General features: G+C 40.2%; 1 protein-coding gene across 5 annotated transcripts; it reads left to right on the top strand.

The window, feature by feature from the left end:
• Positions 1-12,746: 12,746 nt before the first annotated feature.
• SMAD1 (SMAD family member 1) lies at positions 12,747-69,418 on the top strand. 5 transcript variants are annotated; one of them, XM_026042622.1, is made up of 8 exons: positions 28,476-28,497; positions 28,923-29,085; positions 47,886-48,513; positions 58,179-58,436; positions 60,604-60,720; positions 64,290-64,511; positions 65,737-65,993; positions 67,472-69,418. In XM_026042622.1, exons 3-8 carry the CDS (start codon positions 48,114-48,116, stop codon positions 67,613-67,615), a joined length of 1,398 nt encoding a protein of 465 aa, XP_025898407.1. In that variant the 5' UTR covers positions 28,476-28,497; positions 28,923-29,085; positions 47,886-48,113; the 3' UTR covers positions 67,616-69,418. The 5 variants fall into 5 exon arrangements, with proteins under 5 accessions (XP_025898410.1, XP_025898411.1, XP_025898408.1 ...); XM_026042625.1 differs by lacking the exons at positions 28,476-28,497; positions 28,923-29,085 and adding an exon at positions 12,747-12,765; XM_026042626.1 differs by lacking the exons at positions 28,476-28,497; positions 28,923-29,085 and adding an exon at positions 26,454-26,473.
• The last annotated feature ends 2,671 nt before the right edge of the window (positions 69,419-72,089 follow it).

The raw sequence follows: 72,089 nt of genomic DNA, 5'->3' as shown, positions 1-72,089 counted from the left end.
ACAGGCTCTAGACTTTAAAAAGAATTGTCGTAAAGATTAATTTAATAATTTTGAAGCTCCCTACTGTTTCATACACATACAGATGCATTCACTTTTATTTTTAGTATTTTTTTTCATCCTGTTTTCAACTAGTATTTAAAACTCATAGGTTCAAGCATGCTTTGGGCACTTTTCCTTCAAGAATCATAGAGGTTGTGTAGTTGCTCTGCTGTTTTCTCAGAATGACTTCTCAACGCCCCTTCCAAGACTCTTCTTTTCRAAGAGATTTCAGCCATCAACAGATTCAGTTTCTTGCTGTTGAGCTAATGAGCTATTGAGGCCACTAATTATGTAGTAATTTTTGTAGTGTAGATGTTTTTAATCAGAGAGAACAAAATTAAGATAATAGTTAAGTTTGTACAGATCACTAAAGATCTTTTTTTTTTTTCAGTAGTCACAGTCTTAAGTATATTTCAGCCATTGGCTTACAATTCTGCTACAGAGTTAGAAATTATTGAGTGAATTTAGAGCAACCTTAATGTGAAATACAGACTAGTTTAATGACAGATTATTAATACTGAGGGAAAAAAAAWTACAGCATTTTGTGTAAGCTTTCTTGAACAAACAAGCACATTTTCAATTCAAATTGAAAAAATCATCTCATGACTTACCTGATCTTACTGTAACTATTTATTGTTTTGTTTTGTGCAACGAACCTGAAAATGTCAAAATCATGCAATTTTTCATTTTCTCAGTAGTTCAACCATTTTAAATTAAACTGAAAAAAAAMCTGCTAACATATAAGTTAAAATATACTTTACAAATCTCTAGCTACAGGCTTGAGATTTGGTACTGAGCTTTGAGAAATTTGAACACCACCTAGCCACAGATTTTGCTGCAAACTAGACAATGAAAAAACTGTKTATGCCTCTGAAAATCACACTCAAGACTTGTCTGCATAGCTGTGTTGGCCAGACTAGCTATTCAGAGCAATTGTGCACACATACACTGCATTCCAAAATAAATCAATGATTTTCTGGAATAAAAATGTCACAGTGGGGAGTCATTCCAGTCTTATACCATCAAAACTGTTTCAGAATAGCTGCACTATTCACTTTTCCCATGCAGACATACAGTGATGCCCATATTTATTTCATTGGCTTGTCTGATTAAGACTCCACTTGCTCTTATAAACCAGATTTTAAAAGAATATAAATGTAACTGAAAACTTTCAATTGCTTTTCACTAATAACAAATACTAGCTCAAAGGCTAGATCATTTAAGAACAGCAATCATTCTGAAATGCTGCTTTTCTCTTAATTTCCACTATCAATATATAGTGATCCTCTTTCTTTTCCTAACCTCTATCAGTTATGCATCTCAGGTTGTCAAAAAGTAAGTAAGCAAAAAGTAATGTTGCACAAACCGGACTGACAAGCTAGTTTGAGCATAAATTTTTGCTTAAAGCTGTAAGGATGATTTCACATTGTAAAAATCCTCACTATTTCCACATTATATGTTAGCATATGAATTTTGACTTTCTTTAAATGYTGACAGAAAAGCAGATGGTTATCCCAGTATGGGAACTGTGGGAAGCAACAGGTATGACTTTTGGCAAACTTTGGCAGCTAATGCTGGAATTAGTGKCTAGAAACTAATCTGGACCCATAGTTAAAATACCTTAACAGAAGAACCATTCACGTGATCACAGGCTAATGCAAGCCTAACATTCATTTGGGAGCAACATTGGCTAGTTGTGAGTATTTAGGTAAAGCATTTAAGAAAAGCAACCATACAGTAAAAACTGCTTTTYAGTTCTCTCAGCTAGTCTGCAATCATTTTCAAAACAAGCTGGAAATACAGGTGACCCTTGCAGCAGCGAGCTGGTGTGTTCTAAATGGTTAGCGAATGTTACTCCATTCAAATGATAAGTCAGCATGTGATGTGCCAGCACAAACAGAATAATCACATACTAACTTTTGAAATTAATTTGGAAAACTAGTGTGCCAAGGCCAAAGGGAACCCAGTAAGATAAACCTGACATTCAAGGTCAAAACCCAGGAAAATTATGGCTATGTTATTCAGGCCAAATGCTGGAATGAGACGGGCCAATCTATGACTGTATTTCAGTGCAGCCTGGGATTAATTTTCCTGTTGGTTTTCATCTTACTGTTGTTTGACATGGTGTCCAAGAATGTGCAAGATCAGATAGAGGGGTTTTTTGTGTTTTTTTATTATTATTATTATTATTATTATTATTATTATTATTATTATTATTGTTTTGTTTTGTTTTGTTTTGTTTTGTTTTTTTTTTACTGACAGCTGAGGCAAAGTCTCTCCACCCTGTGTTTTCTAAGATGTTTAATAAATTTGTACTTTAGCCTTTCCCTGAGATGGGTTACATACAGAGATATTTTCAGGGTCTCTGTCCTTAGTAAAATCCCTTTCTACATGGAACTTAAAGGAATGTAATCATCTTGAGACCTCTGTCCTTTCTCAAATTTGGCTACAATTGCCATTTGGATGCAAAAGTTATTCAGGTTGGAAGAGACACACAAGGACAGTTTGATCATTATGATTTTTTTCCACTAAGAAAAAAAAAAAGAAAGATTTTTTAATAATGCTAAATAAGTTTGTGAACTTCTCAGTTTTAGGAAACTCTTAATAATAAAGAAAGTATTAATGCAACACTCCCATACTTTACTTTCTCTGGAATGGCACTATGGCAAAATTTGAGCCTAAAACCAAAACTCTATCACAGATTTGAAAGTAAAACCTGTCATTCTTAGACTGTGCCTTTAGCTTAGTAAATAGAAGGAAGACTCAAATACATTATTGTTGATATAAGAAGTACTGAAGTTCTAGAGAGTGCSTGTCTGAAGTGCGCTCACCCCATTTGCATCTAACTGGTTCCTCTGCAGTTGTACTCAGATTGTAACAGTCTTCTAGACTGGAATCTATGGTTACCAAAAAGGGCATGTTTACACTCTGAGCGTATTTAGGAGCRCTGGCAGTGCCTTTCAGAAAGGCCTGATGTCACCATCTGTGTCATCTTTACTATATTTAAGAGAAATGSCTATTTAGCATGCTCTAATTTGGGAAAGAAATATCATGTCTGGAACTTGTTTATACAAAGTTGCCAACCCTTGTCCTCTCTTAGCCATGTAGATATCTTTTAAAATGTTATTGATTGTGTTAGTCTGCATCTCTAGATGAGCTGCTTTGGAAGCTTTTTGGACTGACAGCAAAATCATTAAAATCATSATCACAGTTTTTACCTTTATTAGTAGTCAGAGTAGGAATATAAAGTATCATGTGGAAGCAGGGGTTAGCATTTTGTAGCTTCCCAAAGCCCATGGTTGCTCGTCCTTCTCTAGTTTGTGAGGCCTGGAATAGGCAAGAGAGTTGACAATGTCACTAGTGTTTTTCCTTATGAAGAGAGCCTTGAAAACATGCCATGAATAAAAAACAATCACTGACGTTTAAAAATGATTACAGTTTTTTTTTTTTTTTTTTTTTTTGATCTCTTAGAAATTATTCACAATTTTCTGTGAGAAACTTAGGCCTGCAGCTCCGATAGGGACTGCCTAGCTGGCCTATTCTAAGTAATACAGGCCAAAACATTGAAAAGAGATAAAATAGTATAGTGTACAGTATTACTGAGAGTACCTTAGGACACCAGGAAAAAAAAAAAAAAAAAAAAAACAGAAAAAAACAAGTATATCTGCTTCAACAGCTATTTTGGATTAAGCCTAGGGACAGGTCTGCCAGTAGACCTGGCTCTGCACTTTAACTAGTGGAGATAGGTCAGAGTATGCTGAGAAGGAAATTATTTGTAGCCAACATAGCTGTGATGGAAAAAAAATAATAATAAAGAAAAGATGATATGGCCCCAAGTGCAGTTCTGCAGGTATAAACTGTGACTTCACCAGGACCATCTTGCTAGTATTGGGGCCATTATAACAGTAAAGCTTTCCACAATCTACAGATGGGCCTACCTACAGGCTACTTTAAATGTATGTGCTCTCAGTGAGTCTCCAGAAAAAGGCAGAAACCAGTAGCCAAGAGCAGGAATGCTCAAATAAAATTACAGGATAAGAGAGCTAGATTTTCTCCTACAGCAGAAGAATTAAGGTTGCAGAACCCGTTTCCCATGCAGCGGTTTTGGCAAGCTTTGTAGGCATTACACTGCAGGAAGACTTAGGAAAAAAAATGAAGAAACAACAAGGAAAATATTTTCGATGTTGAGCTTGTATTTTGAAAYAAATGATGTTCATCATTTTCTGCCAGTCACTTGTTTTCCCATTAGCAGGWCAGTGCATGCTCCTGTCTGCCAAGAGGTGCAGCAGCACAGAGCTGCAGCCACCCCACTGGTAACTCAGAGCAGCAACACAGTGAGCTGCATGATACCACCAACGTTAAATGAAATTACATGTAGAGGTAGCATCAAAATCATTCGGGGCCTAATTCAAAACATTTTTGTGTTTTGAATATTGTGGTCAACTGGAGAAGAAAGGATATAGGGTTGGCTTTTCCCATCTAAAGCAGCAACTGAAAATAGGTACAACATGATGCAGAAMTGGAAGTACTCAGGGTAGAGGAATGTATGTGTGTGTTTTGGACAATATCAAACACTACAGATAGCTCAAATTTGTAGTTGAATTATATAAAATTCAGGGGAGTATGTAAGCAGCTTCTCTTCACCTTTCATTGCTGTGAGCTCAGGTCTCAGCATGTTTGGAAAATTGTCATTTGAAAATGTTATGTATGTCCACAATTGTGCCAAATGTCAGTAGTGTGGATCAACTAGTGAAAATGATGCGTCATTTACAAAGTGCTTAATTTCTCATTTGCTCACTACAATATGTGAATAAACATCGAACTATGATCTACACTGAAGAAAAACTTTCCCACAAATTCTAAACATTTCTAACCTGTATTTGTAAAAGAGATTTAAACATCACTGTTGGTCTGTAGTTTCAGCTCTGAAAGCATTATATTTGCAAAGTGTTCATCAGTTTAGGTGACATTTCTTCAGTTTGTTTCCATTACAAGATACTAACATCTCTCAGGCTTTGTTGACATGAGGGTTTCCTTCCAAGAGCACTGTGGGAAAAACACAGCTATGTTTGGATATTGTCTGTGTGACAGCTTCCTCAGGGTCAACAGCTGACAGCTGTACTGATTAACAGTTACAGGTTCAAAATCTCACAGTAGGCAAAGCCCTRCTGACTTTAATAGAGGTTACTCACATGATGACTACGAAGTAAGGATTATTTTCCTGCATAAAGACTTGCTTAAATACAAACAGAATATTAGATTTTTTAAGAACAAGTTATCCAATTAACACTTGTGCAAAGTCAGAATCAATTATTTAAGAATTTTTGTCACTAAAACATAAGTAGATTAGCAAAGCAAAACCATTCATAGCTCAAGGTCCTTTCTCCTTGTGGTAACTTTTAAACAAACCCATTTTGGAGTTTTGCCTTTGCACCTTTTTCTCTAGACTGATTAACCAATGTTTGTTATCTGTAGTTTTGTAATTTCCACTTCTCGGAAGATATGTAAATCTTCATTATCTTGGGCTTTGTATTTCCCTGAAAAAAAAATAGCACAAGGCTTAACTGTTAAGGCAATGTGTGAAAAGTCACCATATGTAAAGAGCTCAGCCTCCTATCTTTGTTTTGATGTGGGTGTAGATTAAGCATTTAGCAAAAAGTGTTGGTAAAGTTCACACTACTTTTTGCTTTTGTGAGGCTTAAATATAAACTTTCTAAAATAAGATGTAATTCAAGTCTTCTTACTAATCAGACATATTTTAATTTCTTACATAGTTCATTGACACTCAGCAGCCTTTGCTTAATTTAAACAGTGCCTACAAGAAGAAGGAATCCCATCTTTTGTAACTGAAAGTTTGGATTTTTTTTTCCCCCCACATCTCTGCCACTTGTTTTAGTAAAAGATAATACCTCTCCCCACAAATCATAAATAGAAGAAATTCAAGAGATCATTATGAAGAGATTTCTGAATGACAGACCGTAAAGAACAGGACTGATTTAAAGAGGGAGCCAAAAAACAACAACCTTGAATACACCTGATTACCTCTGTCTGTCTCAGAACGTCAGAACAGATTTTGCAACTAAACTGGAGAACAAAAATACAAAATGCTTTATTTCTTTGGAAAAAGAGATTTTTTTTCCTCCTCTTTGCTTAAAATTTCCATCCTTATTGTGTATTAACTTCTGGTCCCCTTTGCTAGATGAATGAATTGTAATAGTTGTCTTTTGCAAACAATTTGCAAAGATCTACTAAGATGACAAATTTAATTTCATCACTGAATATAGTCCTTCGATTGAGTGCTGGTTTTCTTTCAGCAACTCCCTAAGATTTGCCAGAGACCTAAGACAAAGCAGTTTATATTGGGTGTATGGATGTATCAACAGTGATCCCATATATCAGAAGCTGGTTAAGGAGTATGGAGAGGGCCTTATCCAAACCCATGTGCTGAGAGGCTGTTTGCAGGTAGTGGAATTTAACAAGACTACTTGGTGCTCACCATTAGCTGCCTCCAAAGATCTGGTGTATCCAGCTGCCCGCCACAATGTGTAACAGGCAGGAGAACTAATCTTCGCTTGTGCTTTTCACTCATTTGGCATCATTAGGGCTGGTGAATAGCATAGACTAGGAGCTGCAAAATGTTGCCAGAKGAGGATAACTTTAAGCTCGACACAAAGGAATTTCATCATTTCTAGCAGTGCTATTGTGAATTCTGGTAAAAAATATTGCACGCAGGTCTGGAAAAGTAGAGGTATCTATTATTAATTTTGACTTATGACTATTAACTGAATTAATTTTTTTTTTGGTAAGAATGATGATACCCATAATTCCCTGCATTAAGAATAAACTGTTCCCATTTTCACCTACAAATCTGTTCAGGTTTTTCTTATTCACCAGGCTAAACCTATCCAGTTAATGACACTGCATTCAAATTGCAGGAGTGCTTGGTAAAAACAACAACAACAAAAAAAAAMCCYTTTTTTTTCAATTGAGATATCCTGTATATTTAAATTCTATCTTTGCAGAACCTAGCAAAGCAAACAGTTTAACCATTTAGGTGACAGCAGGAGTAATTAACTGTTAACAGTGTTCTCTGGAAAAGCGTGACATTTTGTTAATGTTCTACAGGAAAGTATAAATGTAACCAAAGTAAAAGTTTGTCTTGGGAATCACAGAGATAGCAAACACAGAGGAACAGAAGTAGATTCAATGCGTGAGAGAAGGAAGTTAGATTAATCACTAATACATTTCCTAACATTCACCTATGTCATCTAACATCCTGTGGTAGCATCTCATCCAGCCTATGAAGAAGCACAGGGCTCTGACTCTCTCAACTTCAGCGTGTTTGTACCAGAGGTGTGTGCTCAATGGAGAATATTTGATGTTAAAATGAAGGAGTATTCCTCTTATGAGTTTTCATATTAGAAGTAATTTCCTTTTCTAACTGGATGATTTCAATTTCACTTATCCAACACAGAATTATTATTACTTGGTAACTTCTAGGTGAGAACTCACTAGTAATTGAAAGTAATATTTCTTAGTTTTCTATTTTGGTTTTCACRTACTGACCATGGCACCGCTTAGAAGATATTCCTCTGCCAGAACAAACAAACGAACAGATCTCATAGGGACAGCTTCTAAGCTAAGACACCGGGACAGTGTCTCCCGAGGGAGAACACTTGCATTTTCCAAGCAGGACATGGCCCTGTGCATATTTCTGTCTTGCACTTTTGTAGGGCCTAGGTATCATCTCCCCAGGGAGGCCAGTCTAATACTTGAGGAAGCTTTGAGGAGGGAGAGAAATAATACGCATATCCTAGGAGGAGAGAAAAGAGAGTAGAACAGAGAGTCTGAGAGGACAGCAGACAGTATAGCAGTTTGGACCACTGGTATAACATTGCTCATAGAAAAAAAAAAAAAAAAAAAACTTGCTTTCAAGTGACTGAAGTCTTAAGAATGATGACAAAATAGCAAATGTGACGTTAAAAGGGTAAACACAAAACTCATTTGTAACTGTGCCAATGACACTAGCAGGTGCATGTCCTGGGGAGGTGTTTGCCCTGGGTGAGGAGGCAGGCAGGCAAGGAAAATTCTCTCTAGACTTCTTGTTTTCCCTGTTTTTCTGTCTCTCATTCTCTCCTCCAGAAAGTTTCCTTGCTCTTGGTGGTCCTGTGAGTAGAGCAACATTTCTACCAGCCCCCTGAGGTTAGGTGGGAAGGAAGGAAATGGGGAGGAGCGGAGCAGCTGGGGCTGAGCTGCCTTTTCTGCAGGCCGTGGTGCTAATGGACTGCAAAGAAACTGCTGCCTCCTGCCCTGCTCTCTTCCCTACGCCCTGGCCAACAGCAACTGCCCCAGGCACCACGGTGTCTCCTCGAGAGAGAGCCAAGGCTGGTGAGGCAGCTGTGGAACTGAGCTCTGGGGAGCAGGGCTGCAGGGCACCAGGCAGTTGTCTTAGGAGGTGTCTTTGCAGGCAAAAGATGCAGATATTTAGGGAAATGAGGGGAAGGGCCCTGGAGGCAATGCTTTGATGAGGCTCTAAGTGCTGTAAACCTGCTCAGAGTGCAAGGGGCCCCTGCTAGAACATGGGGAGTAGGATTTGAAGAGTTTTACCTGAATGGAGCCTGCACATACTTTGCTCTGTGCTTTTCTTATACAAAGACTTGAGGCAGTGARAGCAGAAAATGTATGTCATTTTACTGAAAAGACCTCAGATACATAGATTGATGCAGACAGGAAAATGGAGATACAAATACATATTTGGGAGTAAGTGAATGGGAATAATGTCAAGGAAAAGGGGAAAGAATTACAGGAAAGGAGAAAGAAGCACAGCCAAATAAATTTGAAACCTGCTATGTAACAATGTGTGCAGGTCCAGTCCTATGGCATGCTGAAAGCAAAACCAGGACAAAAATGATGACAAAAGCACCAAAAAGGGGACAGTACCTTTAAAGAACAATCATGAGGGGGAGGATTTCACAAGCTGAAATGACTGTCACCTACAAATTATATCTCTTGAAGTCATTTTATTTCTCACTTTCAATCCCTAGCAGAGACTCCATTTTGGGAAGCAACGTTGGAGGTAAAGAAATCTCTTCTTAGTAACTAGCACCTTCATTAAAAAATGGAGCCCATTTCCTTTTAGTTAAGAATGGAAGAAGGAATTCTCCTGGTCTGTGCTTCCCTGGAAGTGATCTTCAGCCATCTTAACATGCTTGGAGATCAACGCTTTTATGTAAGCAATGCGCCACTGTGACCTGCTGTCCATTCACAGGGAGGACTCTGACTTGTTTGAAAACTTATGTCTTTTTGTGAGACAAGCATTTAGAAGTAAATTTCCCTTCCCTGTGAGACAGATCAATGAACAAATGCAGCATTTTAGAATACTCTGCAAGTCCTGAACTTATGCTATTTAAGAYAGACCAAATAGTTCCCCCACCTTTGTTGCTATGGTGTGGCAGGAGTAGAGAAATGCTTTATGCCACCTTTTCTGCCAAATCCATTTAGTTTTGTGAAACTCAAGTCTGCGTGAGGGAGGCTCAAGAATGGTTAGATTAGAACATTTGAAAGTTCTTCAAAATCTTTCCTTCTTACTGACTCRGTTTCTTTTGAGTTTGCCATCTACTTTTCCCATCATCGCTGATTTCTAGTTAGTATTGGCTGTATCAGGTAGAAAAAAGCAAAAGTATCATTCAGTGGATTATCTTCTGCCTCTTGGTGAAAATGGGATATTGGCCAGTAGCACTTCACACTTTTTTGGAGTACTTGTCAGACATAGATAAAAGATGATTTTAACAATCTGTTAGCTAACTTCAACCTAATTATCTAATCTCATGAATTATTGTGCATGCTAATATAGTATATGCTAAGYATAGTTTGTCTCATGAGTAACAGAAGTTTAGACTATGTTAGAATTCACAGGGCTAATAGGTAAAAAAAAGTAACCACCAAATTATTGCACAGAAGGCAAAATTACACTAGTTTGAGGCAGATAATTTAAAGGAGAGAATTTTGAATCTTCCTGAGAACCATGTAGTGGAAACGCAGTAGTTGAAAGTTTGCCTTTTGGTATCTTTATGACAAAAAGAGTGATTCTTTTTTCTGTGATTCTATGACAAAAAGAGTGATTCTAGTCTTGCTATCCTCTTTTCATCTCTAAGCTCTGTCACTTTTGTGTGAGCTCAAGATGGAAATAAAGGATCAACTGAGCTGCTCTAACAGTTCCTTGCCTGGGAAATGCAGCAGTCTCATTCTCCCTCCCCTACGTTTTCCTTTTTTCTCATCCATGAGACTGTTTGCTTACGATCTTTGAACTACATCTAACATATATTGCATGTTCTCTCTTCAGATTAGCTGCTTCCAAAACAACAGACACTTCTGACCATGGATCAGTCTTATGCTGGGTTGGTGATTTGGATTAGCTCAGGGAACAGGTCTGACAAGCTCCAAAGATGGAAACAGGTAACAGTGTAATCCCTTATGGGAGAAGAGAAGGGAGATGAGATGAGCAGTAGTAGTGAGCTGTTACATCCTCTTACCCTGACTTGTGTAACTTTATTTCCACCAAGATGCTAAACATTTTGGTAGGTCAAACAATACAAAAGTTTTCTGACTACGGTGGGATCCTGAAAAGTAACATGTTGACTGTTTCAAGTCCCAGTCACAAATTGAGCCCCCTTCCTACAGGTCGTGAAAAAGCAGCTTTGCTTGCTTGGGCATCCTGATCTGGTTTGAATGTGTTGAGATCCACAGGGCTTCTTTCTTTGCAGGCACAGAAAGCAGTATATCTCCCAAATATCATTTAATTGTGGCACCAAAACGAGACATTGCGTGAAGTTGGTTGAGCACATCTGGGACATTATCTCTTTCCTATTATTGAAATAGTTAACGGTGTTGATGTGTAAATTATCCTAAATATATGTTGAGTAAGGAGTTGAAATCGTCGCTCCTGCACAAATGAGTGCAGTATGTCCAACCAAGGAGCCATTGCACAAGCACTCCGAGTCTCTCTCCCCACTACAAATTGGGTTGGGAAATTCTATGTCCCACCTCTTCCTTGCCAGGCGAGGAGCTGTATTTCATCATCAGGAAAGCTATCACAGACACAACAAAGCCGGTAATGTCTGTAAGATAACTGCAGTCCTTTCACCTAACATTCACTGTCAAAGCTCTGTCTGCCAACTCATCAGTACAGGCCACCCGTTTCATGCTTGCTATGTATAGAATCTGCCCCGTGTGCGGATTTCACACTGGGTGTGCTATTTTTGAGCTCTACACAGCTTGGCATACTTTYTAGGGTACTTGTCAGCTCGGTGACACTGGCAGCCGAAGAAGACAACAGCAATGGGAATCTCTGGTACTATGTGCAACGTTTGCATCCTTCCCGGTGGGATGAATAAATACYTGCCTGCCTTTGGGCTCCTGCAGTYTGGGATGAAGCCAGTTTAACTGGTTCAGATATGGCATGGCCTGCTCTGCCAAAGCCAGAAGTGCCTGAGGCAGCCAAGACAGCCTGTTGTACCTGTTGATAGAGTAGAAGGTCCCTCATTCTGTCAGTGACACTTTTTTTCTTTCCATGCTGGATTTTTTTTTTAAGATGGTTGCTTACTGATTCRTATGCTATAGATTGTTTAATTGCCATTTAGCTGAGTTAAAGCTGAGAGACTGCTTTAAAACTTRTATCGCTTAGAAATACAAAGTGTACCTGCATAAATAACAAGGTGGATCAAGGCTTTCTATTTCTTAGAGCTATCTACTATTACTGACTTCAATATAGAAATCAAGTGCCCATTTTCTAGTGCAATGGAGTTGAAAGCTCAGGGAGGGGAATATGCCAYGGGTACAATAAGCAAAATGCCTACAGATGCCTTTTTAATCACGGCCTCACTTATACCAGCATAACATATTGTTTGTGTAGCCTTGTTGTGAACTAGAGCAGGGAATTAATTGACTTTAATTCTTTTTCTTTCTCAGGCTGCATTTTATCCGGATGAATCCTTTGCTCCCATTCACAAGACACACACTGGCACAAGGAGAGGGTGCTATCAGTGAAAGGTTGGCAGGCGTAAGTGCACTGGGGAGAGTGGGGTGATGGAGTATAATAACAATAAGCCAGTGTTACTGTTGAAACTACAGCCTGAGGCACTACTCAGAAAAATGGAAAAGCAAGCAGATGAAATATTTTCAGTGTGTCTCTTTGGTTATCCTCATTGCAGTACAGACCCACAAACAAAATTGAGGGGACAGGATGCTGCAGCATGAGGTCAGGGATAGCCTCAGACCTCTGGCAAGCTGAGTAATTTATATGGAAGTTTCGATGGCAACTTAACACAAGTGCAGCTGTAGATGTAATGATGTTTTGAATCAAAACAAACTATCTCAAAATCTAAATCAATAACAAGTGCTTAAAGCTATCATTCAGGAAAGAATTACTGCTGRCGTAATGGTCCACATTTTTGAAATGCAGATCTGTGAACCTCCCTAAAAGCTATTTRTTGGGTTTCCTGTGGAATTACATGTGGCTCCTGAGATAGGACTTTGATGCAAAAGGTACATCAGCATATTTTTAACTTGCAGGTATGTGAATTGCTCATGGAAATCTGTTGCTTACCTRCATGGCTGAAATAGGACACAGGATATAGTTTCACAACATCTTTAGCTGACATAAGCCAGCACTGCAGCCAAAGCAGCATAAGGATGCAGTTAGATGACCCAGCTAAGCCAAACTAATAGGTCAGTGCGTCCGAAAGGGGACAGTTCTTCTGACACCCCAACCTGCACCCCTGCTGCTGCCTGAGTCTTCCTCACATGTCTCATGCACTGCTTCTAGTCCTTCAGCGGGCTATTTAAGCTCCCATAGAGTCAAAACCCAGAAACTRTTGCCTGGTGGTTTAATGAGCTTACTTGGCTCGCTGCAAGGTCACTTGAGTTTTGGAATTGGCTGCATGCAGGAAAAAGGGCAAGCTCAACAGCTGCAAACAGGTGGAGAGAAGAGGGGGAAGGAGGGCGTGCGGCTGCTGATTTTGGCAGCAGCGAGTCACTAGGGAGGCTCAGCTGCATCTTCTAGCTGCACCCAGAGCTAACCCTGCTGCACTTCCACCTGGCTCTTGCCTTCTGCTTCCCCAACACCTTCGTCCTCATGCCAGTCCCAGCAGTTGCTGTTGACCATTCTAGGGGTCAGAAACAAACCAACAAAACCACTGTTCGGTTTTAACCAGGATCAGCACTACAAATGAGTGCAGTGGGGGCAGGAATGAGCAAGGAAGAGGATGGAAAGGCTTGAGGATTTTTCAGTGACTGCGTAAACTGTTCGTGAAACTGCATCTCTGAAGGCCTAGTGCTGTGGGTGAGCCGGGGTGCGTTTGAGGAGCGTATTTGCATGAAACTCCACGRGAAAGGCAGTGGATTTCTCTGCTTCACGTTTTGTTTGCTCAGTTCTTCCAAAGGGTAACTTGACCCAGTTCTAACTCAGTTATCCATCTCAGGCAATCCCACATTTCTCTTCCTATTAAAAATGACCTGTGGCTTGATAAGGAGTGTGTAAATGAATGACACTGTCAGACAAGTGAAAGAAAATGCACTGGCTTTGGCTTTTTGAAATATATCTGAGTTGTTTGGTTGCTAGATATTTGTTTTAAAACACAGTAACTATTATTACAGCTGAGACAAACACATCATGATGCCAAAAATAAAACTGGATTCACTGTAGATATTGCATTTTTAGGCTCCAGCTAGCCAGGCTGTCTGTTTTCAGTTCCAAAGCATCACAAAACAAGCAGATTTAACTTCTCAAGAAATGTTGGATTTACATGAAAGAACTATGCAGATATAAAGAGGTTGTTGGATGTGTTTTAATGTTGGCTTTAATGGCTGAAGTTTAAAAGCCTGAAGTTTAGATTACACAAAGCTAAGAAGTGTAGAGAAAACTGGAGAAGCTGTAGGTACGTGAAGATAATCCATGCATTGACTGTAGAGCTGTGTACATACTCTGTGCTTAAAAGTAATAAGCTTCCCCACAAAGAGTTGGAAGGACATGAATGAGGAGACAGTGCCTTGTAGGCAMAGGGTAGTGAGGTTGAGAAGTAGAATAAGGTAGTAGTCAGAGCCCTGAAAGAAATGTCTGTGTAGCCATAAGCTGCGGGGATGGTGGGCTGCAGTGAGAGAGGGAAAAGGAGACGTGGTGTGCAGGGCAGCGGGGTAAGAAGTGATGCACTAAGCTCTCTGCCGAGCGCTGCGTTCAGGGAAACCACACCCCGGCTGCAGCTTTGCTCCTCAGCATTTAGAATAACAGGTCTCTGTTCACTGCGGAAAATAACCTGCTGTGCCACTTTACTACAGTCCAGTGAATAATTCATAATAATATAAAAAAAAAGGAAACCACCTAGTATAACCTTTTCTGTTTCTGTGTGTTGCTGTGTTTCCTTAGACGCTTAAAATTATTCTTCAACGTTTAATACATGTTCACAAGTTTATRTGCAGAAAGGAGATATTACAGAGACCGCCATTGTTCCTAAGCAGTGGCCTTCTAGCTAATCTGAGGCAGTGGTTTCATAGCAGTGTAAGCATTTTCTTCTTAAGATGCAGTTCCACCTTTCTCTTTTGCTCTATTGCTTGCATTTGTCTGAGCTGTTTTCATTATCCTAATTCAGACGAAAACAATTCATTTAAAAAAGAAAACTGTTTTTGACCAAGTAAGAAGTGTGTTTATCACCTCTCACATCTGTCACCACTACTTTCATTTACTTTCTATGATTTCCTTCACTATTCTTACTGTATGAAAACTTTCTTTGCTTGCTTTAAGTTACAAGTCATATTGGTGGCTGTACTAGGGGAATCTCATGGAATTTCATCATCTTCCCTAATGTTTATAAATTGAGGTTGATTTTTTTGTTTATTTTATGTCTGCACATGCATGCAATTTTTAAAAAATTGGTTATGTATTTATAGTTTATTGTCCTTATATCTTTTAGTACAGTAAAATTATATCAGTTTGCACTACCCATTTGGAACATCACCTTCTTTACCTATCATTTGGTATTACAAAATTATTACAGAATATAATATTTTTGTGAATTGAAAGTGCAACTGTTATTCAAAATGTGAGCAAAGGATACTGAAGGTTTGCTTAAGCTTTTTACGTGACTCTGGAATATAGTTTAAGAACACTTCACATAGTATTTTCAAGCATGAGACAACAACATCTCATCATAAAAATATCTCAGTTGGCAACTGAATATTTAGAACAGAATTATTCAGAACAATGTTATACTTTAGGTATTTTAGTACTTGTGTCACACGTGTTGCTGAAATAAAGGCATGTTACACCCATGCATTTTCATCACCTTGTCATCTAGGATTGACCATAACATAACCTGAAATATTGCAGGCAGGGGAAATATAACATACCACTGATTTCAGTAACTTGCATGCTACATGCTGAAGAATGTTGGCACTTCTGTTGAATACTGCTGCCTTGCCCATTTCCATTAAAGCTTCCCACTTCAGTCTTTGGAAGCCACCAGTGATGTTGAAAAGGATGAAGAATCACCAGTTTGCTGTAGGAACTACATTTGTGAAAATCTCTGTCCTCTTACAATCTGTTCCCACTCTGCTGCTTTTGCTCACACATGGTGTTGTAAGACAATTAAAATAAGGGCTTATTCATTTTACTCATCCCAGAAGTATGAAGTTTCATAGATGTATGCCAAACTTATTGTCTCATATACTGTAGTCTGTTTACCCATGTTTGGAAATTTCAGAGAGCTCATCAGAGGAAAACAGATACAGTTTTTCCATTACATAATGGAACTGGCATAGTATTGGACCAATATTATACCTATCACAAAGGGGAAAAATATACCGGTGTCCTAATGTAATATGTCTGTTATTTAAAAGACCTAAATCCTTCACAAATCCATATAATGTTCCCTTGTGCTAGATTTTTGTATTCTATTTATGATTTAGTCGACAGATGTGAAAAAAGTATGCAAAGCCAGATAACTCCCTCATAATTACACAGCTGCAGATGTTGAAGAGAGCAAGTTATTTTGGCTAAGGTCAGTATTAATTTATGCTCAAAATGTTCTTTCCAGACATGCTGTTTTTTGATAGTATAATATATCTTACTGTTATTCTGTGCTAATCCCTCACACATTGATCAAACCGCTTCCCCATCTGTGGCCTCTTCTAGCATAAAGATGTAAAGCATTCAGATTGCTTTCAGATCTAAAGCATTCAGAAAGCAAAAGAAATTTTCTTTCTCTGGGAGAGAGGAATAGATCTTAATTTTCCAACAAACTCAATAGTAGGTTAAAAATTTCTTAAAACAACAACATTTCAAGACTTTGCAATATCTTTCATATATGAAAATTTGCAAAGTTATTTTCTTCTCTACCTTCATCTTGTTCTTTCTGCTTATTGAAAGAACAGTCTTTTGTGTGTGTGTGTTAATAGGCAAAAAAAAATGTTTTTTAAAAAATAAGATCTATTTGCTCTTATCACTGGCCAAATTCTGAAGTTTCACTTCTTTTTTCCTTTCCTTGATCTGTTTGAAACTCTTAGCAAATTCCCACTCTGCTGTGAACCCAGGTTTGGCAGAACTACAAGTTCAGCTTTGTACAGTAGAAATAGATAGTGCAAAATATGGTGTTGTTTTATAGATAAATTGGAATTATCTAGTGGTCATCCACTGTGGGGCCACATGTTGTTACCTAATKCTGTAAGATTTGAAGTGAGTTTGTTAACTGGGTAATTTCAAAAACTGTTTTTAAACTGCAGACCGACCTCAGTTAGCCTGAACAGCTGCCCTTCCCATAAAGGAGAATCTTATTTTTTATTTTTTTTAGAATATTTAAAAAGGTTTTAGATTAACAAAAGTCATTCAGAAGACTTAAAGCCCTTTCTACTGTTCCTTTCCACTTTTTTTCAAATCTCAGTGGATGTTAAAAAAGAAYAAGTAGCCAGCCTTCGATGGGGGGCTTCAGGCACAGCGTGGAACAGTGCTGGCATGTGCCTTTTTTCTCTGAAAAGGGATGCTTATTCAGGACTTCTAAATTTTCATGTGGCACTGCAGGTTTAAGAAAAGCAGTGTAGTTCTAAAATGGGGACATATAACAGTTCTAAAGGACCTGATTTCTGTAAAAGTTACTGGAATAGTTGGCTGTTGGTTTAACATTCAAAGATTCCCTTGATGGTGAGATTGTGTGTGGGAAATAAGATGTGTTCTGTGTGCTTTCCTATTTGAGCGGATAGTAAATGAAATCTGCTTAAGGAAAAATGGCTCAGGTGGCAAATGTGCTCTCCCTCTCCCAGTTCTGCAGAGCATGGTCCTGGCCAAAGCGTCTCACAGCACCCTGTCAACAAAGGTGTCCGTGGATCTCACCCTGCAGTGAAACCCAAAATGAGAGCCTAATGAGTACCCACGTCTCGTGCTGATGTGAGGCAGAAAGGTGGTTGGATMACATCCAGGAATTTGGGAGCATTCTGGGAACTCTAGTTTATGTTTAGGTTTAATTGCTTCCACTTGCTGTGGAGAGAAATCTGAAGTGGAGTCTGCCATTTCTTAGGCAAGAAGAGCGTGCTGGCCCCAACTATCTCTCAAGGCCAGCAGCAAGTTTGGAGTAGTCATTCCTGCTACCATGTCTTGCAGTTTCCCAAAGTTAAGCTTCAACTCTCTAGCACATAATGGGGTGAATCTCATGCCAGAGTTAGGGTTGCCTGTTCATGGTATGGATATGTCTTCTATGTTTGAAATTATGTCTAAGTAAAGATTGGAGATAAGACAGATATTGTGAAAGAGAGAAGTAGTAATGTTATTTATTAGTAATGCCATTGAATAGTAATGCCRTTGAAGAGAATAGGGAAGATTTTGTCATGTCTGCCATGCTGAGAGTGAGGCTCAGGCTTCACAAGATCTGCTGGTAGCAGTGTGTAACTGTMCTCCCCTTCCTAGGCCGTAACACCAGAAGGGGAAGGTCACTTCCCTCACTATAAGGGGGAAGAAAGTTCTGTCACCAAAAAGTTGTCTGTATGTGTGACCATTAGATGCSAATTAAATCATCTTTTGTCCTCGTCTTTCAGTAACCTTGGCTGGAGGCAAACGCAAAGTCAGTCTAGATGGGGATGGGAGAAAAATAATGTAATGCTCCCCAATAAGAGAGCCAGAGTCCTCTTAGGTATCCTCTGCCTGCTCAACCTGTACCCGATAACTGAAGTGGTGAATGCAGTGATGATCAGTGGTGGAAAGAGGACTACAGYATTCCTGCCTATGGCAAACCCTTTGATGGAAAACAATGGAGTATTAAATAGTAGTTTATGTTGTTTTTTTTCTGGTAAGCRGAGCATGGTCCCTTTAAAAGCCTTGGGCTGCTTTTGGAAATGCTGCAGCCCAGCACAAGCAGCATCTGCGCTGCTGCAGGGTGCTGCCTTCCTCATCGCTTATGCACCTGAGGAAGACCTTAGTGGAGTGGTCTAGATGAGGGAAGTTTAGCCATCCATTTTATTAATACAAGGACTCTGACTTATCACTTGCTAGATCTCCAAGGATGTAATAACTTACTGTGGTTATAATACTTTTGCTGCATTTATATTCTTGGTAGCCACTGAGCTGATGTTTTTTAAAAGGGAAAAAAGCACCCACATCCCAATGCACACTCACAAGTGGAAAATCCTAGCAAGAAGAATGCCAAACAATTTGGGATTGTTTAGCACTATGAAACCTGCATGCAACAGTCATCTTAGCAAACTGAGAGGGTTTCAGAGTGATTTCTCAGTGTTAATAGACTGCTTATAACACTAATAGAGCAAATTGGGCATCTGCTCAATTGCTCTGAATGTATGGAAATGTACAACTCTTCTGAGAATCCTCAAAGCACAGATCCTTTGGACATCTAAGGAAACTTGGTGGATTTTAGGGAGGAGTGAGGCATTGGCAGTAATAAAATGTCACCAAGGTGACAGGCACAGTGTAGGCTGCAGAAGCAGGTGGCGAGGAACAGCCATGTGATCTAACTGGGTGCGGACGGGAGGAAGCAGAGAAGGGTGGCAGAGAGCAAATGAAGGCATGAGCATGCCCACCAGGAGCTGCACGGATACGAGCYGTGGCCGTGAATGTAAGGGGCTGCCCTTGCCAGTTCATACAACATCACAGAGCAAGTGCAGTATTTCAGTGCGTGTTTGTATAGCGTTTAACACAATGCAGTTCCAGGCCTGATTGCGATTAAAAGATAGTGGAGATGCAATTATCATACAGGCCCCAGTAGGAAAGACTGACTTGGAAACCACTGGCTGACACTCCTTATTTTGTCCCCATTTATTCATCATAGAGCTCATTAGTGGTAAATATGTACAGAGATCTTTAAGGCTTGGGCTTCTTCTTTGCATCTTCTCCAGCTAATTTTAAAACCAGCTAGAATGTCTGGGTACATTTCCCTTTTGTAAACAGTACCACTGGATTCAATCCCCTTTGCCCTTTGTTTTGGTGTTTGCCAATTGTCACTGTTATAGTAGGGCCTTTCTTTGGAACGGGGCAATGGCTGGACATTTCCTCATGTCAGATGCTCTTGTTCTCTGCTTTTGTACCATATTCTTTGCATGTAGTAGGTGCGAACAGGACACAGATTCTGCCCCACGCAGATCACATCTAAAGGACCTCACGCTCGGGGTGTGCAGGTTGCAAACCGGGCTGCAAACAGACAGCCCTGGAAAATCAAATCAGCTCTGGAGAGAAGCACACAGTATTTAGCTGGCTCTGAACTGATAACAAGCATTTGCAATCACTAGATCACGAGAAYTGCACCATGCAGAGATAATTGTCTGTTATAAATGGCACTGTAGTACCTAGGAGACCAGTGATCTCTCTTTAACATGATTATACACCACAAATCAGYGATAAAGCAGGCATTGCTCCTCTGACTCACTTTTTTCAAAGACGAAGAACCGTAAGACAAAGTAAAATAAAAATAGCATTAGAAGAAAAAAAAAAGAAAGAACATAAAATTTATATGTTTTTCAGCCTAAAAAATCTGGAAACGATTTTGTTTAGACTGGTAGGATAATACGCATTCAATCAGACGTACGAAGAGTGCAAGGTTTGTAAATTCATTTTTGGCCTTAGTGATCACTCTGCAGGAGGTGTTACACTGTGAGTGAGATAGGAAAGCAGTGCCTGACTGCTTGYAGTTATCAGCATTTTCATGAGCACTTTTCTCTTGAGCCACTGYAGGCAGCTTGGAATCCTCACTAAATTTCAACTTGTTAACTACACTGTAACTCTAACTACGTAATTCCCTAGGAAGCATAGTTGTCACTATATTTAGTTATTTGAGGATACAACTGTGTGTTTTTTTTGGAGCGTGACAGTTAAACATACTATTTTACATGCATGTGGTGTTTTATGTGCAAGGAAAAGATACGGTGTTTGAATGAGGGAACTTAAAATCAATGTATGAATGAAACCACGAGAAGTGAAAACTGATGCTAGTCATCAGTATCTGCGGAAATTAGGGGAGTGTGGAGGGCCAATAAGTGGGATTGTGAATAGATGGGTGGTGTGAATGTGAAGGAAAAGGCATATTTTCCCATTCTGTAGAAAAAAAAAAAAAAGTTTTATTTAATTTTATTATTTATTTAATTTTATTATAAGACATAACTGTAATTCTGCTTCTCATCAGAAAAATGATAAATATGGTCCSAGCAGTCAATAGGCCCATAGACTAGGGATCTGGGGCATTTGAGAAGGAGGCATAGATTTGCAACGGTGCCTCGGCAGTTCCGTCAGCTGAATCCCAAACCACCATTTCTTATAGAATCTGTATTTTCCCTGGAGTGTGTCTCATCTGACCACTGACCAAGCTTGACCTGTTTTGTTCGAGATTTGATGAGATCACAGTGCAAGATTGCCTTACTGCAGGCCATAAATTGTCACACTTCTCCAGCTGGTTGCCCTGCGGCAAGTGTGTGCTTTGCTTCATGAGGGCGAGAAGCTCTATCAGTTCCCTCTTCTAGGTGCTGAAGCCCTGAGGCACCCAAGCAACGAGCAAGGGTGCCCTGTAGGGTTCACATATGGTGAGGATGGGCACTGCAGAAGCTGAACCAACGGCGCTAAGGCCACTACAGGATTTCAGATAGAGTAAGGCAGTACTGCAGTATTTGCAGCTTTCTGGGTGCTTTCTGTGATCTCCGTGCAGAGAATTTGATTTATATCCACAAAGGTGGTACTTTTAGAAACCGAAATAAAATGTCCTGCATTGAAAACTACTTTATACTTAACTCTCTGAAGAGGCACACTTAYGTGCCTTCTTTCTACATTGCATTTGTTTGCCATTTTAAGGCATTATTGACTGAGGGATTTAGAAAATTATTTTCCTAAGTGTTGATAAATCATAAAGCCTTTTCCCTTCTTCTCCTTGACACCTCTACTATAGCATACTCTCTGGATATGTATAGTATGCTTTGGTTCTTTAAATTATATTATTAGTATACTGAGATCATCGTCTATAATTAAGGCTGCCCTGTACTTCCTATTTTGAGAGCATAATGATTTTCTTGTTTAGAACTTCAGCTAACAGTAAGTGTCCTAGATCTGTGCCTCTGGCCTGAGGAAGTATGGAAAGTGACTGTAAAACAGTTCAAGTCTTCCTGGAAAAAAAAAAAAAAAGATAATTTTTTTTTTTTTTTTTTTTTTTTTTTTTTAAGTGGTGAAAATACTAAAGTGGGTTTTGTTTTGTTTTGTTTTTTTTGAGAGAGAGAGACAGGGAGAGGATCAAGAGCCCACTCAGGAAGAGAAATGAAATTTGACGGGTAAAGGAGAGATGAATTTTGAGTTAAGCAGTGAGCTATAAGCATTAAACCACTCTTAGTTAGATTTTAGTTGTGGTTAAATATTCCAAAGATGYTTTTCATATTGGCTAGCTGCAGCATGAACCTGAGTGTGGTTCTGCTAGAGCTGTCCTACAGTGCCTACAGCCTTGCCTGTGATATTGCCTGGAGAGTCTCCCTCATGCTGTCCGAACAACTGAGTGCTAACAGTCATGTTACTTGGAGGATGAAGCTGTCTGATTCGAATGTAGAAACAGCAGATGCAAGGAGCATGGAGCAGGAAGAGGGGTTGGGAGAGTTTCTAAATTGGGGCTAAATGAAAAGAGGTGGCTGAGACCACATGAGTAATGAGTTGTAAGGAGACGGAAGTAACTTTGGTAAAAAGATAAAGAGAAAAATCAGTGGAAAACTGAGACAAGAAGATAGTGAGTTTAGGACAAGAATTTAGAAGGTAGGCATTTATGGGAATGGGAAACTAGTAGTAAAAAAAGAGATTATATGGGAAGCCAGGAGCAAGATAGTGATCAGCAGATAGAATGAAAGAAAAGTGGGGAGAAAGCAAAATAAATTTGATTATAAACTCAAACTTACAGGGATAAGCAGCATTGGCTGGGCCCTACAATACTGAGAACTGTGAAGCCTATTATTAAATTAATAATTGGATGTTCAGAGTAGGAATTGCATGCGATAAAAGGCTGTGGCACATGCAGTAAACAAAGGAGAAAAAAAGTCACTATCTATTATCTGATCACAATTTGTTCTGTGCTTTGAATGAGATGGGCATCTTTCAGAAAAAAACATATGTGAGCACTCAATTAAGAACAGATATCAAGATGCACCTGAACTGAATATTTAATTTAGATAATATCAGCAATTTTCATTTTGAACTTTCACAATTTGTAAATGTTAGACTTTGCAATTTAATTTATAATGAGGATTTACAGATGTGATTTGTGCAATAGTATATAAAGTTTAGCCTAAGTTGCTCAAATTTTATGTCAAAAAATGGCTATTAATGGTGGTTTGACATAGGTCTTAATGCTCTTTTCTTATGGATAACCCTTTTCAACACTCTATGACTGCCAGGATGTTTAAAACCTCCAAGATAATTTCATGCCAAAAGGGCAAACAGAAACTAATACAATACATTCCCAGGACCATCTGTTACAGAGAACTAATGAAAAACCCAGTGATTTGGGAAGACTAATTAAATGCTAATTTACCTACTGTTTAGTTCAATTTCTTCAGCACTTTAAGCAAAGAGCGAAGGAAGAATCRGGAACATGCAAGCATGCTCTGTGCCCTGCCGCATGGACTTCGTTAGGCCAACTGAATGCAGTTTTGCCTTTTGAAGAGTTAGCTATTCATTTTTTCACAGGAATCCTTTTGATTTTTTGGCTTCTGTCTGCTCATGAACAGTGGAACAACAGTGGCTTTTTTTTTTTTTTTTTTTTTTTTTTTTTAACTACATAATGCAGCACCCAGCAGCTGCCTTCTTCCATATGCAGTGATTCCACAAGCTCACTGAATTCCTCAGTGCCATCTCCTAGCCTTCTGTACTCATCAGGGAGCCTTGTTGCTGTGATCTGTGTAGTTCTCCTAAAACCACATTTACAGTTGTGCTCAAAATGAAATGAAATTCTTCCTTCCTTAAAAAAAAAAAAAAAAAGCCATCCAAGTTTCCTTAAAACCAGTCTAAACCGGCAGAAGCCACTAACGCTAACACTGTCAGAAGGGTTAATAAATGTCATTAATAAATGTCATTCTTTGGTAAATGTCATTCTTTGGTAGCTTTTGCAACAAGATGTAGCTAGGACAAGGACTGCAGGAACTTGAAAATAGTAATTAAAACAGGAGATAAGAWTTATCTTAGTGGTGTTTTCCAAGAAACCAGTAATAGAGTTAGGCTTTTCCAGTTATGTAGATCTTTTTAAACCAAGTGACTGAAGAGAATTTCAATTTTTAAAGGACTAATATTTTGGGGTTATATAGAGTCCATTATGTGTTACTGAAGAGTGAAACTCTTCAAAAGTTTCTGAATGGACCCAGGCAAGATCCAGGGTGAGAACTTCATTCCTCACCAGGTACAGTATTTTACAGTGTAGCAGGCAGCAATACTACACTCAGCAGCAGTCTGTGATTTATCTCCAGGACAGAGTGCAACCTAACATCCTCCCTCTTTACCAGTAATGTAACACTGATGGAGCAAAGTCCTTACATCAGAGCTCATAGAGAAAACAGACAATAAAGGAGATAAGGGAGTGCCCTGCTTAGTACCTGGTTTCTACCCAAAGCTTTTCGATTCATAACTTAAGAGGTCTCTTGGCAGCTTTAACTGGGTACATTAATCTTAGGCAAGTAATGAATTTTGGTCTGAATCCCATCATCTCAAGGGTGGAAAAGATGAACAACTGCTCAACTGATCACAGACCTTTTTGGCATCTACAGATGGATGTACTGTGGAAACCTTATTTATTGTAACAGAGGGAAATGCATGCAGTTCATTAATCTTACAAAATTATCAGTTCCACATTTATTCTGTGTAAATCTCAGTTAATCATGGTCTTCTTTAGGTARAGTTTCCAAGTTAAGGAGTGAAGTGGGCACTTCTTTGACGTATATTAGTGTATTAGGAGGCAAGGACCTTGGGCTCTAGAGAGACAAACTCATAAACGGTTTGTTGTAGTAAACGGCTGGACGCGCCAGGGCAGGAGCMCAGAGAGTCCTCACATTGCAGCTTCAACCTTCAAGGCCTTTCACAATTAAGTTGTTCTACATTTATGTGCAATCTACAGTGTCAGCTCAAAACTTCTCTTCAGCATATGCAAAATTGAATCCTGGCAATCAAGAATCAAACAGACCAACTTCTAGCACAGAAGAGCTTCATTTGGCTTCTGGTGGGACAGGTGAAACTCACTTCTGTGTCCGAGCAGTTCCTCCAGCCTCCTTGGCCCTCTTAAGAGGCCACCACCCCACCCCATCCCCAGGCAACACTGTTTGTCTGCCCATGCGTGGGCAACACTGTAGCAGTCGAAAAGAAAATGGCCACTTCAGTTATTTACATGTAAATAACAACTTGTGTATTTGATACAGTTTTATTGCCTCTGAAGCTCCATGAATTACTGACTGTCCTTCCTAGAAGAAATGTGGTGAACACAAAGGCGAAGTGAAGTTGGCGATTTTGGCACTTGAGCGTCTCCAGGAGGCAATCTCTGTACCTGGAGCCTCCTGAATAAGCCAGATGAAATATGTACTGCCTGGCAGAGGTTACCAGGAAATACTAAATCATAATCTGCAAAATCATAAACTCTGGCTTTAGAGGAACATTGAAAGCTATTACTGTTATTATTGTAAGTATTATTTCTTAGATATTTAACATACAGTCTAATAGTATAAAAATATGCAGTGTAATGGGTATCTCTTAGCACCATGCCTTCTGATAATCTGTCTCTGGCAGATTTTAAAGGTATTAGCAACATGCTTGGTGAGATTTTTTAAAGTATCTAAGAGATTAAAGTTTCCTTTGAAAATCTTATTAGAAGTTTTTCTGCGTAACTGTCCTGATTCCATTAAAATTAGGCTTGCAGGCCTTAAGACTGGTGCCATTTGAATTCACACCTAATCAGATGAAATGTTGGGCTCTTTCCAAATGGGATGGGTTCCCAGACTCATCTCCCGTTTTCTGTGTACCAGGGCTAGCAATGATGCAGTTGTGGGTATGACACAAGAAAAAGAAAGACATTTTCTGTCACAGCTTGAAAACGGCACAACTGTTCAGCCTCCTGGTTGGAGGGAGGTCCCTTTGGCAGTGCAGCCTGCACTGTTGGAGGACCTCAGGCTCCATGCCCTGGGTGTGTGTGGCCCTGTGCTTCCCCTTCTTGGTTTCCTCGTGGCAATTAGAAACAACAGTCAGATTCCAGGGAAGTTTCACTAGGATGTAATGAAGTAGCTGAGGGACTTTGAGCTGGTGAATGTGCAGAATCCAAGCAAGACGCTGTCGATACTATTAGCAGACTGAGTTGTGTGTTTAGACAGTTTTATATGAGTTGGACATCTTAAAGTGGGTGGCAGGCCTAACGTTTTCACTTGGCTGTGTACCAAGATACTCCTGCCAGGGAAGTCTCTTGGCAGCTGCTAATCATAGCTGACTTTTTCAGTGTTGCTATTTTTTTTGCTTGTCCTCCAATCTTATTATCACCAGATCTGGCATAAGGCAGTTCTAACCAGCTCTGCCCAGAACAACCATTCAGGTTATTAAATATCACAAAAAGGCATTACTAAGTAATTTTTAAGTCAGTGGGTCACACTTCTTTATAACCCTTTTTAGGTAAGKGAATATATTAATGTGATTTTCCCCGAGCCTCAGTGTAAGTAGAGAATAATTTAATTCTCTCATGCCAAAGTGAACCAACCAGTCAACCCTAACAACAACAAAAGCAATAAAAATGTGATTCTAACGAGACACCTGACAAACTGCAGTGCTTCCCTAATTATCTTCTTGTCATATCTGTTTAGTGTGAATCATGTAGTGAGTAGATGCTCCAGCAATGGGAAGCGAACGGAGGGAGCCCGCTGCCCGACGCAGTTCTGCAGAGTCAGCCTGCACAGCAGATCTCAGGTGCACGTAAGGTCCTTTCCGTGTATTTTGCTATGGGAGACTGGATTATTAAGGCACTCCAAGCTCTTAGTGCACATTACTGTGGTGCCTACCACACTTGGCTTTGTTTTAGGCACTACCACGGTACAAAAATAGCTACAATCTCATGTTTCTTCTGTGCTTTGCTTAGGAAAAAAATGTCATTACATTGACAAATTTTAAAAAAAAARTATTTTAGTTTACCTTGAGATAAGCCTTTACCAGGCATATCTTCAGTCCATTGCAACACTGTGGCAGTGTATGACTGCAAGTAGAAAGGTTTATTTGCTATCTGTAGTTGCCCACAGTACAAATATAAAATACAGGTTAAAGCTAATTACTGAAGTTCATTCATCCTGAGCCACTTAAAGTGCAAAATGTAAGTGGTAAAACACAAACCTGATCCCCAGCTGATCCTTTTAGAATTACATGGCTTCCCTTGCAATACTGTGGTGTCATTCTGTGTAGGAATTCCTCATGCTCTGTGYGTCTACCTGAATACATTCTAGTTTATGAAGTGCAAATGACCTCACAGCCATAAGACTTATTTTTTTTTTTACTACTGCCATTTTCTTTGTGACCATTTCAGGACTGTTTCTTCAGACTCTTACACATCAAAGTGTACAGGTGAATAATCAAGGAATACTGTTCCTCTATGTGAAACTTGTACTTTGCGGGGCCTTGACTTCCCTGAGCTTTGCTTCCCTGCATTTTGAAATGAGGTTAGCATAATACCTAGAAGGTTAGTATAATACCTAGAGCTTCATATACACAGGAAAATTTACTAGCCTAGGTACAGTGGTGTAATTATGCCAGTATAGATGTATCACAATATTTTTCATGTAGACAAGCTCTTCATTTTCACTTTGTATCTTCTTTTTGGAATAATGACAGCATGAAAGGGTATTTGCCAAGGAATCAGTTTTAATTCAGTTGCAGTTGTGCTACTCTCATCTAAGTACTGTAAAGACACTTTTTTTTTTTTTTTTTTTTTTTTTTAAAGCATCTTGGTGAACTTCTCTTTTTTTCAAGTGGGCTCCAAACCTGGTTGAAAGTTCAGAGAAACTTTTGGAGAAAGTTTAGTTGAAAGATCTACTTTTGAAGAGATGCTTGAAGACACAAATAGAATTCMTTTTTATTTCAGAGGACCATGGATGGAGGAAGAATTCATTTTACATATCAGATTGCACCAGAAGTCTCCTGCACTTTAGTGGGTTTACTTGCATAAATTAGGAGTAACTGCAATAGTAAGTGTGGCCAGGATGAGGTCCATGTGTGAAGGACCTTGGGATAAAGAGTGATCTGGTATTAGAAGATACTGTTGTATCAATAACGACCTCAGTATTAAATGCAGACACTTGTCAGAGGTAAGAGAAGGAATCACCTATAGRCAAGAGGCAGGATGAAATCCATTTCAACCAGAGTGTTACCAGCTTATTGACTGGCACTGCAGGTCTCATGGTACTCGGAGTTAAGAGTCCCTCTCCTGGCGGCGAGGGGCCGCAGGAGCGGCTGGCGCTGCCCCAGCCAGTAGAAAAGCGCCTTTTCAAACCCTGCCGGCTCCGAGGCTTGCGGGGAAAACTTGGTGGCCGCGGAAATGTGGAGGCCGCGGAGCGGCTGCGTCCTGGCCGCGGAGGCTCGGGAGGATAAAGCAAGTAGGCGGCGCTGCGGGATGGTGTGGGGCGCCCACGGCCGCGGGTGCCGTCAGCACCACGGCGAGAGCGGCGCGGGCAGCTGGGCTCGGAGCGGGACGCAGGCGCGGGGCGGCAGCGGGCGCAGCGCTGGCGGCGGCGGCGGCGGCGGCCCGGGGCGGCGCCGCGCGCGGCGGGGGCGGGAGTTTGGCGAGGCTCCCCCGGCGGCCGGTGCGTGTGCGCGTGCCGGGAGCGCGCGTGCCGGCCGCTGCGGCAGCGCTGAGGGAGGCCGAGCGGCCCCGAGCCCCCGACGCCAGCGGAGCGGGGCCATCCGGGCGCGGGCAGCGGCGGCGCGCGGCTCCCCGGCCCCTCCGGCAGCCGGTAACGCTCCCGCGGGCTCCGCCGCCGGGCCGCAGGCAGCGCGGGAAGAGGCTCCGCGCCGGGGAGGCGGCGGCGGGGCTTGCTTGGCATGATGGCGCCGCTCGGCAAGCGCGGCGAGGGACCGGCGGCTGCTTCTCCCGCCGCCCGCCCGCTCTGAACTTGCCGGRTAGGTCCGTGCGCGGGGGAGGCAGGTGGCCCTGCCGCTGCCCCGGCCCACGGAGCTGCTCTTTGTGCTGCGGGGRAGCCCGCGCCGGGCACCGCCGGCCCTCCGCCTCGCTGCCCTCTCCTTTCGCCTCCCTCCTCGCTTCCCCTCGGCCTTTCCGCAGCCCCCTCCCCTCCTCTTGCTTTTTAATGACAAATCTCTGCTTAGAGGTCAAGGAAAGTTCACTTTTTTTTTTTTTTTTTCCTCCTCTCCTTGTTAACAGGAGCTTGGGATGCATATGGTTTTCCTTTCCTCTGTGTAGTTCCTTCAGCTGTTTGGACTCCACAGCCAAATAATCTTATTCCGAATAGAGATCTTTAAAGCTTGTTAAAATGTGTTGGTGTGGAAATATTCAGTCACACATTCAGGAGGATCTGGACCAAATTGTGAGTTTGTTGTTTGTTTGCTTGCTTGCTTGCTTGCTTGCTTTTTTGTTTTATAAAGCAAAGTCAGTGGGAGCTGTATCCGAGAAAGGACTGCTGGGCTTGCTCTTTTGTTAGTGGATCAATCTGAAAACCGATGTGAGCTGACCTTACAGTTTGCTTTTACAGTATATGAATAAGCTGTACCTTATTCTGATAGATGATCATTATTTTGGTATTTTAGGTAGAAAAAAATATGATGGTCAGTGAATGTAAGAAAACTAACATTTGAAGACAGTATTGTTAGATCAAGGGGAAGAAGAATAAAAAGTAGATGGGTATTTCAGATACGAGCAAATGGGAAATGAACCATATCACTATGTAGTGGACGTCAGTGTTTAAGGTTTCTGGAAATTAACACGTTTAGGAAAAAGCTGCATTTGAAACCCGTCGTTGCTGATGTCTCAGATCTGTTTGCAAGCAGAGGAGTAGTCAACAAGAGTAAACTTAAAATACTTGCTTTTTGTTTTTTTAATATTTGTATGTGTTTTTAAATAGAACACAGGAATAAAACTTAAACCTGAAGCTAATCTAACCTGCAGCGACCACTTATCCTTAGGGATACATGTCTATAATTCTACTAGTCTTCATGTGTCTGAATGTATGCACCTTGTTGTGTCAAACAACAGGAGCAAGTCACGCAGAGAAACTTGAGGTGTTAACATTGACTTATTTTTTTTTTTTACTTGTCTATAGTTACTGCACTGTATTATGACAGTTTAGCTTTTGGTTGCAACTAGTTAATATTAATTTTTTCTTTCTGTTGAATCAGGGAGTAGTGCTGYGAAACTTATAAGAGGTTCTCACTGAATTTTTTTGTTTTAAGTTTTACCTGTTCACTGCTGAACTATAGCTGAAAGATCATCACTGAGGGAAAAACAAACAAATAAACGAACAAAAAAATCCTTTTTATTTGAGTTTCCTGCCCTTACTGTAGGGATTAAATCCAGCAGTTAGTTCACCTCAGATTGTAAGCGGGATCTTGAGAGTGATTTCCTTTGAGTTGGGTGATCCATAATCCTTCCCAAGCTATTGGAGAGGATCAGTTCAGTGCGTGATCAGGTTACCCTAAGGGTAGGGGTTTGTCCTTGCTTCAGTTTTGACCCTTCAACCACTGTGGTATGTAATCAAATATATTTTTTTTCTACTCTGTACTGTTCAACTTACCTCTTTTTGTGTACCCTTGAAGATGTGATGATCCAAAATATTGGAGAAAAGTGACTAAACAAGCAGACAGATCTTTCACTTTGTGTATAAATAATAACTGTCAAATCAAGTGTTTAAAAGCTGATGGATTTAGTGTTCACTCTTCTTCTGTAGTCTGATGCCAAGTGAAGACCTGAATGCAGAGAAAAGCAATATGAAGGTTAATAAAGGTATTTCTCATAGTTCTAAATACTGGCAAATTATTCTGGTTAAATTATCCATTGCYTTGATTGGTATAAAGAGTTAAATTTCAAAACTGAAGGCATTGTGACCTTGTTTTCCACTGAGGCGTAAATGTACTGTATATCACATGTGGCCAGTGGTCTGCTCTGTGAAGTCCAAGTTGTGCGTGTAAAATAAAAGCTCATTTGAGTAGCCTTACAAGCCTAATGGAGACATCATCTCAGCTTTATAAATAATGTAAGTTGTGTATAATGTGGAGTCCCCAGAGACTGCAGAGAAAGCATCATTACCAGCCTTTTCAACCTGCTGGAGATCTTAAATTGATTTACAGCACTGAACTGGTGCAAAATGATACATCAGGATGACACAGGGTCAACCTGTAAAAGTCTATGATGGGAGCCCGTTAGTTCAGTCATCATAATTAAACTGTATTATGAGGGCAGCAAAGCAAGTGTCTGTGACATGTCCCATTGTGCTTCAGATAGGGGTGGCTTAGGAATCAAATAAAGAGAGCACCGTGCTCATTCCTTAAGTTATGCAAAGAGTTGTTGAAATTAAGGCTTGTGGCCCTGTGAGGAATAAATGCTAAACTAATTTAGGTTGACTATTAACCTCTTGTTTGCAGTCATAGCAGGCTGAAATAGATGAAGGCGCGTGCAGCTTTTGAGGTGGGGGGACGTGGCTACAAGTGAACATCTCTCAAATGAATTTTTGTGTATATCCTTTCTCAAAACTCAACATCAGCCAGGTTTTACCTGATTACTCTCTGCTGTCACATATCGAAAGAGATAGGCAAACAAGCTATTCTTTCATTTATTATTTTTGTCCTCCTAAGTGCTGTTATGCTCTTAGTATGAAATGTTTCTATAGATCTGAGTTCTTGTATAGGACAGAGCATCTTATTCATGTCTTGAATCCTGAACATGGGTTGTCATAGGTTGCTCTGATTTTCCTGCTGAAGGCAACTGTGGTTTAAGCTTCATGCTTCTGCTCTAAAGAGTTCAGCAAGCAGCTTACCGCAGAGAGTAAGGTGTTCTCTGCATGATAGGTTGGATATTGTAGGTCTTAGTATTTGTGCTATATGAAGTGTTTCAGAAAAATCCTGCCGAAACTCCTTTTGCTTCTTCATTCTAGTGTGTTACTTAATGATTTGAGGGTTTTGCCTGTATTTGTGGTTTAACCAACTCTTCATACCAGTGTTGCATTTCTGCCAAYGAAGAAACGTCTCTTACTTTTACAAACTAATTTTTAGTCACAAGGGCAGCTAACAAAACAAATTTCAAGGGATATGAGAGGCAAAGAAAGTAAGTAGTCAGTGTGTGTGAAAGATTCATTAGCCTTCAAGTTCAGTTACATTTCAATACAATGTACATGAGCTAAGATGCTTTCTGGGAGTGTAAAAGAATTAAGCTTGATTTTTTTTTGGGGGGGGGGGGGCAACAGTGTTGTGTAGAATGTGGACATGGAGCTCTGTTGTGCTGTGTTAACACAGATGAACGGAATGACCTTGTTGAAAAGAGGAGCATAAAACTTGTGAAAATGAAAATCAGGTCTCACAGCCTGCTTGATGGTTAATGAAGTGATTCTTCTAATGCTTTTTGATTGTTTGTTTGTTTATTTCTCTGTGGCTTCATTTTTTTTATGACTCACTCCAGTGCCATTTTCGAGTAGAGAATGGTCTGCTTTACCACAAAACTGAACTTTTTTTTCCCTTTAGTATTACATTGTTCCATGGGCTTTTCTTCTAAATGTAGCAGTCTTCCAAAAAATGGAAAGCTTACAAGTCTTAATAGTGATGAGACAGTTTCTCCAAGTTTACCTTTGAAGCTTACTTAATAGAGAAGTCGCATTTAAAACATAAACACCAAATTGGCAAGCATGGCTTGAAGTGCTGGTGGCTTAAAAGCTTATTTACATAGGCATCTTGCATTTCTCTAGCTATTTTACTCCAGCTAAAATCACATAACTTTAGAACAACATACAGGAATTATATTATACTAGAAGAGCTGTTTTCATCTGGGTTGGGAAATAAGTTATTTTAAGTTTATACTTTTTTTTTTAATTGATAGAGCTGTATCGGTACAAACTGTTGTATACTATTTCCATTAGAATGTTGCCGTTCTTAAAGATGCAAAATAAGGAGAGAAAATGTTAGATTAGGCCTTTTGTGAAGTGCCTTACACGGCTGGAATTCAGGGGTGATGAGCAGGACACTCTTAGCTGTTAATGGCTGCCACAAAGATCCCTATCCTCCCTGGAGAACAAATGTTCATTTGCATCAGAGAGGCTCTTTTGTTTTGTGTGTATTTGAGGGGGGGTGCCTCTGTTATTCTTTAACAGGGTAGAGAAACCAAACATTTCATAAAATAAACAGGCTACTTTAAAGGAACATAAAACGTTTTCAGGAAAGAACCCAGATCTTACAGATATTTTTTTTCAGCTTTCCATGTCAGCTGTGGAGTTGCCTCATAGTTGAACAAACGCAAAGATTGAGCATATACTTTTAATAAGAATTTGTGAGGTCAAGTATTCAGTTCATGYGACACATTACTGAACTGTGTAGATGAGTCATTTTTGTTTTATTTTGATAAGAGATAGGATATATCAGGTACTCTGCATCGGGCTTGCTACCATAGAAGTGTTATGCAGCAATGTGACCGCAGTGCTGTGTGTGCTAGAGTTGCTGTTGTTAATTATGAAGAAGTCTGTGCAAATCCAGATTCCTTTACTCAATTGTACTCTTCTTGTGAGGGACATCTGTTGGGTGACTGCATAAAAACTGAGTTTAGTGCAAGTGTTGAGGCTTTTTGCTTTGGACTTGCCAATACAGGGGACTTGACAGGGACAGCTACTGTGAATACTTGCACAGTTTCGTCATTTAGCATAACTCTGACTGTAATTATTCTAGACTAATGTCACTTTTATTCCGGTATCGAGTTTCCACATGGGAGATACATATTGGAATAGATGCAGCACTCGCCCATCTTTCTTATTTTGTTCTCTGTCATCCTTTCCATGGCGTGTACAGGCAAAGTCTGGATTGCAAAGAGGAAGACAAATTATTTTTAAATAAATATGCCTTTTTGTAAGTCATTATGTTTAGACACTGTTCAAAGTACTATCATCCAAAGACAACTATTATGTTCACTTGGCATGTAAGCAAATGATTAATGTGGTTTATCAGTGATTTTTGAAGTATTATTTCTTATTTCTTTGTTTATAAAGGGGATGCTTTTTCCAACTGGCAGCAGATGAGTCTATCTGAATAAGTCAGCATAGACAGTCTGAATTATAGCACTTAATGGTCTTCAGAAGTATTTAACTTGCAAATTTTTATCATTAAAATTATTAAAGTGGCAATCCACATCAAAGTGATCTGTGAGCTATAAATCTAGCACTGGATAACTTGGAAATCAGATATCCATTTATTTATTTTTTTTTTTAAATAAGGCTCAAGTGATTATCAGCAGTCTTGAGTGTTTTCACTGTTTTCTCTGATCCAAGCACATCATGGRTGTAAAAATCATGTCCACTTAACAGCTTCAACTGATTGCCCTGATTYCAGCACTCCAGAACTATTGTTAGAAAACAGCACATGTTCCATTTTCATATAGATTTTGTGCAGGAGTAGGGAATTGATCTCCAGATTTACCTACAAAATTACAACACTGTTCAGAAGTTTCAAGACTAATAAATGTGTTTAAAAACCTGTCTATGCAAAGCAAAAAAAAAACGTATGTGCACAGAGCTAACACTCAACATGCTGATGTAGCAGGTCAAAAAGGTTTTTATGAACCCAAAGAAACCTTGATGTGCAGATTGCTTGGGTCATGTAGTGACCRCAGTTTGCAATGTTTTTACTTGCTTGAGCTTTTCTTCTTCAGTTTGTTCAATATTGGGGAATTAGTATCTCATTATTCTATGTTTATACAAAAAGATGATGTTTCTCTGATGTATCATTTCAGACTGCCAGTTTTTAAGGCACTGCAAATAATAAATGTATTCTGTGTGTGCAATGTGATGAAAATAGAGCATGAAACACTTAAAAATACCTTATTCTTACTGTGTTGTATATATGTGGAATTATTCACATTTATGCTGTATTTTCATATGCACGGTATGGATGTCTAAAATAATATTTGCTGGTTTTGAGGGTTAAAGTATCTTGATCACAGAAAGGTAGACTGACCAGTGTAAAGTTGAGAAGAGCCTGCAAATTTATCAAAGTGATTGTATATTACCTATTCTTACATATAAATAATTAAATATTACTTTTATATAAGTAAATAATTAACAGCAGGAAGCTGCTGTGGATCAGAGCCTTTTCATAGTTCACAAGCAGTGAAAAAACATGTTTGAAAAGTGACTTCTTATCTGTGCTGTATGAAGCAATGTGGCAGGAATGGGTACAGTTTAATGAAATTTTAGTCGAACCAAACTGTCTTTTAAGTAAGCCTCAAGGATATAAACAGTGAGGGGAGGTTGAGCAAGGCAGCTCTCTGAGACTTCTGGATGGTGAAAAGTATTCTAAAATTTATGTAAATTAATTTTGAGGAAGGATTATTTCTCTCTCTCTCTCTCTCTCTCTCTCTCTCTATCTATCTATCTCTATCTCTCTCTCAATTTCTCCTCATTCTGCTATGCATCTTTTGCTTCCCCTAGTTTGTATTTGAAGTTCTTAAAAGAAGCACAGTAAGGTCACAGGACATTATAGATAGAACTCTTTGAAGGAGTCAAAAATAGGGAAACAAACTAAGGGACCAGCCTGGAATTTTTGTCATAATTCATGAGAGTTTTTGGAAGCACAGTAAGGTCACAGGACATTATAGATAGAACTCTTTGAAGGAGTCAAAAATAGGGAAACAAACTAAGGGACCAGCCTGGAATTTTTGTCATAATTCATGCTTTGGAAAGTTCCAACCAGATCTTCAATGTTGTGTCAAAACTTAAGCATTTGTAGATTAACACTGCTGAACCGAGGAGTTTGACTTCTTGGTGAAAATGCTGTATTATATGAAAGAGCAGTTCTCTTGTGACTCTGACTTTGCAAGGCAAAGGAGGCTCTGTCCTTATTTGTAACTAGCATTTCCTGAGATCCCTGTGCCTTGGTTCTTGTGGTGATTTTGGGGTCTGCACTGAAGCAAGTGGAGCTCTCTCCACCKTTATGGACTAACTGTTCTTTTAGTGCTGAGCAGATCCTTGTTACTTTCAAATGGATAACAGGTATTTCTTTTGAGGCCTACTTTTCTCTTTACTCTATCATGGCATTATTGTTCTGTCAGAACAGTGATAGAAAGTAGCGTTGAAACTTCTTACCCAGGACCTTAGCGACCTGGTACGACGTGCACGATGGCTTCTGGAACCGCTAGCTGAACAATGTGATTACGCTGCTTAATTTCCAACATGCAGACTTTYGGGAATGTCAGACACATCCATCCATGCTTTCTTGAGCAACAGGGAAGAGTCACTGTTTGTGTGACTTTGTTGGGGTCTCCAGGAATCTTCAGTGTTCAGAACCAGAGTTTGGCCTCCTTTTCTTGTAATCTCTTGATGTTGCACCCTTCCATCTCTACATTACTAACAGTAGGAGCTATGTTGATGTATAAAACCAAAATTGTTTGCGTCTTTGTCTCCATTGCATTCTTCTAATGGTTCTTCTGGTGCCTTTGGTGAAGCACTGTGCTACTTCAAAAGGTAAGAATTTTGACCTTGTTGAATGCCTCAGGAAACCTGGCTATGTATAGGCTGCCATCTCAGCTATTACAGTTTCCTGTTTTGCGTTTTTGCCCATTGCTAGCTTTGCAGTCTGGCATACTTAATAATAGGCCCTTTATTATCCATGCTTGTATCAGTGTTAAATGCTTCCACTTGGATGCAGTAGCCAAAGGAAAACTCTTTGCCTGTATTAACTTAAAAAAAAAAWATATATATATATATATATATAGTTTTGGTAGTATGTACTGTTAGATGTCATCTGGGAAGCACTGTCAATACTTGCAGCTTAAAACTATGTAGTGTGGGACTTTTTTTGAAAATCCAGGAGGAAATTACTTGTCTTTTGCTTAAAGTTGCCATCTAGTTGACTAGAGCAGAATGAGAGGTGGGCTGAAGTGTTTGCCAGACCATTTGGTTATTCGGAGCCAGCTAGGRCAGAGCTTTTGCCTTGAAGAGATAAAGTTTGGCAAGGTTTGGCATACTATAGAGACTGAAGTAGTGATACCTCTGTAAACTAATAGTAGCTCTTCGTCCTGGATCATTGTTTAAAATGAGAAGGGAGGTAGTTCTACAAGATGGACAGGGCTCCGTCTAAAAGCTCTGCTCCTTTGAACCCCATCCACAAGTTTCTTTGCATCTTTTGACAGGATGACTCTGTTACATGTCCTGATCTGAGCTGCCTGAACTGCTGCGGTGGTGACTTCATTATGTTTTTGCCAGGTTAGGAAGGTGAATCAGCAGACGGAGCTGAGCAGAGGGGAAAGGAGGCTGGAGTACCAAAGCTGGCAAGAGTCACTAGGGAAGATCTTTGCTCTTTCGGTGGCAGCAAATGTTAAAGCTGCTCGTCTGCTTGTGGACCCGTGACCTTGTTGGAGGGAGCTGGTTATGAGTAAGAGTTACAGTCCTCCCAGCTGAAGACTTCCTTGAAATGCTTCCTTGACCAGGTCTCATTTGCATTTTATTTCCCAGATCCTTATGTTGATGATTAGCATGGGGAGGTGATTCTGCCAACAACCACGTCAGTCACAAAGCCGCAGCACAGTTATCTTGGCAGCAAAACTGCAAAGATTAGTGATATAACTTATTTTATAGGGGGTWAAAGGGGAAGGAAGGGCAGGAGTACTCAAGCTTCTCTGGTCAAGTGTTATTTTGCTAGTAAGAACTGCAGCTCTATTGGAAAAGCTTTTCTTGCTTAATATAACTATGAGAAAAATGCATCTATTGCAGAATCAGTATAAGATAGGGCATTTTTTTAATGGGGAAAAATGTCCTTTAACTTCTCTGTAACAGAAACTTTTCCACTTTAAGGTGTAAAAATAATTTGAAACAAAGGCAAGGACAGGTGTTGTTAGCTGCATTACCAAGAAACTAGAGAACAGCTAATTCTTACATTCTTTTTAAAATGTTCTGTAAGAATAGGTTGGCATTATCAGAAGTTGTTGCCAATGAAGGGAACTAGTGTAGATGAAGATAAAGGATGCTGTAAGGCAATGGACTGTTTATTAGGTCCCTGGGTTCTGCAGTGCTTCAGAAACCATTATGAAATTTTTAGCTTTGAGTCCCTTTTTCTCAAAAGAAGTTTAGAAAGCACTTGTATTAACTGTGTAGAGTAAATATGTCTATCTTTTTTTTCCTTGTTASTGCTAACTTTTTGAATCTCCTTAGTGTTTTTTTTTTTCCTACAAATATCTACAAATTTAAATTCCCTTAGTATTTTCCCTACTTGCAGTGCCTGAGTGAAGTTCTTATTGAATTCCTTTGTCACTTTATACGCTATGCCAAGGAATTATGCAGGGGCTTGGGAATTGGAGGCTACAACCAAAAAAAATGGCTACAGCCACCTCTGAAATTTTGTGCTGTGTAGAAAACAGCACCTAAGTGTAACTGGCATGAAGGCTGAAGGCTGTTTGTTACCGTCTACTGGTGAAGTGTTCCCTTTGCCCTCTTCTCTCTCAGAAATGATTCTTGCTTATTGTAACACCTGATAAATCTCTTGCAGTTTGTAAGCTGGGAGCAGGCAAGTAGGTGAAGATGCATGTTGGGGCCCTCCTAGTGATGCCATCASAAGAATGTTTTCTTTGTTCTCCTGTGTTGCTCTCTGGAGTCACCTGAGCAATTGTTTGCTGAAGGAATTATTGGCAGAACGGGATACAAATGCTTGTCCGCCTTCCCAGGGTGATGGCATCAGCTTTCRCGCCATCATGTCCTTGGAGCTGGCCGAGGAGCTTCCTGTTCTAGCACATTTCCTCTGCCTGCYCTTCCCTCAGGGCTACCCCAAGATCTTCTGGCAGGAGTGTTCCTGTGCAGCTCCTGAAATGRTTTCAGGTATTGTAACCTGAGTTCCTAAGAACCCTCAATTTWAAATGAATTTGCTTTATGTTGGCTGAAGGAAACTGGGGAGTCCTTCTGTAGATATCTGTGTCATAGACTGGAGAGTGGTTGTTTTGGGGGAGGAAAGAAGTGGATGGCTTGGAGGAAAGTGGGCAGCTTGATAACATATCATTTGTGTGCATTGCCTCAGACTGGAGAAGATATTAAAGGAAACTTCCAGGAAATTTGACAGGGTACATGTCCTGCTAGAGGAAATGGCAGTCATTACACTGAGTGAAGAGAGTGACTAGAAYTGATGTTGGTCAGTCTGGTCTGATTACCGCTTGGCTCCCGCTCTCGTTTCTGGCACACAGATGCCCCTAACAGATGTGCTGCTGTCTTTCCAGCACAAGCAACATCATCTCTGGAGCCAAGGTCCACGTTGCTTCGCAAAAGATGGTTAGTGTCTATGTTGCTTGCAAGGAGGGAAGGGCGCCCAGGGCTGTGTCCACCACATGTAATGCCCCTTCCAGATCATCCTTGTTCTTCTGGAGGGTCAGTAGGGAATGTCCAGCAGGCACCTCCCATGTGTGCATCTATGAAAGGAGGAGTATGAGACCCACATGGTGGGTGCTGTGGGCACCTGTGGCTGGCTGCTGTGGCTAGTGYTGCGTATTTCTGAATACAGATGGCAGGTCTCCATCATGCTTTGGCTTCATTTCTGGCCCTCGCCTGCCTGGGACACCAGGGCTGTCAGGCTCCAGGCCAGCCAGCCAGCAGTCTGTGCTGCCTGAGCTGAAAGCTGAAGTTCTGGAGAGCCTGGCAGCCTATGAACCTGAGCTGCAGCCCCCAAATTAAAGGCATCTAAATTCTCAGCTTAAAGACTAGGACTCCAAAATATTTATGTGCTTTCTTTGTGTGCTGGCTTTTAGCCTAGAAGCAAGTAGACTTGGAGAACTGCAAGTCCTGGAAATTCATCCTGGCAGGCCAGCTTTGCAACTTATCCAGGGCTCGGAGCCCCTCTGTCCACTGTCCTGGGACAGCTATCACTGCTGTTGAGTAGCAAACAGCAGTGGAAAATTTGGGAAGCAYTATGCCTGTTTTAGCTACTTGGCCRTGACCCAACATGTGTTGTTTTGGAAATACCATGTTTGAGAGCTTCAACTGTAAGGTTGCAGGACTTCAGTTTTGCAAAGCCTGAGTTTTGGAAGTTTACATTGGCTTGGGAAACAATGGYGGAATGAATAATGTTTTCTAATTCCATATAGTGAGTTCTATATAAGGTTCTATTAGTAAAAAAGCTCAGAGATAAAGGATGCTTAGTGATGATGTGGCTTGACTCCTCTTCCAAAAGAGGAAATAAATAAGGTTAGTAAGATAAAGCTTACAGATAACCAGGGATCAGATAAATAGATTGCAGTCATTTTCTCTATCTGTCGATTCCTGTCTGTTGATTGACGCCTCTGTACAAACTCCTCCAAAGCCTTGATCTCAGTAGCATGAGAAGACAGTCTGAYGTGATATTCTGCAGATATTCTGACCGTAGGGTACTGTGGTGGCTGGTTTTACTTGCTTCATTCTACAGTTCTCTGRTTTTCTTTGAATCCTCAAATACAGGGACGCCCTCATTTTGTGCTTTTAAAAGGCAGGATGTGGGTCCAAGGCTTCTGGACCTCTCATTCCTTGTTGTCAGTGGGTAGGAGGCACTTCTCTTTGCTCAAGATCAGTGCAATAGCATAGGCACACGCAACAGGGCTCTTGCTTTGGGCAAGCTGCCTCTGGGCAAGTCCCTGCTCCTTGACCTCTGTGTGTTGCTTGGAGTAGTGGCTGTTTTGGAGCAGAGCTACTAGCAAGCGCTGGTGCTTGTTCTCACCACTRCGGCTTTCTGTATCTGATAGTGCTTGTGCGGGGCAGCAGCCCTCAGAGCAGTCTGTCTGCGTGACAGTGGGAGACACTAAGGCTTCCAGTGAGAAAGTGTCATGGTCAAAGCCGCGCAGGAGGAAACGGGGCCCGTGTTCTCTTCTTTCCACCTCAGCAGGCTCTGCGAGTCCTGCTGCTGGCCGGCTTTTATGGGCTCTGGTATGTCAGGAAAAAACTGTGTTGATGACAAGTTCAGTTACGGTCAGGAGGCTCCTTCAGCAAAGCTGCTCCTAAGAAGAGAGCTTCTTGATTTCATCAGTGAAGTGACACCCACGTGGTTGGCCTGGCTGCTGCCCGAGGTAACGCGCGACATCTTTCATTTCAGGTGCGCCTGCYGGCTCCGGAGCTGCTGGTGCTGCTGAGGCTGCACCTTCACTTAACTGCTATTGCTACCTTGGCTTAGTAGTTAGTGAAGTAATTCCCTTGATCAAACATTTATAAAAATAGAGACTTAATGTAAATMATTTCCTATTTCTTTGTCAATAACTTTATTCATGTGTATATTTATATATTTTGTATATAGATATAAGTGGAACTGCAACTGCACCAGTTACATTGGAGTGTAGTTGAAGGCAGTTGAAGTTTTTAGTGTAGGTAGGCTCGAAGTTTAATTCACTTGTCACTAGAGGCTTTCATCAATGCAGATCTGTATTTKTTTGTATATTTTAAAGACAATCCCAAATTTTCCTGACTTGCTTTCAGGTGGATCCATGTAAAAGCACACTGGCTTGTAAATCTCTATCTTTGAAGATTCTCATCTTCTTCTGTCTAAGCTACCAAGGCATTCTTAAGCATTCTGATCTTTATTTCTTCTGCTTAGAAAGCATCTGGCACGTTCAGGTGGCTTGACAAATACCAAGTGAGTGCCAAGGAGCATTTGGTGCAATGTGATAGTGCAGCTGCTGTTTGGTGGCTGTGGTGGGGAGCGGGAACAAACTGCTTTTTGTGTCRTGTGGGAGTCCAGGCCTGGTTTTCAGAAGACCGCTGATGGCATCCAGTAATTAAACAATGTTTCCTTGGAGGGTGGAAATCTGGCAGATCTTGATGTTTGTTTCTGGGTTGTATAAACTTGGCTTGTAAAGTTGTATCATCTTTAAACACTTTCGCCCTCCAGAAGGATCGCTGAGAGTTGGTTGCAAATTGTGGGACCTTTCTCAAGAGTTAATGTAGATCTTGCCCTTCTGTATCATCTTTTTTAAAGATGTGGTGAATAAATGGTATTTTAAAAGTCATTTAAAGGAAAAAATAAACTCCTTTGATTTTATAAATTAGGCAAAAGAGAGAAAAACTACAAGAATCCTTTTCAAAAATATAAAGTGTGCCTCTAATCAATATACATCTATTATGTTTTAATAGTGGCAAATTGAAGAGGCTGTTTTTATTCAAGTGTATAAATGGTAGGTGGGGGGCTAATCTGTGAAAAAAAAAATTAAAAACCTTCCTTTTTGTTTTACTTTTCATCTATTTACTCTGTTTTAACGAGTTTTGACATAATAGCACTTTTATTCATGAGTAGATTCTTTTCCTCCTCCTCATTTTTTGTTGTCTCTTCCTTTGGTGAAACATTGTGCTTTAAAGCTGAGGATCTTGAGCTGTAATTTAACATTTTCACTTAGTCTCTGATAAATGAGGTCTGGGTCACAGTCTTTAGAAGCAGTTTAATGCAGCTGATGTAACTGTATCAGTGCAAGCTCTTAGCAAAATGAATCATTAGTAGGAACAGAGGCTTGTATCATCTGAGCTTGCCTGATTCACATGTGAGGTGGTTCTCCCTTAAAATGCTCTGTTGTGAAAGTACCCTCGAATGGGTCAACAGATGTGTTTCTAACTCCACAGTCTGTGCTTATATGTGTCATTCTGTAATTGAACAGAGAGCACTTTCTGCATTTCATGAGCTTAACTCAAAAAGCTTGATTGTGGGCATTTTTCTTCCTGATTTTTTTTAAAGGCTTTCCTTTGTGCTACAAATATATATTTTAACATGAAAGGAACATGTTAACAAGCCCTCTCACCTCACCTGTGAAGGAAGCTCCTCCCATCCGATCCTCATGAATCAGAGGGAAATGCTTTTTTCAGCTGATAAAAAGAAATAAAATACCGTGCCCTTCCCAAAGGAGGAATTCAACAATTGGACAAGTGGTGTGAGACCATGTGTTGGTTTGTAAAAGGATATAGTTTGTAAAGATGTTTCCTTTGATGCCTGTGATGAATATGGATGTATTTCCGTTGGAGAAGGTTTTGATTAAATTATGCAATTAGAGCTGACCAGACAGATCTAAATATAGGAAGAGGTTGCAGTTATCCTGCCTTTGTATGTATTAACACACCCACACAGATGTGTGTTTGTTATTGTTGTAAACAACACCTGCTTTCTAAAGACAGTTCAAAAAGTCAGGAAAGGGAATGATCTGTGTGGGGAAAAATAATTCACAGGACTGTTATGATGAAGGGATAAAAAAGATGTTTTCTTGACTTTCTGATGCTTTAGGAAAGGGCTTCTAACTCGAGTCAGTAGCTAGGCTGGCTGTGGGGTCGTCCTGGAGAGCCCGACTTCCCAAGCTCATGGGCAGCRTGACAATGTTCAGAGCTATGGTTCAGCCTAGAAACCAGCCAGGTGCTTTGTACTGGGCTCGAAGCGCGGTGGTTGTTGGTAGTGCAAGGTTATTTCTCTCTGCTCCTTAGTAACTGAGCAGTGTTTTGTTTGCTTTTTTTTTTCCTCCTCCCATAGGTTAAGCGTGCACTGGAACTGCCATTTTGCTTCAGGTGAACGATGATTCTGCTTTGTGGGGCACAGGTCTCATTCAGGACTTATTTAATAAACTAATTTATTTTTTTAAGTTAGAAGCTCTATGGGCCTTTCTTCTGAAGGRGGATGTTTTTGGTAGCTATGTGCTGTCTTGGGAGCTGCCAGATAATTTTGGCAAGAAATGTTATGATCTTCTACTGTAGTTAATAGGGCTGCCTTTTACATGAGTCTTCCTTTTATGCTTTCTTAATTTCTGCTGAATTAAAGGGTACAGTTGGTGTCTATAAGGGCTATCTCTGTGGCTAAGCAATGATAGAAGAGAGACATTCTTTTTTAGGGCAATCCCTCATTCAAACATGGGAAGCACTTCTCCCGCGGAAGGTTTCTCGCACGTGATGCTTTGGTTAGAGGCTGACTCTCAGGAGCCAAGCCAGAGGCTGCTTCATAGAACAGATTGGAAATAGTGATTGTCATTTTCAGAAATAAAAAGCCATTCTGCATAAAGAGTCTCTCTGAGTTTGAATTCAAAGTTGCTTCTGTTTTGCATGTATACTGTAATGCCGTGAGGAGTCTATGAAGTTTCTGTGCATGCTTCCAAGATGAGCCAGATCTGATCTTTTACCCTAAGAAAGTGCAAAGAAAAAAATGATAAAAACGGAGTAAAGCAGCAGAAGGCCTCACAAATATCCTTTACGAGTTATGCTTTGAGAAAGAAGAAAAAAACAAGATTTCTTGCCATTTATTTCAAGAAYAGGGTGATAGAGAAAGTTACTGAACCATCTATTGTAGCACATTCTAGCATGACCAATGCTTAGACTGAATGCTTTCTAGCAGGGCCCAGAAATAGTTCTTGCAAGGAGCAAACTGACAGCTCTGAATTTTCTAAGCTGATATCTGCTTTGCTTTTTTTTTTTTTTTTAAAAAGGTCTAACTATCGTACTGAGGGAAAAGATGAATTGTTGAACGGAGTTTCTTTCAGAGAAGATAAAATTTACTAAGTGTTTTTGAAGAAGCAAATTAAAATCTTTCTGCTTCTTACCTCTTTATATTGTCAATAACTAATGGATACTGGGAAGCAGATGCATTGACTAGATTTWAAATTTTTTTTTAATCTTATTTTGTTCAGCAACTAAATATCTCCATTAAGAATTTGCATAGATTCCTTTTGATGCAGTTGTTGGCCATTTTTATGCATGACTGTGATGAGTACATATTAAAAATATTGAATGTGATTCTTCTTGCCTTCATTCCTGAGCCTGCAATACAAATAATAAAATCCATAGAAAAGCCAGAGCTACTTCTTGTTTGCCTGAATCTTGGGCTAGGAGTTGTTTCCCCCACCATGGGAGGCCATCATTAGCTTGTCCTAACCCTTTCTCCACCCACTAAAAACCATCAGTTATGCAAAGTAGGGAAGTTTCCTATGTGATCTCCTGTGGGAATTGACAGACACTCACTTTGAATATTTTACTGTCTCTTTAGTGTTACTGACAGAATGACTGTCTCTTCTTTGAGGGCTGGAAGCTTCAATTTTCAGTGTTTTGCTTAAGTAAGTTTCTTTCAATACAAGGCAAGTTGAACAGCTGTTTGTAAAATACTCTTTAAAAAAAAAAAAAAAAAGCTCCCGAACTACATGTATGTTTGTCTGTCAGTCCAAAGATTACACAACAACTAAATGCAGTGAAGGAAGACAAAGGAGCAGAGGTATTTAGAAGAAAATTTGTGAATTCCAACTCATCCGTCAGCAGACAGGATGCACAATAAAAAAGTGCCTGCTTTTTGATATGTAAAGAGTGGTGGGTAAGTGAGTAACCATTCAGTTCCTTTAATCTGGTTCCTGGCTGCTTTTTGAAGAATGTCCTCTGGTTTGGCAGGGGTTTTTATTTCACCTTGTGAATAAATGTGCCCTCAGAGGGCTGGTGGCCACTCAGCTATTGGGAATACCAAGCCCTGTTTTCCCAGAAGGGCACGTGTTTTTGGGAAAGAGAGACTAACACTGTGCCATCTGCTGACTCGTGGTTTAATCTTTATTTTGCACTTCCAACTGATAAGGCCACCTTGTGCAAAAGTAATACAGGAAATGATGCATTGCAAAAATCCAAAGTGGCAGAAAGGGAAACAGAATGTACTGGCAAAGGTTCAGGATGATGGACACACTTTCTCATTCTTGGAAACAAAACCTGCACCTACACTGTCTTTTATTTTCAGTTTAATACTGACATTAAAATGCAGCATCAGAGTAATATGCAGCAGATTTTTTTTTTTCTTTTTAATTTGTCTAGTGGCTTGCTCAGGACTTAAATTTTATGCTTAAATGCTTAAATTTTCTTTAGGCAGGCTCTGCTTCAGCAGCAGTCCCTGTGCTGTAGCTTAGTGGCAGGCTAGACAGTGCAGGTATTTGCAGCTGCTGAATTACATTAAAGTCAAGTATATCTACAAGTACCTGCTATACCCCTTTCCTACCTCCCTTGTATTTTGTGCTACGGTTGTTATCAGAGAGGTGCCAGCTGTTAAGATAGTACCTGTGATGATAAGATATCCTTTGGAATGCATATTTATGGGAAGGGAAAAGGTGTGTGTTACAGGATTTGATCTGTACTAAGAACCTGTGAAAAATCTCTTCCTAGAGTAAGGAGTACTGGTGGCTATATCTAAACGTCTTCTTAATCTTTGACAAGCTTGTGCAGGCGTAGCTGAAAATGTACCGATTTAATAAACAGGATTTTTATTTTCTATGGCAAGTTGAATTTGACCATTSATTTTTTTAAAGCAACTTGTTGGATTTGTTTCAAGCCTAGATGGAACYATGTCTGGATATAGTATCAGAGCTGAAATAAGTCTTTTGAATCTAGATTCAGACTTTGTACCTTTTTTCTTTTTTATTAGAGTTTCATCAAGTATTTTAAATGTTTTGTTTTAATTTTAATGGATGTGGATTCAAAAGCAGACTTTATTGTTTCTAAGTATACCGCATGTGTGGGAACTTTCACGTTTTATCTGAAAGGCATGTATAAAAGTCTTCAGAATAATGTCATGATAATGAGCTGAAAATGTTATTTACAGGCACTGCTGAAGCACATATAGAGGGTGTATGATAATAAAAGTTCCTAAATTAGGGCAGCATTTTAATAGAGTACTTCACAATGCATACAAGGATAAAATACTTCTTGAGTGTAGGCAGTGACAGTAATGGAGTTTCAGTTCATTTAATAGCATAGCACATGGTCAGGTAACAAAATAAATTCTTAAATTTGCCCCAGGGTCATGCTAATCTTCCGTGGCATTGACATTATTTCAGATAGAATTCGTAGCATACAAGAGAATGGAAAGTACCTGTACTAAGTGCGGGTAGACATGATCTCTCTCTTAGTTCATCAGCATTATTTATATAAATGTAGTTCATGCATCCAGCTTTGTAATTGTTTTTTACTGACAGATTAATTTGAATTAAGATTCAGTTTTACTAAGGGGATTGTTTTCACATGAAAAAACTTCAAGTATATTGGTACACTATGTAAATATTAAAATTGATTACAGTTTGCTGAAGTTCTCAGGAGGCTTAAGTATACCATAGCACCTGCAATCTTGAGATTTGCAGTTATTGTATTTCCTATATAAATAATTTATATTTGTACTAAAAACTGCAATTAAATTTAATTTTAAATTCTTCTGCAACCTATTGCATCCCTTGCAGGATGCAATTTCATGTTTGTCTTCATGCTGTGAAGAGCAGTGATTTGCTGCTCTTCATTGCTTTTCTTCCACCCTGCCAGGGATCCTGTCCTAGATCCCTCTTCCCTAGGCAGATACAGGCACTTTCTTGGTCCCAGCCTGCACAAATATGAAGCCTGCTGCTCACAGGCTCTCTGTTCCCCATTCCCAGTTGGAGGAACGCTTAGCACAACTTCTGCCTCCCTCCTGCTCCTTTATGTGTTCTTGCATATGTCCAACAGGCTTTGCAAGCTGAAGGGTCAGGATGTAGTGTTGAGATAAATTAATGATGTCTTTTTCTTTAGTCTGCTTATGAGGCATTATGGCTTTTAGTGCTGTGTTGCTTTCTTATGTGACCTGAGTAAGGAAAAATATCCTTTTCATTATTTTTTATTTCAGACTGTGATATGCAGAAGCTCCAATGCAGTGGTTTGCTAGCTGTATCACATGCAGTTTGTGAAGAGGTGGATAGCAGGATACTGTTGGTGTATTTTGCTTCAAACTGCTATATAAAACCAAAAAGAGCTGCCAGTCTTATTTTGGCTCTCTGGATTGCTGTGCTGCATTAACTGCCAACTTTTGAGCGTGAGGAATGCCCTTCACACTTACRAATGAAGGATGAACTCTGAGTGACYGATTTGGGCCATTTTTAATATTACCCCCCTCCCCAACCCCCTCAAAGCCTACTTCTTCTTCATGTTTATGCTAGTCATTATTTTCCAAGTTGATCACCTCATTTATTCGTGACTGGTTTGGGGGACTGGTTGGGGGGTTCGTGACAGGCTTCAGCAGGCCAGGATAAATAAAAGTCTTTGTCAAGCTGTTCCTGGAGTCCAGTTCAGGAGATTGCCAACATTTATGTTGTTTTTGTTGTTTTCTCTGTCACTCTACCATTGTTGGAGAATACGTTTAACTGTGATGGTTAATTTAAAGAGTAAAATCTCTCTTCCTCTCCTCCTGTATTCTCGCGTAGGTTGTCAGCAGGAACAGTAAAGAATGAACAAGTCACTTCTGCCAAGGGGAAATGCCAGCATCATCTTCTTGGAACTTGAGGTTTGAAAAGTTAAAAGGATCAGAACTGTTCTGAGACAAACTGCTTTTAACTACTGATACAATCTGCTGTGCCCAGTTTGTGGTGTGGAAAACAGGACAGTCTCCTCTGCCTGGTCTGTGCTTGCCAGTGCRACCAAGTGGGATCACCATGAATGTGACAAGTTTATTTTCCTTTACCAGCCCTGCAGTGAAGAGGCTGTTGGGATGGAAGCAGGGGGATGAAGAAGAGAAGTGGGCAGAGAAAGCTGTTGATGCGTTAGTGAAAAAGCTAAAGAAGAAAAAAGGTGCTATGGAGGAGCTGGAAAAAGCATTAAGCTGTCCTGGTCAACCCAGCAACTGTGTCACGATTCCTCGCTCCTTGGATGGCAGGCTGCAGGTGTCGCACCGCAAAGGGCTGCCGCACGTAATTTACTGCAGAGTGTGGCGCTGGCCAGACCTGCAGAGCCATCATGAACTGAAGCCACTGGAATGCTGCGAGTATCCCTTTGGTTCAAAGCAGAAGGAGGTTTGCATCAATCCCTACCACTACAAGCGAGTAGAGAGTCCTGGTAAGTTCTTCCTTGTTTTGTACCTTTACACCTTATCTAAACACTGGGAAGGATGGCAGTTAAGCACATGAGTCATCAGCTCAAATAAGCAAAAGTGCTTATTGCACATATTGGATTTTTCCTCTTTGATTTATCTGCATGTAAGTGTTAATTAGCAGTTGTTCTTTCCACCTGATGAATACTTTACCTGTGTAGATGTGTTTTATCACAATACAGAGGAATAGTCTTAGCGTGGCCTTTGCATTGCTGGGCCTGGTATCACCTGGTCCTGTCGGTAATACTCTCTCTATTTATTTGTTCTTTACCAAAGTGTGCAGCTCAGCAAACATATATGGTGTATTGCAAGTGTGAAAGATAGTTGCAATTMATACATTAAAATGATTCTGACAGTACAATTTTTAATTGTATTATTTCCAGTGAAATTTCTATCAATTCTATCACTTTTGTTTCTTCATCCTCCAGAAGGTAAATATTGTATTTAAGATGTCCCACACCTTAGGCCCTCTGAAGCAACCACAATTTTAGACAGAGGAAGATACCCCCTCAACCTAAAGCTTTAATAGTAACGTTTTGTTGTTTATGAAGTTTTACTTTCAGCTGTTCTGTAATTGAAGTTTGCTTACCTCTTACCTACTTCCTCATTTGTAAGTTAAAATTCAGCTGATTATCTCTGTCTCCTCTTCAAAGGCTTGTTAATGGCAACCCTCTTTTTAACAGAATATTTCCAGGGACTGAGACAAAGGATGCCTGAATACATCTACATCAGTCTCCAGCTACTTGTGAGGCTGTACAGGGACATATGCACTTTGCAGATTACAGGTGTGGGTGGATTTCACTGATTTAATTTGAGAAGTCGCTATGTGTTAGACATTTGCAAACAGTGTTGCTGTCTCTGCAGGATGATACAGATAGTGCAAAAACTACTGTGGAAATAAGGGATTAAATGACAAGATTGTTGTCCTGTAAATGGAAATTGTGTTTGTCTTAGATCTGACACGTTAGGCATATATGAATGTTAAATGTTTCCCTTTGGTGTATTGGTGTTGATTTGGAAGTTATTTAAATGGCAAAGATAATACTATAAAGTGCATATTTATGCAGCAGAAGCTTAAATAAATGAAGCCTCTGCACTGGAAGAACATTTAAAAAAAAAATTCTTACCAATTCCACATTGAGCAGAAGTGGGAAAACTTTCCAAGGTGTACAACTGAAATGTATGTTTTTGCTGAGTCCTGCGAAGTAGTTGACATGATTGCAAAGGTGTTCTGTGGATGTTAAGTCACCTTAGGACCTGTATATTCAGGAAACAAAGTGATATGTTATTAACTGTGAGCCTGAATTCTGGATTGTTCTTCCAAGTCTTTCTGGAGAAGATAAAATCTCTGAAGTGTTGTAAGCTTCAGAACTAGGAAAAAAGAAACAAACCCAAATAAGAATTTAACTGATTTGGAGATGGTAGAAATAACTCCCTTTCACCCAAATAGTAGCCTTCTTCAGGAAACAATAGTTATTGAGGACCAATTGCTTAAGACACAGCTTGGAGAGCTTTTTTGCAAGTGTTCGGGCTGTAGTCAGTTTGACAGAGTTGAGAGGCGTGCTTAGCCGTGGGCAAGGTCAGTGGGCTGCCTGGAGCAGCTACAGCACTTGCGAGGCAGCTGTCACTGCTCTCTACATTCCCTGTTAGATCATGGTAGGGAGGTATTACTCTATATGCATGATTTTTATAAGGGTGAGAATGAGGTTGAATTACATCATATTTTTGCTGAGGTCTCTGGCTGAGGATGTAAAGGATGGATGTGTACTTATTAGACTTGCCATTGTTCTGAGAGATATTGCATAGAGGTGAGTTGGAAAACATGACTTTTGGAAACAGGTGGTCATTGAACTCTTATTTTGCTTGGAGACCTGTGCTTCATAAGTCATTATGACTTCCTTTTTTCCCCCTGTTCCTTCCCTATTCTCCCTGTTCTCCAAGCATCATCTTAGCTTCATTTCCTGACAGTCACTCCCAAATTCTGCTCATCATATTTTTCCTATTTTTGCCTGGATATTAAAACACCATCACTGCTGCATAAGTGTTTACTCTTTGAGATTAATGGGTAGTGGGAATTCACCCATGAGTCACTGTTTCCAGCTGTCTACAGACTCTTGCAGATATCAAGGTTTGTGTTTCCAAGGCTATCGTTGCAGCCCTGAGGGTTAGAAATGTACTATCTCTTGACAAAACAACACTGAAAGCTTAGACTGTGTACGATGTGCAGTTTGCCTGGACTGTGCCAGTACAGTGGGAATCTCTGTTTGACAGTGTAGTCAGTATTTTAAGTCCTTTGTATGGATCCAGTTACTCCCAAGCTGAAATGTGTAATGTTCATGGGCTGGAATCTGTACATTTGTTGTTGTTGTTGAACATAGTTTTTGAGCTGATCTGCTCTCTGAAGAACAGAGTTTGCATGGAATGCAGATTAGCACATCCACCTGAGGCTGCACACAGCCAGGCCCGTTAGTTYTTCTGTAAATGGCAATAAAGCGTGGATGATTTTCTCCTCTGAAACAGCTTTTCTCATTTGGAGAGCCTGTGGTGTCTGTTCAGCTCTAGGAGTTCTCATGAGGCTGATGGTGGAAACGTCCCACCAAAGTGGCAGTGCGAGCAAGGGCTGCTTGCTCACAATGCAGGAGAATAAAATGTCAGAGCTGCTGGATTTTCGGCTACTCTAAAGGTCATGGTGCTCCTTTCCATTCTGACTACAAAGTCAAAGCACAGTCTGCTGCAGCAAGCCTGTGGTGGTGGCAGGAAGCCCTGCCCATTCTCACCCAGCTGCACTGCTACTTTTTGCCACAACAGTCACACAGGTCCCCAGGCATGGGGGACCCCCACGTTTTGCTGCCTGTGTGGACTTGCTGCCTGTGACTTGAGCCTGCTGTTTCTTGTCTTTGCCTTTCATCTTCTTGGCTGTTCTCTTAAAGTGAGTCTCCATAAAGCAGTACCTAACAAGTACGGTTACCAAAGGCTTAGGGAGAAACTTGAGATGGTGGAAATCCTGGATAAAGTGGGTTTAGATTGAGGTGGTCCTGCAAGTAAAGTGCCTTGAATACTCCCTGTGTAGTGCTGCAGCTCTGCCCTTCAATGAAAGGGGAAAAAAAAGTTGAGAGGAAATTTTAAATGCCATTTGGAATTTTACAAGTGTTTGGTTTTGTGTATTTGTGTGCGTGTCTGTGTGTGCTCTCTCTGTCCATGTGTATGTATACATAGACACCTTACAGAAAACATAAACGGGTCTGTTAATCATTCCCATCTCTTTTCTTGCTCCCAACCATACTGTTTTTAGACAGGATAAATGGAATAGTGTTTTTTTTAATGTCTGTCACTGTTAGTTGCCTTACATGTCAACTCTGGCGCAGCTTGGTGCCATAAGTTACCTTCTAGGTCACTCAAATGAGAGCTCTGGTTTTCGATAAGCAACAGAGTTTCTTCAAAGCCTGTGCGTTAGGCTGCTCTCAGAGAGATCATCATCCTTACAGGGTCAAGATCGAATATGGAAGGAAGAAATAAGAGCAGTTGGAGGTTTTCTTCAGTGTTAGGGGCTTGCGTGTTGCCTAGCTGAGATCTTGCGGCTTGCTCGGTGCCTCCCTCTCCTCGCAGCACCTGGGAGGACTGGAGCGGGCCCGGAGCCCATGGCCTGTTTCCGGCCAGATGGGAAGCTCTGCAGAGCGAGGCTCGAGGGAGCCCCCCATGCCGGCTGCACGTCCGCCCGCTCCGGAGCCCAATGAGGAGCCAGGAATCTGTGGTGGGGGAGARGAGCTGCAAAGAGCCTGGAAAAATGAAGGCAGGAGGGAAGTTGTTGCATCTCTGATCTGGGGAATGTGAGGGAGGCGATGAGTGGAGTGTCCTTTCAAAGAGGAAGAATATAAGTGAAGTGGGAGGAAGAATAAAAGAGCAAAGGAAACCAGAATACTTTTTTTTTTTTTTTTTTCTGAAATGATTAAAGGAAGAAATTAGAGCAATGGAAGTCACCAGCTGATTTAAAACAAGGGAGAAGTGTGGAGGAGCTAATGCATAGGAGTAAAGCTCTTGTTCCCGCTTGTATATTCCTAGCAGGCACTCTGCACCCGGCAGGCGTGGGACGGGAGAGCAGAGAATGGCCGAGGAGTTTGGCCCTAATGCTGTGCGGAGTGAGTGCTGGGCGTAACATTAAAAATAGCATGCTGCAACAGGTGGGTACAATTATAGGATGCTTCCCCAAAATAGCAAACAACTGTCGGGTTGTTTGGCCAGTAGTATAAAGCTTTCATCGTGTCAGTTTTGCAGAATTCRGTCCACAAATTCATCAGCAAAACCTGCTTGGGGAAAATGAATTGTAATAAGGAGGGAGAAAGGAGGGAATGGTCTAAACTGCAGGGATTTCTGTCCAACCTCACTGTGTAGCACAAGAGAGAAGGGTAGTAAAGGGATATAAGTTGTCAAGAAAGATATGTATATTTCTCTGTCTTATTTTAAGTGTAATTAACCAGATTCCAATGTTCCTTTTAACTTAAAATACCAGACTTCCAAGTTTTAACCTCTTCAGTCAGATGCTGTGTTTTTATACAGGTGACTTGAATTCTGGTCTGTATAAATGTCTGAGCTGACATACATTGCCACTTTCTCCTGTATCAAAATAATTCCTCTCCCCCATTAGCTTACAGGAACCCCTCACTGTTGGGCATAAAGTTAGTACCAAATGTTGAAATAAACTGATATTTGTCAAGACCAAAGCAAAACGATAGCTTATCAGAGGAGCCACAAATAAAATCTAATGTTAGCTGAATATTGTAAAGCAGGAAATGTACTAATATGAACTTGCCAAGTGCATTTAGACCAAATGTCTGATGTAAAGTGAAGCGACAACTACTTTTTTAAAATGCAATGTTCAGTTGTAATTAAGTAAAATGACAAATCAAGACATGAGGTCTAATTAAATGGCAAAATGCAATTAAGAGTTGAGGAGGGGGGAAAAGACAGGTTTCAGCGTATTCCTGGAATACCAAGTCTGAAATATTTGTCCATCACCTGGAACACAGGTTTTTAGTAAGAGTCTAGAATTTTGTCATTTTTTGCTTTTGAGAAAACAGTAAAGCAAAGTTGTGTTACCACAGCTTGTAGCAGAGCCTTGTTTAAGCCAGATGGTGTTGGAACAACATAAAATAGTTCCTCAGAGAACTGCTTTGGCCACAACAATATTCATTATTTTTAACCAAGAGTAAACTCAATCCCAAGTTTGGACATGTAAGTGTCTTTGTACGTGAGAACTTGTCCTCTAGTCAAAGAATATTCAGCTTTGCCATAATCTTGTTTTTGGCAACACAACCCTAATGACAGTAAGGGTTTTCTCTCTACTTGGCGTTTCATTGTTTACAAGCAAGAACTGGGCAAGATGTTTCAATCAGCTGCTTCACTGACTTGTTAACGGTACAGAAAGCAAGAAAAGCTCCATACATTCAGCTCAACACACTCCAGTACCTGCTCTGTTCCCAACGAGGAACTGCACTACTCACCAGGGTGCTACTGCCGAGTTCAGCTGCTGTGGTGTCAAAGGCAGGAAATCAAACTGAAAATTTCAAGAAGGATTGAGCTTGTTTAGTTTCATACTACTGCTGTATTATTTGTTGTTGATGGTGGTTTTTCCTTTCTAATTCTTCTTTTGCCAGTACATCTTTGCAGTTTTTTTAATCTAGAGACTTGAGTACAAATATCAAGTTCCTCACGTGCACTCCTTTACCCCCTTCCCAGTCTTTTCATACCCGTATGAAGGTAGCGTGAACTAGTGTGTAAGGCTTTCCCTCCTTCCCAACCAGCAGTTCTACTTTTGCAGTAAAATATAAATGACCTTGCATAAATTCATATGAAAATATSCAAGCTATATGATGCTTGGAAATTAAAACACACTGTGTAATGAYAGTGCCCCAAGGCCTTCATAAGAGTTGAGAGCCATGCTTTGGTATGAGCTTGCAAAAGGCTTCTACATAACGTATATCCAGTGAGTTGTTGTCATCATTTTAAAAAGCAGTATGGTTGAAAGTGCAGCAGCAATTGCTTTTCTTCTCTTTTAAAGCTCATAGTAAAAGTAGAATTTCCTTGAGAAAGGAAGAATAATTGAAATCTGCTTTCCCTTAAGTAGCCTCTTGTTGCTTTCTGTTATTTGCTCCCCAAATTTTCAGACATGGAAAGAGAGAGATCTACCAAGATCCTCATCTAACTTGGAAAGGGAGAAAAATGAGCCCTTGAGGGAAGCTAGCTCATATAAGCTAATAGATACCCATGTGGATAGAAAATACACTGCCTTGAAAACACAGCAGGTCCTTTGACTTGAATTTGTTTTGTTTTTTATTTTAGCGGGAAAGGGGAGGCTTTTAAAAAAATTACATAAGCTTAAAGTTGTAATCATAAATTGGAAACTTTGTTTGCTATAACAATCATCTCTGTGACATGATGAAAATGAAAACAAAAAAGTGAATAAGTGATTTTTTTATGTTAATACAGCACACCTTTTTACAGGAGAGCAGGATGCTACACTGGAGAGAGACAGAGTGTAGAGATCCTTAGCTTTCTACAGAGGACCCTGTTACGTTTTTATAAATGTTCCAGCTAAATAAATGAATATATATGTATTTGTGTGTGTGTGTGTGTGTGTGTATGTGTGTATGTATATATATATATATATATATATATACACACATTTCTCCCAACAGCAAGCTGTCTTGGGTCTATCTTATATGTTTTGGCGTTCTTGGCTCTTAGATGAAATAGCCTGTGGGTAACATTGCCCTGTAGCTGTAATTCTTTTAATACGGCTCCACTTGTTTGGTGCAGGCATAAATCTAAGTCTGATTTGCATGTTAAAAATAACCTGCTCAATTCCCAGGCAGTTTTAGTTCACTGACAAATACAGGATATGTTTTTATCTACCGTTCTACCAACATATGCAGCTTGACTTTCACATGATTTATCTTTCTCTTCAGGTACCATCATCAGCAGCAGCATTATTACTGGTAGTAGTGCGTTAAGTCTCAGCCTCTGGTCTGTATCTCCACAAAATCTCTGAGCAAAACTTAGACTCAGTTAAAGTTGTTTTTCCGAGAAAATGAAGAGATAAACCTGGCTTATGACTTGTGGTTCTGCTCTACTAGGTGGTTTTAACCATTTAAATCAGATTCCTCTTACGAATCATGTTTGACGTGATTGTTGCAGTAGCTTTTCAGGACAACCACACAATTAGCAGTGCTTTTTGTTTAAATAGGTGCATCTCTGGCATAGAAACAATTAAATAATTGTGGAAGTCAGGCTTAACATTGACAGAAGGAGAAAGAAAAGGGACGAAACTGTGTCCGCAACCCACTGCAGCAGTGTCCTGCAGAGATCCCCCCCACCAAGGAGTGCACAGCTTCCCGACTTAATAGCACGGGTTTGCGGGCTGGCGTGGAAGGGCYCTCCTGCCTTCTGCCTGTCAGTCAGACCTCAACCTGGAGCCGGCAGCTGCAGCAGAGCAGCCTCCTCCCCTGCTGTACTGAGCCCTGGGAATTGGTTACTCCATAGGCTGGGTGTGCAACCAAGCCAGAAACACACTGCTTTAAAGCAGGGAGAGGGGTAAGGATGGTGTGTGCCCCGCTTTGCGAGTTGAACTCCTGGCATTTCTCAGTGCTTCTGAGCAGTCCATCTCCTGCTCAGAATCCTGCTGTTGAGTGAGCAACGTTCAGATCAACTCCTCCATGGCCCTGGGAGCAGCTGAACTGCAAAAGCCCTTGATCTGCAAAGATATCTAGTGATGGCATTAAGTGACCATCTTGGAGGTGGGCTCTTCGGTTGCTGTGGTCTCTGTCCCACCTGACATCCTTTGGGTGCCTTTTCTCTGCATTTAAGGTTGTTGGTTTGTGGGGACTACCTGAAAAAGGGACTTTTTACCTACAAGTAAATTCTGCAGTGATATTTTTTGAGACCATTTGTGCTCTGTCAGTGGTGTTTTCAGTCTTCTTCCTCCTTCCCTCTTTGTCCACATGTAGTTTGAAGAAACTGGCATTAATTCTTTGTGGTCTATGGTAGTTTTGTGTGAGAGAGAGCAGGAAGGATGAGGTGTATCTGGAGTCCTTCCAAACTTCAGCAGTGTTTCTGCCCAACTGGAGATAAAGTGTATTTGCCTTGGGAAAATGTGACATTGCTGAAGGAAGCACACTGAAGTTACTGAAAATATGCGGAAAATATCCTGTTCTGTAGCTATTTTAAAAACCTATAAATCGTATGGCTTCCTGTGATGTCGTATATGTTATTGTTTAGCATGAGGTATGGGGTGGGAAAGGTAGGTGATGTACTTTCTGCAGAAGTTAACTTTTCCAAAGTTAACGGTTTGACCTTCATCCACAGGAAGCAGAGGGCTAGGAAAGCTGTGTTGTAAAGCTCAGAAACGTGAGGAAGACTCATAAAGGCAGGAAAGGGAAAATACTCTTTAATGCATGATATCATTGTGTTTTCACTTGTAATTTATTAGGCTGGCAAATATTTGCTATGACAATTAACATATTGTTTGAATTAACTATGAAAGAGCTGATAGGTTTCACAGAGTCTATTTAATTCTGAGAGATCCTAGTATTTAGAGAGATAGGGTTTGACTTTTGCTCTGCTGTAGATGAGAGGGTATGTGATGTCAACCTCAGTGCTAACCATCTGCTTTGTATTGCCTTTTCCAGTGCCTACTCCCACTTCTTTGTGCTTGTGCTCCCTCTCCCTGCCCTTCCCTCTCCTCTTTCCCCCCATCAACCAAAATATCTCCATCTATAACAAGACCAGCTTTTAATCTTTCGAGTAGCTCAGCCTTTGCTGTGAGGTATTCAAAAATAGAAGCTGAGGCACTGGAAAAAGAGCTGATTCTCTTATCTTAGTGTATCTGGTATCATGTTCATATTCTCAGTTGAAAAGAGACCTTTGTTTCCCTGTGGTGAGGAGGCCTTGGGAGTGTGGTGAAACCAGGATCTCTGATCCCAGAGCAGCACATGGCTGGAACTCATTTGCTGTCCAGTTGCTGTTTTTTCTTTCTACTACATAGCTTTGTTTAAATTGCAGTTTTGTAAACTGGCTTGAAGGGTTAATAATAGTCTCAATGTGAACTTGTAAGAACATAGCCTAGGTTAAAAATAAAATTACAGCTGTTGAGACCAGGCTCAGTTCAAGGCCTAAATAGCATTAGTATTATCTTCAGAAAAAAAAAATCCTTCCTTATTAGCAAGGTTTCAGGTTACAGGCTATTACATGATTAGCAAGATCACAAGCACGGTAAAATGAACTGCATGTCAGCATTGCAAAGCAGCAGCACTTCCCAGCACTTCTTTGTGAGAGCAGAACTAAAATATAGAATTGCAGTTTCTTCTTGGCTCTTCTTCTCTGGGCCTCTGTGAAAACAAGCTGCTATCTGGCTAGCCAGGTAGCTAGCACGATTGCTATAGACTCAAGCTATGCAGTAACTGGCATACAGAAACAGTTCTTGCTGAGGCATGTGCTCCTAGATTTGRCTATCTCATTTTTATGGCACATGCCAATGTGCTGTAGGGGACAGGGAACATTTTACCCTGTGTAGCCTAGTTCTCAAGGACTGGCTCTCTAATGCTCGTTCCTTTTTTTTCTCTGTTCGCCTCCTTTTCAGTGCTTCCTCCAGTGCTAGTGCCAAGACACAGCGAATACAACCCTCAGCACAGCCTCTTGGCTCAGTTCCGCAACTTGGGACAAAACGAGCCCCACATGCCACACAATGCGACTTTCCCGGACTCTTTTCATCAACCCAATAGTCACCCGTTCCCCCACTCGCCAAACAGCAGTTACCCAAACTCACCGGGAAGCGGCAGCAGCACCTACCCGCACTCCCCAGCCAGCTCGGACCCAGGAAGCCCTTTCCAGATGCCAGGTATGTTCGTCTTCTGATGTTTATTTGGGATGTGAGAGTGTGCCTGGACACCGCAGGTATCGTGACTGTTTTACTTAGTTATACCATATTATCAGCAGGTGCTTGTGTTCAGTGGTGAGTTGGAAGTTGTTAGGTAACAAGACTCTGTAATTGGTTTGTTTAATAATAATACTAATTTTTTTTTTTCCATCTTTCAAACACAAATTAAATGCTAGAGTAAAACTCTGGGTGGTATGAGATACAAAATCTTTCAGATTTGGGGGCAGGGATACAAAATCAGGTGTGTTTTGAGAGGGAATTAGGGTAACCCTTTAGGCCACAAAGCMTAAAGCAAAACATGTTTGGATGTTTTGACAAAAGAATAATGCCCTGGATCCATCTTGTTTAGGAAAGAGATCATCATAAATTCAGTATAAGGCTGCAGCCCTGTGAAAGAAGGATGTTTCTAAAGGGGAGCACACTACTGTACTTGAGAAAATTTATTCAAATAATGATGTAATCTCAAGAAGCAAATATATTTCAACTGTAAAGCAGCCCCTTAAGGCCCTGTAAAGAAATCTTCAGGCTGTTTTGCTTCTTAAAATCAAAGAAATAGCAGCCTTTCCTTTTTGTTTACTGATGTCTGTAGCAATTCCATGAAGCTATTTTATTGTTTTGTTTTGTCTTTGCTTGTAAAATAATAAAAATACTGCAGAAGCAGCCTGTGAGGGATCCCTGAATCTAAATGCTAGGAGAAGGACTCTATACAAATATTTACCGATTTTCTTTTTGTGTGCTTCCTTCAGGGCTGAAAAAGGCTGCATGTGAGCAAAGATGTATGAAAATCTGTTTTCTGTTATATAAAATTAACATTCATACATTCCTGCTGGTGTAGTTGTTTCACATCTTTTTCTCTTGCGAGTGAAGACTACTGAACTTGCAGAGGCAAGAGGGAAGGAAGAAGAGTCTACGTAGTGAGTGCTCTTAAAAAACAAACAAACAAAAAAAAAAACAAACAACAACAACAAAAAAAAAAACCCTTTGAGTGGTCTGTTCAGTTTTCATCCCTGTAAAGGAATCAGCAGCTGCAGGGAAGAAATTGATTTAAAGGAAAGTTAAGAGACTAGTTTCCTTGATGCTTAGCTCTGATCAATTTTCTATCTTTTACTAGTAGGGAAGGAGTCCAAATGTGGAAAATACAGAAGAGAGAAGAAAGAAAAGAGGGGGGAAAAAGAGAGAGAGTGAGCAAGAGAAAGGCAGTTATCCAGAGATCTTGAAAACTTTCCAGATCCTGGCTAATTTGCTGCCTCTGGCCTCATTTCGCGATCTGTGCATCACTAAGGCATTGTATTCACACATAGACAATTCAGCAGCAAAAGCTTGTAGGCATCAGGCAAGGGGTTCTCTCTTTTGTGTGTGTCTTTGTGCAGTTGATTTGGAGGAAAGTGTCTTCTGAAGTGTTGGGTAACAGCGATGCTGGCATCTCCCTCTGGTTTCTAGGAAGCTGTTTGGGAAACTTTCCCAGAAGTGAATGGAACAGCTGGAGGGCAACACAACCCATGTGCAGCAGGGCTCAAACAGGGCTTTACTGAGTGTGGGCATAGTGCACAAGAGAGTTTTATACTAGTGATTCAATCAACTGTTCATTGCAGCCGTTAAGAGACTTGAAGACATACTGGCAAATCAAATCTTGGTCCAGAAGGTTGCTTCTGTAGTATTTGGGTGTTTAAATACTTTATATTGTTACTTACCTGTGAAAATAGAGCTAGTACTTTGGCTGGTGCAATCGCATTGGAAACAATAAAGCTGGGACTGAAGACTTTGTTTTGAGTTCAGTCCACATTTATCCTTTTGGATATTTATTTCTTGGTCTAGAGAGCTCTTTGAGCCTTAGTATCTCTGCAGCATTTTCAACTGTCGAACGCTGCAGGCTACTAATGTAGCTAGACTTTCCTTTGTGGCTTGATGCATGGAAAGTGACTTGTTACTGCACTTGCACTTCATATGCACAGTAATTCTCTGCTTTCCTGAATCAAGGTCCGTGATTGCTTTCTCAGATTTCTGGTGGGTGGAAGTTTATAGCTGAGTCAGGCTGGAAGCATTTTAAGCTAAAACCATTTATGTGAGTGTGTATATGTACTTTCAAGAGAAGAAAGGACTTTGGTATCTCTACCTTCTCTATATTTAGCTGATACGCCCCCTCCTGCTTACCTGCCCCCGGAAGATCATCTGACACACGATACCTCCCAGCCAATGGACACCAACATGATGGTACCCGCAATGCCCCCTGACGTACACAGAGGAGGTAAAAACGTTTCCTTCTCAGCTTCTGATTTGCTTCCTAAGGGTAAAGACCTTTCAGAACTTCTGCAGTGTGTTTAGTAGTTGAGCTTTAGTATTGTATGCATGTTGTTCAGAGTTATGTAGTTAGTTTGTGTTATGCTAAGGGATGGAATAAATCTGAATATTAAAAAGTATATAAAAAGAAATGTATATTTAGTACAAGAAATTATCACATGAGCTTTAAGATGTGAAGTATGTGGTTTTGTCACCACATCATGACCAAAGTAATTTGTGTGTTCTGTATCTGGAATGTTTGATAATCACTGAAATGAAAGAAGTCCTGTGGTGCTGTGCCTTTCTGCATGTGATGCAGAAACTAAACATATGCAGAGAAAAAAGTCTCTTTATCTCCTATGATTATATTGATTTATTGAGACAGAGCAGTTAATGCTATACAGTGCCTACTGAATTATGGATGTTCAAGTATAGCTCTCCAAAAGAAGACTTGATCAGAAGATGGATGCTAATACCTTCACTTATGCAAAGCCCACAGACATTTCATGTGAGCAGCTGGAGGTTTCTTGTTGTTGTTTTTCCTATATTTTTTTTTCTCATAAAATTGTTTTTTCTCATTATGTTACAATGTTTTAGACCTGAATTCTAAATTGCAGTCCCTAGGAGTGTGCTCTGCTTTAAATAGTTGCCCCTTCTAGCGATAAGGGCTTGGGCTTTTCTTTTTGTTTGTTTCRTATTGTTTTGTTGTTGTTCTGGTCCTCTTTCTCCTTCCTCTTTGGGTCACACAATGATGGCCCATGGTCCAGAATTGAGAGCTGTCTGCCTGAGGTGGCCTTGCCACAGAGTTTAAAATCCGTATTTAAAAAAAAAAAAATCCTTTTGTTTTATGTACTGTGACACAGACATCTTTTTACACACTGCTTTTGAAAGCCTTTGCGGCCAGCTGTGACTGCTGAGTAAAAGATTTAGTGCATTCATCACGATGTGAGAAATAGCCCCTTCAGAGAACACATCAGCTTACACAGCTACGGACTGTGCCAAGAAAGAGCAGCAAGTAGAGTTACTGTGCCAAAATGATTACAAAGTTTATAAGCATATGAACAATTTAACTATTGTTTGATTTTTGTACTCATTTTGTTGCTAAGCTTAATGTCTGTTTTCAGGAAGTATATTTGCCCTCTTAAAACAATTTAGATAGCTTCTGTGGTAACCTATTTACTCTCTGTATGGAGTGAATTTTGCATATGATAAACCCCATCTGTAGCATTTCTGCTTTCGCTGATCCAATGCACTGTGTGTGTGTGTGTGTGTGTGTATAGTCCTTGCTGTTACTGGCAGCCCAAAGTATATTTATCAATGCCCAACTGCAGACTTCTGTATGTTTTTGCTTTTCCCCTCTTATGAAGCATTTTACAGTAGCAGATTTTTATTATATGTGAGTTAATTAAAAAAAATTTTTCCTGTGTGCTTTTTAACATGCAACCATTCCAAAATTGAAGATCATGTCTATTAGTATTTTTCCCTTCTAATAGTTTAGTACAATGGATTTTACCTCTCTGTCCTTAAGTTTAAAAAAAAAAAAAAAAAAAAAAAAAAAAGAAAAAGAAAGAAAAAAGATATGCTGCTTCTCTCTGTATACCTATATGCCTCTGGGTGTTTCTTATTCGTATATGTGTCTAGCAATTGCACTCCTTAAAAACCTGCTGCAGGTTGTTCAAGAACATTCTTTTTTTACTGTAAATGGACTGCAGCATTTTTGTTGCAGGCTTTCAAGAGCATGTTCTCCATGGTGATTTGTTAGTCTTAAGAGATTTGACTTAACAAGCTGCATCCCATCAATGCAGTTGGGTAATTTCCATTGCTGGCCCGTGCTGGGAATGGAGAGACTCGGCGCACCTGCTCTGCATGACTTAAAGCAAATGTAAGGAAGTTAGTATGAAATCTGTGTGAGAGAGATATGATTCATTCTGGAAGAATGGCCAGCTGGCAAGATTTCTGCCTGACTTTGAGAACTGGGGCAAAGCTGCAGCTTTGATAATTGCTGGCATCTTCATGTGACCTGGGAGTAGAACAACCTCTTACTAAGAATTTATGGCTGATTTTTGCAATGATCTGAAAGGATAGGAAATACTGCGGTATCGGCTGCTTTCTGCTGGTGTTTTAAGCAAGTGGTGGATCAGCTGTGCATGTGTTGCTTGGCACCCTTGCACAGTGATCTAGCGTGTGTTACTCTGCTTTCTGCTGCTTGCCACGTTTTCTATCTGCTATGTACTTCAGGTTTTGGGGGGCAAGGAAGGCAGGGGATGTTCTTCATTCTGCTCCTGTCAGAAAAATCATGAACGAAGGAAAATGATGAGCATTGGTCTTATGTGACAGAGACATGGGGTCAGGGCAAGGAATCCTCTGTCCAGAGGAACAAGTTTGCCTGTAAAACTAATCTTACCTTCATTTTAGCCCTTTGACCTGCAGTTACAGCTTTAATCTGCCAAGTTGGTATCTCAGCAGCAAGTTCAACTGTACTATGCTGAGCAAGGAAATAGTATCCTTCATTTAAAAGAAACCACATAAAGCAACCACATCCCTTTGCTAGCCTGCTTTTATTTGGAGGCAGTTTAATAATTTGTAGCTGTGCTTGGCACTTGAAAGAATACGCGCTGGGTGGAGACATCTAAAGAAGCTTATGCTGCTGTTGGACACCCACTGGGAAACTCCTTTTGGTGAAGACCGTCTGTATCATCAGAAGAAAAGTTTCCCACAGCAGAGTCACAAGTGTTACCCCAAGACTTCCATGTGTTTCCAGGGCTTGATAGACAGAAGTTATGAACCATGCATTTCCTGTTGGCTTTCTGCAATACCCACGGCTTCAGTATGATCTTGTTGAGGAGGAGCTTGTTCTTAGCAGAATCTAGAAAAGAGAGTTGTAAGAAATGCTTGCTATTACTCAAAAAATAATTRATTGTTTTGGTAATGAACAACTTAAGAGTTTGTATTTGCTAGCACTTCACAAACAAAAGGTTCTTGTAAAATAATACCTTCTTTGGCTTCCTCTACTCTTTATTCCAGTGTAACTGTAAGGAGCCTGTACATTATGCCTTGTATGCCTGCTGTTTCTCCCTGGCACTGTTAAACTCTGCAGTGTGGGTAGTAATTGCTTTTAATTTGGGGACTGAGTAGAATGAACTAAAGTAAATTAACCTTCAGTTAATTTACTAGATTGGAAAGGAAGTTGAGCTGTATCATTGCAATATTTCTCTGCTCTCCAGTTTACTCTATGGTATGTTGCAGAAGATGCAGCAGGGATAGAGGGGCACTGCTTGGCACGTGCTTCATGGGCATTTTTGTGGGTACCTAGTACCAACTGTTTTATTTTGCAAGTCTTGTGTGAGTCTTGTTGATGTATAATTGCTCTCTTGAGTCTGTGGTTCTGAAAAAGTRAAAAATGGCTAAAGGCAGAAGAGCCTTATCCAGGCTGATCTTCATTGATCTTAAGCCCAAATCTGTAGGTCTAGAACTCTTTAAATGTGAGGCCTGTATTCAGGCCCGTTAGACTGTAACATTTCCTCGTTTGCTTTGCAGATGTCCAGGCAGTTGCTTATGAAGAGCCGAAGCACTGGTGCTCCATCGTCTACTACGAGCTCAATAACCGCGTCGGGGAGGCCTTCCACGCTTCTTCCACGAGTGTGCTGGTCGATGGCTTCACAGACCCGTCTAACAACAAAAACAGATTTTGCCTTGGGCTGCTCTCTAACGTTAATCGAAACTCCACCATTGAGAATACAAGGCGGCACATTGGCAAAGGTGAATTTTAGATCTGTGTGTTTGAGTCCTGGCGTTTTGGGTTGGGGCAGGTAGAGTTGGATGGTTTGGGGTTGTAGGTTGCCTGATTTTTAATCGTGCACACACACACCCACACAAATGTTTTGGTTTTTTTTTTCTCTCCTCTTTCTCTTAACTTGTCAGTTTTGGATGCCAGCCTCCAGGGCAGGCTGATCTTCCTAATGCATGTGATAAGTCATTATTAGAAAATTGGTAAATATATAGTTTTCTGAACATGTGTTAAAAGCAAACCGTTGTTCTTACCTTTTGTGTAATTACGGAAAGCTCTTACCCCTAATTGATTTTTATGTGCCTGAAGACTATTATAATATTAATCAGGATTTATGACTGTTTAATAAAATGTCTTGATTTATCTTGATTATTGACACACATGTAAATCCTAGTAGTAGTCCTTGATACACAACTTTTAGCTATACTTACTTCCAACATAAACTAACTATCCTAACATCTATTTAGAGAGACAAACTGCTTAATCAGTGTTTGCAAATGTATCTTAGACTTCTTTCCTAGTCTGTTTGATKCTTTCAGTGGGAGTCCTGTGCTTATCTTCTCTTCGATGGCTGTGACAATGTCCTGCAACAGAGAAAAAACTTCTGTTTCACATCTGACTTAATATAATCCTCGTTTTAGGAGGGCCTGGCTGTCATGCAGCTGCAAAGCTTATATTGCCTCCCTCCAATGGGTCTTTTCTGACAAACTATTTTTTTTGAGTGTTTACGTTATCAATAAGCTCTGGATTTTCTGAAACAGTTTGGGATCTAAGCAGTGTTTAACAGTACCAGTTAATAGAGGACCAATTAATTCTCTTCTTCCTTAGAGGAGGAGAGAATTGAAACTCAAGGGAAGAGTTAGATCTTCAAGTTTTAGCCTTTAAAAGTTTTCTCTACATGAGGTCTTGTGCAACTCTCAGCAGCCTATCACAGCTGTTATATGCCACTCTTATGCTTCTTTATATATGCCACTCCTTTATCACTCCTTTATATATGCCACTCTAATACTTCTTCCTTATTTTCCCCATCTATTCTTCCAAAATATCAGGATATTTATTTGACATATCAATCATTTTCTCTTTAAAAACACAAAAGTAACCCAACTATCTCTAGATATTTTTACAAAGTCAGAGTGTGAAGAATAGATACACAGTCTGAACTCCTCTGACCTCCTAGCATCAACTTTTTCGTCCTAGGTGTTCATCTCTATTATGTTGGTGGAGAAGTGTATGCTGAATGTCTTAGTGACAGCAGTATCTTTGTGCAAAGTCGGAACTGCAACTACCATCATGGTTTYCATCCAACCACTGTGTGCAAAATTCCTAGTGGCTGCAGCTTGAAGATTTTCAATAATCAAGAATTTGCTCAGCTTTTGGCTCAGTCGGTGAACCACGGCTTTGAGACGGTCTATGAGCTTACTAAGATGTGCACTCTCCGTATGAGTTTTGTAAAGGTATGTGAAAATTTGCTTGAGCGTACTTTGTAATCAAAATAAATTATTCTTTCTTAATATGGTGATTTTGAATAATCTGTTACCTCCCTGCATCAACTTGTTATCAACTTGCATGAACTTGTTAAGGAACATTAAGATATTTGCAGAATAATATTCTTTGTGTGTAAGACAAGACAAAACTAAAACATACAATTGTTTTTGGAGGGGTGGGTTTGGGGRCAGGGAGGGGAGAGTGGGGAGGGGGAGTGGGGAATCTTCTGTCAATGCACAGTGTTTAAGACTGATTTCCAGGAGGTGTTTCTTACATGGCCAGTCACTTTGGCAAGTATTCCAATCATGTCTGTTAACTATTTTAACTTCATTGCATTGCCTCTATATTTGCCATACTGATTCAGATGGGTACTTGCATTGAAATGGGTGTATATAAATATAATTTTGTGTATGTAGAATTTTTATATAGTTATTTGCATAATCTGGATTTGTGGGGCTTCTCTTTTTTGGGGCAATAGGGCTTAATACARTACAACTAAGCTTTAAAAAGAGTTGAGTGGTTAATTATTTGGCTTAAAAGCGGTAAAGTAATCAATTACGTTGCACCAGCTTTTGCCCATTTAAATGACACTGTTAGCCTGTGTCCGTCTCCTGTTCTGTAAGAAATCCAGCTGAATTTCATGCTTCTGTTCCTGGCTGGCATTCTGGAGAGGTGAGCGAGGACTATAGCACAGATGATTATTGCATTTGTTGGAGTATAGATAGCATAATTACCTAAATCTATCTTAACTATCAGCWCCCAGATTAAGCGTTTCAGCAGTTAGTGGGAATAATACACGTACCTTTCTACTCTACAGGGCGTATAAGGATAATAATCATGATTTGTTAGGGTGGCCATGAGCTTCAAAAGGTGTGCTGAGGTATCAAGGGGCTGGTCATGTATCTGAAAGCAGGCAAACAACACGGCTAATATGCCAAAGTGCTCTTTTTCAGGGAAGAGGAGGGAGGTAGAAACTTCAAGTGTCTGTTAGAGCAAAGCTCCTACATGGGAGAAGGTCGTTTATAGACTATCCGCCCCGTAAAGCGGGCTGGTCCTGTTCTCTGACGGTTGCACAGGAGCTGTTCTGCACACTGCACTGTTGCACTGCACAGCAGCTGTGCTGGGAGCTAAGTATCCCCTTCAGCTTGATGGAGAGCAAATTCTAACTGCRGTTATCTTCTTGCTGTTGTCTCCAGTTTCGTGCCACCTGTGGTTCAMTTGCAGGACGATTTTGAATCACTTCCTCCAGTTTTTCTTTTTAATTTCGTGTTGAAATGTGGTAATAGTTGGTACCTCAAGGGATTTCTGTGACTCCAGTGGTAATCASTGTTGGAAGCTGAGTAATTTCAGTAAGAAAGACAATTGAATTATGCTTCTTACGGATTTTATGTTATAAAATAAGGTGATTTTTTTTCCCTTCCTTTCCTGCTTATGATTCTGTCTCCAGGGTTGGGGAGCTGAATATCATCGCCAAGATGTAACGAGCACTCCTTGCTGGATAGAGATACACCTTCATGGTCCCCTTCAGTGGCTGGATAAAGTACTTACTCAAATGGGCTCTCCTCACAATCCTATCTCTTCAGTGTCTTAAAAGGTCCCAAGCTCCTGCATTTTGGAAAAAAATGAGCCTTGCATGTACTTGAAGGACATAAGAGTCAGACACACTTTTTTTCCTACCCACTTATCCCCCCTCCCTGCCTCCGACTGGCAACAGCTGAATAAGAGCCATGAAAATACTTGACTTCTGTGACCAACTGTTGGATTCAGAAAAAATAAAAATAAAAAAATAAATCCCTTTGACTTACTGTTGGTATCAAGAATTTTAGTTTACATTTTAATGTTCTATTGCAAAGTTGACTTTCAGGGCTTAGTGTAATGGGGACAACCAAGCAAAAAACACGATCTGTCAGACTGACTTCCCACAGGATTTTCCTGTAGTTGGCACTCTGGGATTCTTTCTTCCTTATGTTCAACGTTCACTGCTTTTTCTTTTTTTCCCTGTGCCTTCTGGGAGTACAAGCCCGTGTTGGTGAAGTCTGATTTCTGTAGACTTTCTACAGTACATTTTAAAATCATTTGTCTAGTTCATAGTTGCTGTTCTTGTAAAAGAAAAAAAATACGGTTTAACAACTGTGTAATAATTTTTTTGAAATTGTGTCCTGACCATACTGCTGTAAGAATGTTAGGWATGTTTTTTGCTAAATGTATGTATGGTGTATCTGAAAGTTTAGAAGTTATTAAAATTTAGACCATAAAGGAGTTAGGAATATTTGGGAGGGAGGATTGGGAAGGGAAAATGACAACTGAAATGTAGAGTATATTGTAAACATAGCTTATTAGTTTAAATTGAGATCTGAGTTTTGCTGTGCATTTCATTTTTTATAGTGGCTTCAACTTGTTAATTTTGATTATTTTTGCCTCTTCCTTTCTCTTCAAAATAATTGTGCAGCTGGTTAATTCTTTTACCTGTGAAGAGGACAAAATGATTAATTCCTGCAGTGCAGAGCCTGCAGCTCTATGTATTTCAATACAAAATTGTACAGTATGCTCTTTAACTATTGAGCAATTTTATACAGTTTATGTAAAAGAAATAGGCTTTTAATTTTGTAAGAAAATCTTGTTTTTCCAAACCTAGTAACTGTTAATTGCTTGGAGGACTTCAAKATCCCTGTGTGGGTCTATTTCAAACTTTTAAAAGATATATATTTTTAACATTTTTTTTAACTGCTTGATTTATTTTCCTCTCTCCAATCTTTTATATTTACGTAAGGTGTAGTACTTTTAAGTACCTTTATTCCAAAGCTAGTGAGTCCTCTTTACTAGAAGTTTTGAATAAAACCTGTTGTTACTGCATACAGTTGATTATAACCTTGTCATGTCCACTTCTTAGTAGTTTTGAACAAACCAGATGCAGAGATGGAGGAATAACTAGCAATGAGGGCATGCTGAACTTAAACATTTACATTTAGCACAGGTTAGTAACCTTAATCTACTCAGTACCCTATTCAGTATAGGAGATAAATGAGTTCTCTAGGAAACTAGACAAGATCCAGAATGCAGCTGCACTGAAGTATCCTGACCACCTAGTGAAACTTTTTTTTGGATGATTTCAACCTGCTATCTTTGTACAAGAAGAGTTTTTCTTTTACTGCAGTATCTTGCAGACTCAAATCTGCAGACCTATATGTAGGTAATTTTGCAGGAAGCACTGCTGCATTGAGCTCTGAGAAATTTTTGGGGAAATGCCTATAAAATAATAGGAACTCAGATGAGATCTGGCCTTGTTGTATAGATACTTCTTATCTTTATTTCTATCTTGTCTATTTGTAAAATAGAATTAGCAAGCCTGAYCTTACTTCATGAATGGTTTAGAGGTCTTCCTCCAAAAATATCTCCCTCCCAYGTGGTATTTTCATCAAGGGAATTGTTTCTCAATTACTACGTTCCACTGGAAAAATATTTGGACACCATTTTAGTCCATCAACTCTTGCACAGTCTGTAGACTGCCTTAGGCTGTTTTTCCTAGCGGGCGACGTTGCCTCCTCCTGGGCCCTGCAGCATTTCTGTGGAGACCTGCTGGAGCTGCCCCATCTGCAATTTCACCCTCCCAGAGCCATGGGAGCCTCCTCTCCCCTTCCGCAGGCTTCTGCCTGGGGGCTGTTGTCYGGTGGCTGCAGAGCCTACGGAGCAGGGGAAGGAGGGGAGGATTTGGGGGCCACCAGGAAGTCACCCCTGAGCCTATTGCAGGTGCATGAGGCAAAAGCACAAGGAGAAGCTGAGCAGCTGACATGAGYGTCTTAGCCAGAAGATGTATGTGTATGGCATGGCGCTGCAATGAGCAATACCCATTCTTAGAGAGTGACTCAATCCTGTTCTTTGTTGTCATTTCTAATCTTGATTCAATTGGTTCAGTACAGGTTTTTAAAACAAAACTTCCCACTGCTCCTAAAGCAAAAATGTACTGCAAAATGTTCAAGTTCCCTATGCAGGAGAAGCTGGTTAGGAACCTTTATTATATTTGTCAGYTTCAACAACAAGATTTTTTGTTTTAACTTGGTATATGATTTCACAAAGAAGCATAAGTCATACAAAATATAAGTCATAGAAAAATAAATACAATTTAAAGATTACCAAAAGTAAAAAACACTGTTTGTTGTTCACTTGCTCTTCTTTGTTTGTTTGTTGCTTTTTTTTTTTTTTCATCTCCTACCTATGCTACATTAACTTCAAACTGTTCCTTCTAGTTTTATTTCTTTTCTTGTAATACAGCAGTTGGGTAGTGATATTTTATTTTATTTATTTTAATCAGTGCTGTAACCAGCAATCAAGCAAGTGTTAAGAAAGCAGAGTAAGAGCCAAGTGGGAAAACAGAACAGTACAGATTTGTTCAGATGGCACAGTTTGACTTTTTTGATCACTGAAGAGAATCTAGTGGACTTAGGTAGGTTTTTACAATTTTATATTCTTTTATACTGTTTGAGAGTACCATTGGGAGAGCCAAGAATACTGCAAGGTTGTTTTATTTATTTTTTTCAACTAAGCTTTTATTTGGTATCCCAGAGGTCATTTTCTACTTTAAAAAATGTGATTCTGAGATTAATGCAATCAGAAAATACACACTTATATTTCAAGCGCCTGTCTCTAAATATATTACTGTAATTCCTCTCTGCTTTTTCTGACCTGGGATTAAAATCAGAAAATATTAACTCTTCATTGTGTSAGAAACTTTTACTGGTAGTACTTCTGTGGGATCCCAGTCTTTTAAAGTTATTTTCTGCTGTGTGTTTTTCTGTGTCATTTATACTGTTGCAATGCAATGTAYGTAATATTCTTTTATATATCCGTTATCCAGCTGCTTGTTTGTGGCCAGGGAATATTAAATATGTATAAAAAGTGTATGTACCTACCTGTGATGGCAGAGAATATCCCAGCTGGACCTTATTAGATGAGCAGAGTGTCTTGGAACAGCACCTGGGACTCATTGCTGGAAAAGACAAGGTAGGACAGGGGCTTAACTGCTGGAGAAACCTCCCAGCTGAGGATCTTGTGAAGATTTCTGGAGAGACTTGGAGAAACTGGCTCATTTGGGATAGCTGGAGTCAGAAAACTGGAAAAGGCAAAGGTCAAGCCAGAATCTGAAGAGTTTCTTTSTAACCTCTTATAAAACACGGGAAAATGAGAGCTGGAAACTTGGAAGGGGCCTGAACTGTCACCTTTGCACCAGGTGAGTTCTTGTGGGCCATTTGGTTGTGTTTTCCGCTGGCTTTTTGGGTCTAGTCTGAGCAATACAGTCAAACATGGAAGAGACTGCTGGGGGGTGAAAAGACTAGAGGGAGCCCCATGAAGAAAAAAACAATAAGGCATGGATAACTTTTTCAAAAAGAATTGAAGAAGAGCAGTGAGTGATACAGTCCCTTCTTGGTGTACTTCTCTTCCTGTTTTTCATTTTGTTGCCACACTTCAAACTGTTGTTCAATACTTTAGCAGTTAGCTGTGTTTTGATGGGATTAAATGGCATATATTAGCAGCTTTTGATTAATTCAGTATGCTGTAGCCTCTTGCCCTGCTCATGAGATGCATGATTCATAACTGTGTGTGAACTGGCAGTCACCTTTTTCTGGATGTTTGCCTAAACCTACAACACAACTCTACCATCACCAGACATGACGCACCAATGTATTTTTCTTATGCATCATCTCACAGTTCATTTTCTCCAAAAATATTGAAATTTTGTAAGGTAGAGGAGTGAAAATGCCCCTTGTTTTAGTCTCTGATGTCTTTCCAGCTGCAACAGCTCATTCTAATGAGGTATATGGTGAACTGGTTTTCAAGAAGCAGTTGTAAAGAAGAGACAGCCTCCTGATCCATACAAATTCACTATGATCCTACTAGATGTGTTACTGTGCATATAAGTATACCCTGAGTTTAATGTAGCTGAAATCATGAGTGGTCGTACTCCAGTGAATGGAAAAGATGGGCATAGTTTTTAAGAGGGTCTGATAACTGCTGTAGGGAAAAGAATGGCGTGGCAATTTCAGTGGAGGAAACTCATCCTGTGCAGCCAG

Source organism: Nothoprocta perdicaria, unplaced genomic scaffold (genome assembly GCF_003342845.1).
Source record: "Nothoprocta perdicaria isolate Ctin4 unplaced genomic scaffold, notPer1 scaffold_31, whole genome shotgun sequence".
Lineage (NCBI taxonomy): Eukaryota > Metazoa > Chordata > Aves > Tinamiformes > Tinamidae > Nothoprocta > Nothoprocta perdicaria.
Note: the sequence above shows the minus strand (reverse complement) of the source record. Positions and strands in the feature narration are given on the sequence as shown.